The 64189-nt window shown below is 38.8% G+C and overlaps 1 protein-coding gene across 1 annotated transcript; it reads left to right on the top strand.

Annotated features, from left to right (window-relative positions):
- Positions 1–13990: 13990 nt before the first annotated feature.
- On the top strand, positions 13991–60805 carry LOC122652154 (alpha,alpha-trehalose-phosphate synthase [UDP-forming] 1-like). Its single transcript, XM_043845828.1, has 17 exons — positions 13991–14449; positions 14726–14823; positions 15009–15397; positions 17175–17289; positions 17462–17563; positions 21985–22135; positions 38360–38448; positions 41649–41697; positions 44620–44720; positions 54351–54538; positions 55549–55666; positions 58501–58680; positions 58763–58885; positions 58970–59057; positions 59172–59302; positions 59399–59497; positions 60387–60805. Exons 1-17 carry the CDS (start codon positions 14065–14067, stop codon positions 60780–60782), a joined length of 2802 nt encoding a protein of 933 aa, XP_043701763.1. The 5' UTR covers positions 13991–14064; the 3' UTR covers positions 60783–60805.
- The last annotated feature ends 3384 nt before the right edge of the window (positions 60806–64189 follow it).

Raw genomic sequence — 64189 nt, 5'->3', positions numbered from 1 at the left:
GGTGTTCTTTGAAGTCCAGAACATGCCCAAGCCCAACATCACAAAAGCCAAGCCTGTCTAGATGATTCAAAAACTTTACTTGGGTTGGACTCAGCTGACCCCATCTTGGGCTCAACCACCCACTCAGCCCACTTGATGCATGCCCACTAGCAAAATTTCGTTCCTCTCTCTCCCTAGGAAATGACATCTACCCCTATTAGGAAGGTATACTATAATTTTTTTTATTTTTTGATGAAAGTGTAATCACACAATTAAACAACACACCAATCTCAAAAGGTTAATCAACTTTTAGGACCATAAAATGACGGATATACACAACACACCCCACACTCACATACCTGATGTGACACTAAACCCACCCATCTCTTTTTTTTCTTTTTTTGATGAAAGTGTAATCACACAAATCACACACCAATCTTAAAAGGTTAATCGACTTTTAGGACAATGGAATGACATGGCAAATATACACAACACATTAATTGGGTGCTCAGTAACAGTATTTGGGTTTGACTTATTGCACCCAAATAATGTTTTCTCCATTCTCCAAACTGGCGCTATCACGTCAAAACCAATTCCTCTCTTAAGATTTCTCGTCTCTCATCTTTTCTTCGTGGGAAACTACACTACTGTATTGTAAAGTACGGATTGCACCACGAGGCCACGACCATGATCGAAGACAGCCTTTTATTACGGAAAGAGAAGTGTACTACTGCATCGCTCCCCTATGAAGAGGGACCATTTGCGTTGAAAGCAGGGAGATATGCCCATGTGGGAGTGGTAGCCTACGCCAGACAAAAAGAAGATGTAAAATGATGATCGTAATATTCCCATCCATTTCATGTCTCTGCGATGCTTTTCTCCCCTTGCTTTGTGTGTGAAATCCAGAGCGACTACAGACTTAAAGAGTGTCAAATTGTGAATCTAATCGAAATTTGCCGATTAAAATCAAAATCGATCGAACCATTATTAGTCGGTTCAGTTTAATTTGGTCTATTGTTAAACCGGTTGAAAACCAATTTATAACCAGTGTCCTACGAAATTCGGTTGGGATTTAGATTTGTTGCAGCCGGAACCAATTAAGATCAAGCCGATAAACCAACCGAAACTGAACCCAGTTACACCCATTGCTGAAGTCGTCTACTAGGACCCACACCCTCACCAATCCCTCTTCTCCACTACATCAGGAAGAGGAGCCAGGGGGAACCAAACAAAGCAGAATTTGGAACAGAACACGCTTTACTTATCAAAAATTTTTGAAACATGCGACCAAAAACCCATTAATAGACCAGATTCACGTTTCGTGGTCCATTCAAAAAATCCAATTTCGTTCTTCTTTCTTATTTTGTGGGAGATTGTCGCCCACCGAGGCGGCACCAATTAACCAGCCGATCTTCTCCTGATTCTTTCTTTTTCTCGATGGTCTGCCAATTCAAGCGTTTGTCCCTGCAACTTGATCTGGATTCTGGACCCTAACAGACCACGAAAAGAGGATCCAAAGTCCAAACATAGCCCCAAAGCGAAAAGGCGGTTCCCTAGACAATTGGTCTGGTTCATCTAAGGGTATCAATCGGTTTGGCATTGATTATTTGGTACCGTTCATTCCATTCGACTTAAAAAAAAGAACTAAATCATATTATACCCAGAACTGAAACTTATTTTCAATACTAAAACCGTACCAATTTGGTTTGGTTTGATCTCAATTTCATTTTGGCTTTGACCTGTTTCTATTGCCACACATGAATCAAGTGAAGTTTAATTACAAAGAAGTTCGGGTATTGAATATTATCCTCTCCAATTCCTAAAGTTTGGTAGTGCGGCAGTGTTAGGTGGAGATGTTGACACGTGGCAGCTCAGACATCCAATGATCCGAGCTCATTGATTATGTGGAGCTCAGACATCCGTGTTGAGCTCAGACCGTTGGATGTCTGAACTGCCACGTGTCGGCATCTCCACTTAGCACTGCCACACTGCCGTATTTTAGAGAATTGGAGAGGATAATTTTCCATCAGATTTTCCCTTAAAGTCCATAAAAATTAAAGGAAAGAGTTTCACACGCGGATAGCTTTTCTGGAGCTAGCAGCTGTACCCAATGGATGGGGTCGGAAGGGGAGGATAAGTGGTCCTTTCCAAAAAATTAAAAACCCTGACGACCTAACCCTCCTTTTTTTTTTGTCTAGGCTCTAGTCGGTTGCAAGGGGAATTGAAGGGAAGGAAAGTGAAAATTTTCAAACCTAAGAAAAAAACTTTAATGATTATCCTATGTGATTGTATATCCTAATTACTTATTAATTTTCTTACCATATTTAGTAATGATTTACAAGTAAAATTTATTTTACATTTTAAATCAAAGGGAATTGAGTGCAAAGTAAAGTGAAATTTAATAATCACATATGGAATGATTAGGAGTTAGTGATATAGTCGCATACTCGCATGGGGTAATGATTACAAAATTTTCATTTTTAGATTTAAAAATTCCACTTCCCTTCCCTTTAATTCCCCTTGCAACCAATCAGAGCCCTAATGAAAACAGGATTTGATCCCATAATTCATTACGATACGATGGCCCTGATCATGTGCACTAGTCATGGTTTTCACAATCAAAAATAGAAATAGAATTTCTTTTGGAAATATTTTGAATAGTCTTAATTAAACGATCCTATGCGATAAATCCGTTGTTTAAAATTATATTTTTAAACCCTACAAAGTCTCTTTCTCATATGTAAATTTGGGAAAAAGAGTGCTAGCCGTTGATGTGCTAGGGTGTGTACCTACGCCTAGACAAAATCCAACGCGAAAAGACCAACGTTGTCCCCTAGAAAGACGAAAAGGACCAGGGGCAGCATTGATCTTTTCTCATTGGGCTGTGTCTAGATGCAGGTACATGCCCAACCGCACTGGTTAGCGATTCCTTTTCCCTTTAAAGTGGTAGCCCAAAAGCAAAGATTATCAAACAACAAAATAGAGTTACAAAAATATTATTCTAGGGGAGAGTGCACAATAGTAGTTGGAGTGTCGTACATAGGCATGCATGAACATTCATAGAGATGCATACTAGTATATGAGGGTTGTATGGTTGAATTTCATTGAAATTTTTTGACAAGCGGGTTATCTAGACTGTCCACCATCTGTTCAATGGTAAAATTCACTGCATCATTTTGCTATGTACAAAATTGGTGGAAAATTAAGATGAGCTTATCTACTACATTGAACAAAGGATGTATGTTGTTCTCTTTCTACATTTTCAAGGTCTTTTGCAGGCATGGTGATTAAATTAGGTTCTATGGTTTCTATTAAATTTATGGTGGGCAAAAGACCATTGTCTGCTAGTGTAGCACCTGCATCAATTTAGGGGTCAATTAAAATGCACAGAGGAGCATCAATATAGATGTAATTTTTTTATTTCATGGGGTCAGATGGTAATTTTATACACTTCTGTATTTGGGTGCAGGAGCCACAAGACCAAGGAGCGTTCTTTTTCCCATTTATGATATATAACGTTTTAATTTTTGAAACTTATCAAAACTATAATTGTTTGATTAAAAAGGAAACCAGTTGCTTATAAATAAGAGGAAGGTTCAATTCCCAACCCTCATCATTCTTTGATTTTAACTCTTAGATGTGTACGTAGGAGAATAACTTGAAAGGAGCCATTACCTAAGGTAAGAAAATAATTGAAGAATCGAGGAAATTATGGGGAAAAAGGGAGGATTACAAATTGTTAGAATTTCAACCCACTTGCAGATGTCCCATGGTTCATGGTAAATTCCGTTTTTTTTCGTATCATTTTATTCCATACGAAACCACCAGTAACTAGATTTTTTTAAATATGTTTAATTAGTTAGATTCAAATTTCTGTTCAGCTATATCATGTCGTGGTCATATATCATAAAATCTTTACCCAAAAATAAAAAAACATATCATAACATGATGAGATTAAAAAACTCAGAATTAGACACTGGATCATCCATCATTGATTTTTGTTTCAAATCGAATCAGAATCTGCCTGGAATCGGTTGGAATCGTAGAAATTGAAATAAAAAAGAAGAAACAAAGATTTTCATAAATTTGAGATTTTTTTTAAAAATATATCATAAAAAAATCTTATAGATCTAAAACAAGGAAAATGACCAAAAATAAAGATCAAAGAGTATTCGTGACCGATTGAATAAGAGGCCGCAAAAATCAGCATAATGGAATTGGGATTGACTTATTCAAATCGGTCGATGCCAAACCATAGTGCTTAATGAATAATGAGTACTTTTAATGGAATTCTTTCTTTAATGTGGGCAAAGCAAATATAGAAAATATTCTCTAATTTGTTTGTTTTTTTTTTTGGTAAGAAATATTCTCTAGTTTGTGAAAAAACAAATTGCCACACAACTATCTATGAAAGAATATCATCAATTATCATACCTAGCTTTGTCGAAAACAAAATCTCCTATAATGTGCCAGTGAGTGCAACGCGCATTGGATGACTGAAACTATTCTTGGGGCATGTGTTTGACAGCTCTAACTGTCTGATGTACATTGAACACACTACTGGTATGCTGGAGAGGATCCAAACTCAGTTTTGCCATATAGAAGAATGATGTGGCAAATTTAACTTTTGGATATTTAAGGAACTCATTAAATAAGATACATATCAAATTTCAGCTTCAAATCTAATCATTTATCCTCTCATCTAATGGGATACCTTACTCTGTATGTCAATATGTGTCACTTGTACTTGTAGCCTAGATTTTTCCATTTCTTTGTTTAAAAACTTGAAAATTTTGGATTGATCTAAAATTTGGAATGTGAGCATGAGACCTTTGGGTATACCTGTAAATATAATTTCAGCTGCATCTAACCAACCATTAGATTGATCTAATGTTTGTTAAGAAGATTCATATCTAATTGATGTTTATGTGGGTAAATCAGGTCCCTCTAGTTTAACATTGTGCATGGTTGCTTGTACTTTATGATGTCATTGGGGTCTAGCAATATGACAACCCTAAGGGTGCCATATTGGTTAGTGCAGACCTTGCTACAACTGCAAGATTGTTCCATTGTGATCAAGTGGTCACAAATTTAATTCAAGAAACAACCTTTCTACCAAACATGGGTAGGACTACATACATTATGTATCATTAATATTAAATAAAAAAAAGGTATTGTTTTTATTTATTTATTTTTTAATTTACAATCAATTCGGATCCAAAGTGCCCATATTGATATTGACCATAATCGACATGTATCAATATCGACTGTAACCGGGCGCTAAAACTATGGCAATTAGCAAGGTTCGTTATCTCAAATCGAATTGGTGTCGGTTGAAAACAATCCAATCCACCTGTACGGACAAGGGTAAAAAGATTACCAAAAAAAAAAAAAAAGGATTTATTTTTTTCAAAAAACAGGGGAAAAATATTATATTTGGCCTGAGTTTTGGTAATCCCGATCAGAATTGATCTGATCCAATCTCAATACTGAGATTAGGAACTAAGCTGACTAGAAAAACATGATCTATGAATCAGAGATCTAGCTGCGGTTCAACCGTGGCGAGAACTGAACGGTCCAGTCCCATTAAACGACAATAAAAACAGGGTTGGGATGATCATTTCAGATGTGGAAAAGTAATCCGAACTCCGAAATCCATATAGTTGGTTAACATTTTTTTTGTTTACTACCGAAACCGCAATGGATTGGATCATCGAAAATAAGTCTGAGAATAATCTGAGTGGAATCCACTATGCATGGCGAAGGTTGCAAGATGAGAGCTCTCAAATTTTAAACGTCGCCCACTCTGCCTCGCCGCCCATCAGTCCATCAGCCAATTGCCTTACTTCGCGGGTTATCAGTTCCCACTCACAAGTCTCAAACTCAAAACCCTCAGAACTAACAAAAAAAAAATAAAACTGATTCCAACTGTCAGGTGTCTTCTAGTTTGACAAGACAAAAGGACGAGAAAGGCTGCACTGAAACTGTACTCACCGGTTACGTTACTCAACCACTCAACAAAGCAAACCAAAAATAGGGGGGGAAATTTTGACTTATTTCAAAGCCAGGATTTCAGGTGGTTTTTTCATAACTCTCTGGTAATGCTTGACAGATTTCATTACTTCTGTTCGTTGTAATAGAAACAATTTGACAGACGGATCAATTATATAAAGAGTTATTAAATTAATTTTTAAATTCAGAAAAGATGGGGAGCGCTACAAATTCCACTCCACCCCGCTATTTAAAGTCGGAACTTGTTTTTCTAATTCCCTTCTTCTCATTTGAATCCTCTTCTCGTCTTCTCCTCTTCTCTTCTTCTTGATTATTCTTCTCTCTCTCTCTCTCTCTCTCGCTCTCGCGTTGTTCTCTTTACGTAATCAGAAAGAAAAAAAGGTTTAAATCTCTCTTTCTGTTTTTATTCTTTCACACTCAAATCACATACAAAAGTGCAGATGATTGCCGAAGTATATTAAGGATTCAGTTTTCATCTCTCTTTGCAGATAACTCCAAGAACAAAAAGATTTCGGAAACGTCAATCGGTTACTCTCATTTCAGTTTCTGTAAGTGTTACTCTGTTTTCTTCTTCTTCGTTCGAGGTTTGTTCTACGATCTGATTTATGATGTTAACGTAACTTTAGATCATAGAATTTTAAAAAGGTTTAGCAGCTTCTAGCCTCAGTTGAAACTTGAATTTCACGCACATTGGTGATGGTTCTTGATTCGAAGATCATCTCTTATTATAAGTTGGTCTAATTAGAAGATCTTGAAAGATTTCATTCGGGTTTCTGTTAAGATGAAAGTGTCGAAATTGTTGACAGAGTATTTCTCTATATTGCGTGAATGATTCTGATAGAACTTTTTTTTGGTAAACAATTATATGATAGATTTTTATTAAATTAAGTCATTATAGGTTTAATTAATTAATTATTCGGGATGTGGAACACTTAATTTGTTAATCTAAGGATTAACTTTCGTTGTTGTTCTTGATAGAGCTAAAAGTTGCAGAAACTTTCATTTTTTGATTTTCTGATCACTCATGATATTCATTATATTTTTTAGATCACTTGTTTCTCATTGTAATACTCACAACCTTTTTTAACTCTTGACATGCATAAGGATTAATTCATATAAAAATTATAGTTTTGTTATTGTCAATCGTTTTGTCATTTTCTTTAGGTCTTCCTTCTTTCAAGTGTGTCTTGAACATTCTAGTTTTGTTAATGTCAATCGTTCTGCTATTTTCTTTAGTTCTTCCTTCTTTCAAGTGTGTCTGTGTGGGGAGGCGGTGTTCAGGTGGTCAAAGAACATTTGATCATCCATGATTCAAGGAAATGTAGTCTTTCATTTGTTCTTATTTCATTGATAGCTATTATGTCTTGTGATATAAATTTTGACTTGACTGGGAGATTAAAATGATTATTTTCTGGTGTGATAGCAGAAAACCATCATTTTTTAGTAGTAAGCTCTGTGATCTTCTGACGGATTTACCACTTTCTAAGTAGTAAGCTCTGTGATCTCACCTTGCTCGTGTTTTGCTATACATTTCTTTTAATTTGTACATCATATTGACCTGATTTGTTGGATCAGTATTCTTCCGTGGTTCTGTCATTTGAGGGCTTTTAGTGAAACAGAATTCTTAGGGGACCCTGGAACCAAGATAAAATGGTTCCGGAAAAGAACCAATTTGTATATAAGCCCCATCTTATGTGCAGCCACTTCGTTGGTCTTTATATTTTTCTCTATCTTTTTTGGGTGATTTTCTTTGGTAGACTTCGAAAACTTTAGGAACCATAATCGTCTTTCGTCCTTTAAAATCAAATATAGATAAAACTAATAGCTCATCTTCACTCAGCCCTCTCTTTTCAAATTAAAGTTTTAGTAAATTATCAGAATATCATCAAATGGAAATGATATAAAATATAAAATGACATCTTTTGTAAGTTTAGTTATTTTCTTTATTAATTTTAAATTAAAAATGAATCATGTGATAAATAGTAAAACGTTATACTTAACTAGACAGAGTGACAAAGAAGAAAACTTTTTATTTTTTATTTTTTAAATTTGTTGTTTTAGAAAATTGACACCATGAGGGTATCATGGGATCGCCAAATTTAATGCTTGTAAAGAATATTTGTAGTTGTCAAGTTTTCGGCTATTTGAGTTGGGCTCATAAGATTGTATTATTCGTCTATGTTTTTAGACCGAATATTATCTGAGACCTGATGAAATCCTATTTTATTAAGATATAAAACCAATAAACACAAAGGGGTTGGATCCACAAAAGGTCGTCTGACTCGTCAATATACATCTGTTACATCGAGGATAGATCAGTGAAAATCGTCTCTCCATCCATGTTCCAACCTATTTTCCGTCTTTACTTCTCTGGCCGTCCAAAAGAATGATTAAGATACCGTAGGGGCCCCTATTTTTGGTGAGTACTCTCTCGTTGCATGCCAAATTGCTAACAAATGGGAGTGGAAGGAAGGACCACTCCCCCACCTCTGGTTGCGCTTCTCATTTATGTGGTTCATTGCATTGGTGGTTAATTGCCACCAAGGCTTCATGAGCTGTACTATTAGTGTAGAAATATAGGGGTCAAATCATAGCTCGAACCGACAAAATCAGATCAAACCAAAACGAAGTTATTTGGATTGAGATTTTATGACACAAAATCTAAACCAGAATGCACTAAAACTGAATCGACGTTAGAGAATTGGATCGAAATTGAACCCTAACCAACATAACCCGACAAGATAACAAAACCAACCATAAATTCATTAGAAAAAAAAAAAAAACAATTTTTTTTCCATACTTATGGATATATTTACATGATAAATCAAATCAAAACTGACAATGAATCGGTAACAAATTGATACGAAATCGAAATCAAATTGAAATGAAACTGGTGTACCCTTGTTGGATTATTTTAGACTCACTCTTTCTCACACTGAAATCGATGAAATCAAACCGAAACCGGTCCAAACCAACTGATTGTCAATATCCTATGTAGAAGACCATTCATGGATATGTAAAAAACCATTAATAGGGGGAAAACAACAATACTGCATGCAGGTCCTTTTCTATCAATTTTTGGCTCCCTCTCTTTCCTTGGCCGATTCGTCAAATCTAATCGGCACTTATCAATGGTCTTTTCTCAAGTATTTTACCTTTGTACTAGGGTATGGTTCTGATCACCTTTCTCAATCAAGAAGATATTTGATAAGTGAGAATCCAAGATTATTTCAATTGTTTCATTGTGCAAAAAGGAATAAAGATCAGACGCTGGGGTGAAAGTACTCTTTTTTTTTTTTATGTTTTGTTTTTTTGGTACAAGAGGCCTTGAGGGTGACCCTTTATCTTATTATATCTTGAAGTGGATATGCTTGGTACTTACCTTATTTTAAATCTTTTATTAGTTTAAATGCATAATTTAATCCAAACAAGACCTATTTTATTCTTGTACTAGCTGTAAAACCTTTATGTGTAGAAAACCTTTGAAGGTGACAATTTTCGATTCCATTGTTATTGAAATTTCTAAAAATTGTGGAGTTGAAACTTTCACTTTCTCACGTATAGAGAACATTTTTGGATTCACAATTAATGCATTTTAGTTGGTACCAAAAGGGCATTTATGTTTCGCTTTCATTGATTTTGGTAGTACCCACTGTTGAAAGTGAAGGACTTTTATTTTCTCTTTTTGTGTCAAAATCATGGAAATGTATCTTCTAAGTGTGGACTTAAGAATCCAACCATCCACCCAACACTTAAAAGTATAAAATGATGGCACTGTCCATGTTTTTACGATTGGATACTTAAATGTGCACTACACTTAATTGAGAGGATGAAAATTTTAAAATCATTAAAGGTGACTGTCCTTTTCATTTTACTTCCTTTTGGAATAGGTGTTATTGATTAATTATTCTATCTTATGTAAAAGATCTATTGAGTTACTAACATTAACAATAAGATCATTGATATCTTATTGCCTGGACAAGAGATAGATCCTGTCTAATTTTGGGATAAAGTTGGTCTTACATTGATAACAATCATTTCTGATTACTGTTCTATTATTATAAGTACAAAGTCGGTTTTTTATATTATTATTAGTAGAGATTGGTTTTCATATGTTGTTGCATACGAAACAAGTCAACACTTAATTAGTTGTTAGATAGACGTAAGAGAAACAAGAATTCCTGTCCAATGGCTGAAGTGTTGATCATGTGTATGAAATCTTTCATATCATTAGTAATAAAATGACGGATTGTTGATCATGTGTATGAAATTTTTCACACATATGTGCTCAGACGTCTTTAAAATTTTTTTTTTTGGTCGAGCAAATAGTTCTTCAATTACAAATTTACAAATAAACTTTTGGGGATTAGATCCCCACCATATGAGCACAAAAAATGAAACTACACGACCCCACCCATATTACTGTTCCCTTTACCCATGAAAATCCTCTTACGTAGCCCTTATTGGAAGGGATTTTCTTCCTTCATCCAAAACTACACACCGGCGCTGAGGAACCTTCCCCCTAAACTTTTTTCTCAACTTATTTGGAAATTATATTATAAATCTTTTTGCAACTTAACCATAAGTTTAAATTAGTCAAAATATATTTTAGGTTAATAAGTTTACAAAAATAGTTCACTCTCCTTTAGAAGGTAGCTTCCTTAACAGACTAAATTCTACCTCAATGAGTTTCTTAATATTTTTCCTTCCCCGCAAAATAAGTTTGCCTCTCCTGCTACGAGCATTCTTGCACTAGCTAGTGATTTCACTACAGGCCTATCTCTCGATCATAAAATCTCAAAAGGTCGACAAGCTATCTCAGAGAGTCCGTGTTTGTTGGCTTTGCTATACTACTTTTTATTCTTTCATTGTTCAACTGTTACTCAAGATTGATTGGGTATTAGAACATAGGAACTTCGCATGCAGTAGGACTTGGGTATTAGAATATAGGAACTTCGCATGCAGTAGGACTATATATTGTAGATACTGTAAAGGTGTTTTGGAATTAGAATCTGAAAAAAAGGGGGAAGGGGGAAGGGGGAAGGGGGAAGGGGAAAGGGGTTGTGTTTGGGTTTGGTTATTTTGGCCCTTGCATTGCCTTCATCGCAGCACGGTTATATGTACAATCATGCACCATTCAGAGCTGTACATATATAACCTTTCAAAAAAAAAAAAACTTTTGGACTTGGAATCTTCTCTTCCGAGTTGGATCATCAGTCAAGTGATTCGTGGTTTTAAAAATTGGGAATCGGATCCTTGAATCGGCTGTGACCAATCCGATACAGCTGATTCATATTCAAAACCCTACAAGTTTTCCAATTTTTAGATCTATGGACTGATTCTAGGGTTCTTGAAGGCTGATTTAGACCGATCATCAGATGGGAGTTGTCATTGTCCGATTCCACATTTTAAAACCTTTTTGTTTTTCTTCGTTCTTTTAGGAAGAAAGGTTCTCTTGAGCGGCAAAAATTTTGCTGCTACAGTTATAGCAGGAATGTTCTGCTACAAAGCTAGCAGCCAAGGAAATGAAATAATTCACTTCCTTTTTGGATTCATAAATACCCTCCTAGGTTTTAGCATTTTCTAAAATACCCCTTAAGATTCTATTTTCTTGGTTGCTAGCCTTTAGTAGGAACATTCCTGCTACTAGTGTAGCAGCGAAATTTCGTCCCTCTTGAGCAGCTGGCCAGTGTACATTAGCACGGACACTGTGTCTGTCACTCTCCTCAAACAAAATGACTTTAAAAAAAAAAAAAAAAATGATTTTACTGTCCTCTGATGTAGGATGCTTTTTTGTCGCACCTCATTGGTGCATCTTCTTTGATATATTCTCATTTCAATAATTTACCACTTGCACAATACCCGTTCTTTTTTGTCCCCTTGTTTGAGGGCTGGGAAACAGTCCATGTCAGCATATAAGGCCAAAGGTTTTTTTTTTTGGTTTTTGGTAAAAAGCCAACGGTTTGTTTGTCACTTGTATCCGTGATTTCTTTTCCCACGTGGTGCAGGAGTATTGGGTTGAAACTTGGTTAGGTGGGACCCTTTACTACGAGAAGCAATTAAAGGCCCTAGAGTTTTAGTTTTACTAATTTTGCTGCTTTAAATGGTACCTACTTCTTACTTACTTATCTGTTCCCTGCGAGTCTTTGTCGCCTGCTTAGCTGAGATATTACGTATTGAACTTCCCAACTTTCTAACAAAAAAAATAAACACAAAGCTTTCCAACTAAAACGGGATGCTTCCACGGGGTTTCTTGACCTAACTGATTGGCCAAAAATGCTCGCCTGTTTAAAGGTCAGCGTATGATGCGTATCTCGTTCTCATCTCATCCAAAATGCAAACATTGGGAAATTGGATTGGCATCTTTACCATGGTTTCCAAAATTGGGAATCGGCCAATTCGGATCGGTGAATCGGCCGTGATCGATTTCAATTCCGGTTGATCTACGGCGATTCATGCCCCCAAGAAACCCTAGAATCAGTGATATGAGAGCCGATTCTGGGGTTCTTGGGACCCTTGTCTAATACTACCTTGGGCTTGGGCACTGATAGAAAAGGGGAAGGCGAAGGATCTGTTTGTATTGAAATGTGGATACGTCGGGATATTCCTTTTAGAAATCTCCAAAATGGGAGATTTCAGTTCAGAGATATCGGCGGAAGGGTTTTTCCATTACCATAACTGCTCCATCTTCTTCTGAAAACTGGAAAAGCAACATGAGCCACCATATTGGCTTCGTCAGAAAGCCACGACGCAGTTGTCACTCGTGAGAATACCGCTCTGAGTCTCCGGTCCCCGCCTCTTAGTATGAAATGACACACACAGCTCGAATTTGGGGCTAATTTCAGAGTTGTTTTTTTTATTGGCTATTTTAACATTAAATAGATAGATAAGCAAATAAGATAATAAAAAACAAGAAACAGGTAACCCAAAATCTGTGTTTTATAATCAGAATTATTATAAAAATTATAGGTGGGCCATTAGACAAATCTGTCTTTGGTGTGTCACCTGCATGGCTAATGGTATTTGTCTTCCCATTCTCTTTCACCATATGTAGTTACTATCTGTCGCCTGCATGGCTCAAGTTTTTTTTTTTAATGTGCTCTCTGTACGCTTCCACGAGGATTAGGGTGTACCACCTCTTCCTCTTCTCTATCACCATAACTACATATGGATTTTTTGTTTTCCTGGGTCTTTCACAATGGAGATTTTATCCATCTTGACCACAAAAGCCAGAAATATCGGTTCTGCCAACTTGCTGTTGTCCACTTGTCCCCCGAACAACGTAACGGACGGTTTTGAAAGATTTTTCCATTGGAGGAGGTGCTTTATGGAAAGTGGAGGAGGTGAAATCATCAAGAATTGGGCGATCCCAGGCTGTTTCGCAACCCTCCTCTTCTTCTATAATTGTTTTCTTAAATTCCCTGTGTAGTACTTCTGCTGTTATTCCTTACAACCTTTCTGTTTTTAAATGTTAGAGTTGATGGATGATCCAGATTTACGAAATGTGCCCTTGATTTCTCATAATAGTGTGCTCCCTCTCTTCCCCTTCTACCCCCCCACTCCTCCATCCTTTTCTCTTTGTACCATTTCTTTAGTGATGTGCTCTTCTTCAGTCTTGAACGGATAGAAAGCCATATATTCTAGCTTATACTGTATAATTGATCAGGCTTGTATTGCTTTTCTTGTTTCGGAATTCAGTTGAATCTCTATCTCTTAGTGCCTCTGGGTTTATGTTTCTTTCTCACCAATTCCCCAGAATTATTGATCTTATTTTTCCATGCCCTTTTTTTTAAGATTCTTTGACTGCTGTAGAAAATCTATTTACTAATCAGTTACAGAAAGAGGAGCAATAGTATAATTCTTCTCTGAATCCAAGTGGCTTAATAGGAAACATTCAGACTAAACTTTGATGTGGAACTTTGCTAGTTTGCTGCTTTGATAAGAATCTGTACTATCTTGAAGCTCATGCTGCTTGGCAGTGACTTGATATTGTTTAAACAAATGCAGGAAAAATAATCACTCTAGTTAGAAAAACGTGAAGTGTTCGTTGGGTCTGGACTACAGGTTGAGCGTATGCCTGGGAACAAGTGCAATCGTAATTCTGCCATTCCTGCAAGTAGAGTGGAAAGACTCTTGAGAGAACGAGAACTAAAGAAAATCAACAAGACATTTCATCCAAATGAGGAATCAGGTGATGTTTTCAGGGAGTGTGAGCTACTTGAGCAGGAATCGAGCTTGGAAGAGGGTAGTAACTGGAGAATTCCAAATGAAGAAGAGTTCCAGGATGAGACTGCAGCAACAAAAGCGCTCTGCGAGGAACGTGAAAGGCAAGGCAGGCGGCTTTCAAGACAACGGCTTTTGGTGGTTGCAAACAGGTTGCCAGTATCTGCAGTTAGGAAGGGTGAAGATTCATGGTCACTGGAGATAAGTGTAGGCGGTCTAGTCAGTGCCCTTCTTGGTATGTAATTGGCAACAATTTGTTTAATGCCATTTTACTGATAAAATATTGTTTTTATAAGTTTGAATTTTTTCCTTTGGTTTCTATTTATTTCACTGCCTTTAATTACCAATGGGGTGATGACTATGATCACTTAACATTCTTTAATGCTGTACTATTTTTACAAATCTACCACTCATTTTCTTTATATACTTCTTTTTTAATCCATTTGTCATGTACACGTAGATTTATCTGCTAGGAATTTAAGTTAAGGTGTGCTGAATAATTTTCTTGTAGGTGTGAAAGATTTTGAGGTGAAATGGATTGGATGGGCTGGTGTGAATGTACCGGATGAGGTTGGACAGACTGCACTTGCTAAAGCATTGGCCGAGAAGGTTAAATTCTAGCTCCATCTTTTAAATAATTCATGTTCATAACTTTTAAATATGTGACCTATAATAGCTTATTTATCACCCATCCAAAGAAAAAGAGGGTGTGACTTGCATGAGTTTAACTCTGTGGGCTTTTGTTCGAGAACTACAATGAATTCCCTAACCTTCTGTTGGGGGGTTAAATGCAGAGGTGCATCCCTGTTTTCCTTGATGAAGAGATAGTTCATCAATATTATAATGGCTACTGCAACAATATCTTGTGGCCTCTTTTCCATTATCTCGGACTTCCACAAGAAGATCGCCTAGCAACAACCCGTAGTTTTCAATCTCAGTTTGATGCATATAAGAAGGCCAATCAAATGTTTGCTGATGTGGTAAATAAGCATTACAAAGAGGGTGATGTCATATGGTGCCATGATTATCATCTGATGTTTCTTCCGGAATGCCTAAAGAAGCATGACAGCAATATGAAAGTTGGCTGGTTTCTCCACACACCATTCCCTTCATCAGAGATCCATAGGACACTGCCATCTCGAACAGAGTTGCTGAAATCTGTTCTTGCTGCAGATTTAGTTGGGTAAGTTTTGTTATGTTTTCATGATAGTTGGAAATCCATCCCCTACCTCCCACTTTGGCTTCAGTTGTCCTCTTATTGGGAAATAGAAATTATGCCTTGTCTCTCTATGACTGACAGGGCTAACACTACATGTTTAATCCTAATTGTGCTTTTAATGTGGTTTGGGGGGGGGGGGGGGGGGGGGGGGGGGGGGGGGGGGGGGGGGGGGGGGGGGGGGGGGGGGGGGGGGGGGGGGGGGGGGGGGGGGGGGGGGGGGGGGGGGGGGGGGGGGGGGGGGGGGGGGGGGGGGGGGGGGGGGGGGGGGGGGGGGGGGGGGGGGGTGGGGGGGGGGGGGGGGGGGGGGGGGGGGGTTGGGGGGGGGGGGGGGGGGGGGGGGGGGGGGGGGGGGGGGGGGGGGGGGGGGGGGGGGGGGGGGGGGGGGGGGGGGGGGGGGGGGGGGGGGGGGGGGGGGGGGGGGGGGGGGGGGGGGGGGGGGGGGGGGGGGGGGGGGGGGGGGGGGGGGGGGGGGGGGGGGGGGGGGGGGGGGGGGGGGGGGGGGGGGGGGGGGGGGGGGGGGGGGGGGGGGGGGGGGGGGGGGGGGGGGGGGTGTGGTTGGGGTTGGGGGGGGGGGGGGGGGGGGGGGGGGGGGGGGGGGGGGGGGGGGGGGGGGGGGGGGGGGGGGGGGGGGGGGGGGGGGGGGGGGGGGGGGGGGGGGGGGGGGGGGGGGGGGGGGGGGGGGGGGGGGGGGGGGGGGGGGGGGGGGGGGGGGGGGGGGTAATGGGGGGGGGGGGGGGGGGGGGGGGGGGGGGGGGGGGGGGGGGGGGGGGGGGGGGGGGGGGGGGGGGGGGGGGGGGGGGGGGGGGGGGGGGGGGGGGGGGGGGGGGGGGTGTGGGGGGGGGGGGGGGGGGGGGGGGGGGGGGGGGGGGGGGGGGGGGGGGGGGGGGGGGGGGGGGGGGGGGGGGGGGGGGGGGGGGGTTTTTTTTTTTTTTTTTTTTTTTTTTTTTGTTGTTGGGTGGGGGGGGGGGGGGGGGGTAATTTTTTTTGGGTATTTGGGGGGGGGGGGGGGGGGGGGGGGAGGGGGGAGGTTGGAAAGGAGGGGTGAATTGTTTTTCTTTTTTTTCTTTTTTTTTTTTTTTTTTATTTTTTTTTTTCTTTTTTATTTTTTTTTTAATATAAAAATAATTTTTTATACTGATAGCTCAAACCAAATTTTGTGTTACATTACTTGGATAACTTTTTTATTCTCTTCTATAATTTTCTTTAAAATGATTTTGATGCTTGGAGCATTCCCCAAGAGCAAGCTTTTTGAGAACCAAAGATTCAATTTATACTTCAACTTTGTTGCAACTTGCATCAAAGATGACATTTTAGAAGGTTAGCACTTTCTAAAACTTGAAGTCTCAATTGAATATTTTTTCCTACTTATTTTTTAGCATATGGGTATTTTAATATTTGGGATCCCGTTGATGTATTGAACTTTTGGTTGATAGTTTATCCTTATCTGACACATTAAAATAAAGAAGAATTATAGGTGGAGCTCACTATTACTACAGTTTCCATTTCCTCTCAAAATTAGAGCTGTTGAATTGTTTTTGTATGTTGAAATATGAATTTCAATCCTCTGAGTGGTCATTTTGTTTGGCTTCTCTCTAAAATAATCATGAACTGATTCACTGCACTAGTAAAAATTTTGAAGAATCTTATAGTGTGAGTTTTGGTATTTGTTTCTGTTGGCTTGGATCCTTTAATGTTAAGATGAAGTCTCAGAATTTTAACCACTGAATATCCTATTTTCCAGTTTTCATACATATGACTATGCCAGGCACTTTGTCAGTGCTTGTACTCGCATTCTCGGTCTTGAGGGTACACCTGAAGGAGTAGAGGATCAAGGAAGGCTAACACGTGTTGCTGCGGTACATATTAGCAGCTTAGTTGATATTTTGTTCCCTGCATCCATATAATTTATGGAATGTTGGTTTTGTATGCCTTCAATAAAGTATTCAAGATTGAAAAGTTTCAATATTTTTAACATGAACCATCTGACTTTCTTTTTCTTTTCTAATTTATATGTACATTTGAATTCAGTTTCCTATTGGGATAGATTCTGAAAGGTTTATTCGAGCTCTTGAACTTCCGCAAGTCCAGGATCACATCAGAGAGTTGAAAGAAAGATTTGCTGGGCGAAAGGTGCATATTTTCTTTTACTTTTTTTTAGTTCCCCTCTGTTTTTGTGCAGTGTTTTGTTTTAGTCGACTAAACTTGTATTTTTAGAAATGCATTTACTCCAAGTTGGTACAATCCGCTTCTAATGCAGTGACCATGTATTATTGTTATTTGATGGATAGGCACAGATCTAAAACAATGTGGGCATTATTCTAACTTCGGCATTGTGTTTACTAAGGTTTTGAAATTCTTAATCGTCAACCACAGCATCAAACTGTTAACATTATATGAATAAGGAAACTATAGGAAAAGGAAAGTAAAGCTAGTTAATTCTTTTCAGTTTTAGACGGCGAACAAACAAGTATTGGAAAATGCTAGATGAGATTTAAATCGTACTCCTCATGTTAACTAATCTATTCAAATCGAAACATTAGTTTTTTGGGTCATAGATATCTCCATTGTTCAAATCCAGGTCTCACAATAGAATGTGTCATTTTGCCATGAAAACACTAACATGTCAATAGTGCTGCACATCTTAAAATATCTCGTTGGTGAGTAGTCTGCAAAACTGATCTAGGTTTCTATTCTCTCTGTTAGAGTTTATGTAATAAGGGTACTTTGGGTACTGGGTTATTATCTTGTAATGTGCTTTAACTTTTTAGTGTGTGAGTGTTGGCGCAGTGGTTAAGTTGCGCTATTGCAACCATCAGGTTGCGGGTTCGAAACATGGATCTGTTAAGGGTAGTGTTCATATTACGTCTTCCATTTCCCTTGATTTTGTTCTTCATGTTCCTAGCTTTGCCACTAACATATTATCTGTAAGTCACTTAACAAAATCCTTGAATTGTTGTGTCATCTTCTTTCCTTCTCATTGTTTTTTCCATGATTTGGTGACGAAGAGGATTATTGGCAGTGGAGATGAGGAGAAAGGGGTCTACCTTCTTGAACCCCGAACATCTTTTTTGAGTACAACTCAGTCGTACGTGTGTGGGTGTAGTGATAATAGCACTGTTGATTCTGTGATGCTTTGGCATCAGCACTTAGGCCACCCCTCATTTAGTGTGATTAAAAAACAATTGCCATACTTGTTTTCTTCTGAACCCTGGTTGTTTGCTAAGCATTGTCGTTCTTCTTATCCTTACCATCGTAATAGATCAAATGTTCCTTTTCATATTGTGCAATCTGATATTTGGGGACCTGCTCCCACTACCTCTTTATCTGGCTTGTTATTTTTTATTCGTCTGTTGATGATTGCTCCCTTACCACATGGACCTTTTTGATTAACATAAAAGTGAGGTCTATGATGCTTTTAAAAATTTCTATCTTGTACTCAATTTCCAACACCTTTTTATCGATAATGGGATTCTCTATCAGCTTGCTTGTGTTGACACTCCAACAGAATGGGGTAGCTGAAAGGAAAAATTACCATTTATTGGAAGTCACTAGGAGTCTACTAGTTGGCATATATGCCCCTAAAACTTTTTGGTCTGATTCCCCTCTTACTATTGCCTTCTTAACCAACTGTATGCCCACTAGTCTTCTTGGTTCCAAATTCCCTTTGGAAATTATGTCCCCTAAGCTTCTACTTTCTCTCTTTCATCTCAAATGGATTTTCCTTTGGTATTCCCCAAACTACTAATGGCGATAAGTCCTACCATCCCTCTTCCGAAGGTGACTTCTCTCTAAAGATGTCACTTCTTTGAATCTATACCTTTCTTTACTCCTCATTACCACTCTTTAAAGATGTGACCTTTGAATCTGTCCCTTTCCTTTCACCTTTGTCTTCCTCCATTCCTGCTTGACGTGGGGAAACACAAGGAAGTGGATGTTGTTGACCATTTAGGGGGTTTTGGTAATGTGAAGGAGTTACTTGTGTACAAAAGAAAGGGAAAAAAGACCTGTTGAGTTAGGTAATACTTCTTCCCATCCTTCTGAGTTGGATCTTCCCATTGCTGTTTGGAAAGGAACAAGAGCTTGAACTAATCCTATATCCAAGTTTGTTTCCTATGATGCTTTCTCTCGTACAAGTGCTGCTTTCTTAGTTTGTCTTTCCTCAATTCCCATTCCCAAGGATGTCACTAAGGTCATGATTGACCTAAAGTGGAAGAAGCCATGTGTGAGGAAATGATGGTCTTTACGAAGAACTTGACTTGGAAATTATCTTTGCTAGGCGGAGAGTTCTAGTTGGATGTAGATGGGTCTACACAATCAAGTACCAATCAGATGGCACTGTTGAGAAATGTAAGGCCAGATTGGAGGCCAAAGGATATAGTCATGTGTATGAGATTACCTATTAGGAGACATTTTCTCTGTGGCTAAACATAATTCAATAAGAGTCCTCCTATCATTGGCGGCCGATAGAGATTAGCCATTGTATCGGCTGGATGTGAAGAATGCATTCCTCCATGGTGACAGAAGAGGAAGTGTATATGCATACTTCACCAGGCTTCAAGTTTCCCTTAGCTGAAGGGAAAGTGTTTCTTCTTAAAAAAGCTCTATATGGCCTTAAACAGTCCCTAAAGGCTTGGTTTGAGAGGTTTAAACAAGCTATTCTGAAGAATGGATATACCCTGAGTCAAGCTGACAATACTTTATTTACTTTGCGAGGTAATGTTACTATCACAACCCTAATTGTCTATGTGGATGACATTGTGATGATTGGAAATGATAGGGTTGAGATAAACAGACTGAAGTCTTAATTGGTTCAACGCTTTGAGATCAAAGACCTTGGACCTTTGAAGTTCGTCTTGGGGATTGCAGTGTCAAGGTCTAAGAAGGGAATAAATATCTGTTAGAGGAAGTTTGTGCTCGATTTGTTGAAAGAAATAGGGATGTTGAGTTATAGACCAACAAACTCTCCTATTGAGCAAAATCACAAGTTGGGAAAAGATTGTGGTCCGTCACTTGTTGATGCAAGGAAGTATCAGAGACTAGTGGAGAAACTGATCTCTCTCTCTCTCTCTAACTTGCACAGATCTCACCTATGCGGTTGGGGTGGTAAGTCAGTTTATGCATGCTCGCAAGAGTGATCATTTGGATGTTATGTATCGCATCCTTAGGTACTTGAAGTGCAGACTAGGAAAAGGACTAATATATGCTAGGCACAACCATATAAGGTTTGAAGGCTACACTGATGCCAATTGGTTTGGCTCTGTTTTTGACAGACGGTCTACATTGGGCTATTGCACATTTGTGGGTGGTAGTTTGGTTACATGGAGGAGCAAAAAGCAGCCTGTTGCTCGATCAGGTGCAGAGACAGAATTTAAGGCAATGGCTCGTGGAGTATGTAAACTCCTATGGTTGAGATGGTTGGTTCAAGAGTTGGGATTTGACCCTAAGGGACCTAGGCGGTTGTATTGTGTTAACAAGGCTGATAAAAGTATATAGCTCACAATCCCATGCAACATGACCAAACATAGCACATTGAAGTGGACCGACATTTCATTAAGGAGAAGATTGACTCTAGCTGCATTTGCACTTATTTTGTGAAGATAGACGACCAATTAGCTGATGTTTTCACCGAAGGGCTCCTCTCTCACAATCCTGTGCAACATGACTAACATAGTCCATTTAGGTGGACCGACATTTCATCAAGGAGAAGATTGACTCTAGCTGCATTTGCACTTCTTTTGTGAAGACAGACGACCAATTGACTGATATCTTCACCAAAGGGCCCATCTCTCACCAGTTCAGAACCCTTCTGTGCAAGTTGGGAATTTATGACATTTATTCTCCAGCTTGAGGGGGAGTGTTAGACTTTATGTAATAAGGGTTCTTTGGGTACTGGGTTATTATCTTGTAATGTCCTTTTACCTCCCTAGACTACCTTATGTTAGCATAGGGGGTATGCATGTAATTTCTCATATCTCAAGTTAGTAAATCAATGTAGGGGAGAAAAGTCAATTCTCTCCCCAAGCTATTGCACATCTCTTTCTCTGCTTCCTCTCATTGTCTCTTCTTTTCGTCTCACCTCTTACCTCCTGTTCTCTTCTATTGAATCGATCCTTGTGCTACTTCCAACTCTCTTTGCTAATCCAGATAATTTTATTGTTGGTATTACCTTATAATCATTTCATGGGTTGTTTTTCATAAAATCTCAAACATCAGCCTTACATAGTTGCCAAATAATTTTATTTACGGCACCTCTGTTGAATATGCTTGAGGAATCATTCTAATACTAGGCTGAGTTACATAAATTGCTAAAAGTATAATAACTTGACAAGTATGATACAGTTTATGTTTTGACCTCAGTTCTGCTGTCAGTTTCACTGGTTCTTTTTTATGTCATTATATGCACTTCTATGGATGTGTGAAATACATGCCAGCCCGTTTATGTGACATAACTTAGGGTTCTATTAGTTCCTTGATAGGAAAAATTCATTTTTGTTTGCCTTGTTTCATTTTTCTATTCTGTCCAATTATTGTTATTGTTTCATTGTGTACAGGTTATGTTAGGTGTTGACCGTCTTGATATGATTAAAGGAATTCCACAAAAGATATTGGCATTTGAAAAGTTCCTTGAAGAAAATGCAGATTGGCGTGACAAAGTAGTTTTACTGCAAATTGCTGTGCCAACAAGGACAGATGTTCCAGATTGTATGCACTTTCAATATGTTTCCATAAGTCGTAGTATGTGTTGCAATTTTTATTCTATACAAATTTTTTATTTTTATTGAGGTATTTATGTGAAAAATGGAAACCATAATGTATTATATCATTCTTTCTTCTGATATATATTAATTAAAACAAAGTAGAGTTTTAGGGCTTGAAAAAATTAATGTAGGAGAATAATATGGTATGCCATGGACCACCGAAGTTGATTAATATGTAGGACAGGCATGTCATAAGCAATGGAAATAGATTCTTCTTCTTTGTTCTAGGCTTGGGGCATTGGGCTATGGGATACTTTTCTTTTGTTCTTTGATGTGGATACTGCTACATATTCATCCAACTCAGAAATGTAAATAAAATTTGAGATGAGCTTTGTGGATTCTTTTTATGTACAAGAACAATGCTATTTCTCATTTTATGCTGTCCACGAGTGGGAAAGTAGGTGTGCCTGTTGACACTGGTTGATGTTTTTTGTGTTGCTTTTTTGTTTTAAAATAAGAGATTGGGAAGGAAGGAGGGAGATAGACATACTAATCATATATTTAAAAATGTACAAAAATGTTGTGTTTATTTTTTGGTTACTCGGCTCATTTCTGCGTCAAACATTAACATGTGTTTGTGTCCTTGTTACTTTTGGAATATGTCATAAGGATGCTACAGTGGTTGATTATGCTTCAAGTGTTTTAGTAATCGATATAAGAGGGAAGCTATTGATTTGTAAGGCCCCATGCTTACAGACTTGCAATCCCTCTTGGAGATTATCAATTTTCGTAAAGATGACAAGGACATGGGTATCTCTGGGTATCTCTGGTCTTTTGGAAACAGAGGTAGCTTTATTCTTTAAGTCTTTTCTGCAATACTCTGCTCAATACCCATCCTTAATGCTAGTACATCTGGTTATATTACATACGGAGTGAAGTTGTTCTTTTTAAGGACTTGTTCATTGAACTGTCCTCTTACCATTGACCCTTACCAATGAGATGATCCTCACAATGCTTGATGGTTTTGTGAGGAATGAGGAGACAATTGTTCTCTAGTACACTGTCCTTATGTAACTCAGCTTTGGAGAGAAATTATTTGTAGGATTGGCACCTCCCAGGTCCTGGCCAGTAGCCTAGTGGAGTCCTTGTTATCATCAAAGCACCTGCTGCATCCTATGGAGATTAGTCCCTGCAGCAGTTTTTTGGCTTGTTTGGTTGGGTTGTAATAGGATGGTCTTTGAGAGCTATGTTAAAACTAATGCAGGCCCGTTTTAAGGCTAGGTATAAATTCGGGTGAGGTTTATGTTGAGATGTGTTACCCAATATTATAAGGGTACTTTTGTTATTTTATTTATGCTTTATTTATGTACTTTTGAACAAGGGTAGAGTTGTAATTTGGGCTGTGGCACTGTTCACGTGAACAGTGTCGTGAACAGTGTTTCCCTTTGTAATCTCTTTTATTATTATTATTATAAATAGAGAGCTTGACTGATCTCATTGATCATTCAAGCATTCTCAGAATTCAGGTTTTGATAACAGTTTAGTTATAGGTTTGGGTTGTGCTTTAGTTGTTGGAATTTATTGTTGTAATAGGCTGAAATATAAGGCCCAAAAGTAGGATTTTAAGGGGTGAATACAAATTATTATTTTATTAGTGGGTCCCATGTTGGTGATAGTTGGATTTTTTTTATCCTAAGTTGTTAGTTAGTCTTTGAGTTAATTTAGGAAATTTAGAGCCCTTAGTTGTGTAGTTAGGAAAATCTTAGTAATTGTATCAGTCTAGGAGATTTTTATTCTGTTTCTATAAATAAGTAATGTTACCAACCCCATCTTCACGGTTTTGAATTAATGGATTGAATTGTTTGTTTGGCTTGCGAGCTGGCTCTTCTCTCTGTTCTCCTTTTCCTCTCTTAATCTGGTGAGAGATCCTTCTCTCCCTTCTTTCTCCTCTTTGTGGATTGAATTGAATGTTTGGCTTGTGAGCTGGCTCTTCTCTCTCCTTTTTTTCTTTCAATCCATTGGAGATCTTTCTCTTCCTTCTCTTTGTTCTCTCCTTTCCCCAACAATTTTGGTTTCCATTTTTTTCTCAGCTTCTATATATATATATATATATATATATATATGAGCAAGAGATCTCTGCTTGGTCGCATGGTCTCTACACCAGCATCTGGGCCAATGGGAGAGCACACTTCGGTCTCCACCCAGTGGCCGAGGGCGTCATTTCATGGTGCCCTGTGACAGGGTATAGAGGGTGCAACCAAGCAGGGATCTTTGTCCCTATATATATATGTCCCCCTCCATGGTGGGAAGATTTCCCCTTCTTTTTTCCTTATATTTCTCCTTTTTCCCTTCTAGGCGATAGCCTCCCTTTCTCTTCTACTGTTTTGCTTCAGTTTTAGATCTTGTTATTTTATAGCAAAGAATGTCTCTCTTACCTCTCATCATTCCACCCATCGACCACTTCCTTATTTCCCTCTTATTTCTTATTATCCTTTTCTCTTTCTTTTTGTTCCAACGGTAACTAGTTACATGATCCTAAATGTGAGGTTGTTTCTCCCCTATTTTATGTCCATAAAACACCCATCATTTTTTTTTTCTCCTCCATTCTACATCATGAAATTTAAATACTTTCCTATTTATGGCTGATTTAAATTCTGAAATTTAAAAATTCATTACCTGGTCAAGGCTTCATGATTCCCCCTGGGGTGGCTCCGTCACCTTCAGCTCCCCCTCCTCTCTCTGTCTCCAACCTTCCCTCTACTCCATCCTCCCTCCCTGCAACTATCGTCCCATTTACCTCATCCTCGGTCCCTAGCCATTCCCTTGCCCCTCCCCCTTGTCCTCATGGGGATTGGCTTGGAGCTCACTCTTTGGCCAGACGTGTCTGCCTTCTGGTGAAGGTCTCTCTCTGCACTATGTCTCTCCTTCCCTCCTTGGTGACTCTAAGATAGCCCTCTGCTCATCTTCTCTCCTGGACTCTGAAGCAAGGAAATGACAAAATGCCCTTGTTGGTCACTTCATTGCGAGCAGGCCCCCCTTCAGCATTGTCAAAATCTCTCTATCTCAACTATGGAAGGTGCGTGGATCTGTAGAAATATACCTACTAGATAATGGGTTCTTCATTTTCAAGTTTTCTAATGAAGATGATAAAGCTTGTGCTCTTGAAGGAGGCCCTGGCATGTTGGGCGTAAATCTATTGTTCTCCGGCAATTGGATCGATTCTTTCAGCTCAATAAAGTTAGCCCGAGTTCCATTCCCCTTTGGATTTCCTCCCAGGGTTTCCGCTGCACTTTTGGTGTGAAGAAGGCATAAGTATTATTGGGTTGGTCATTAGGAATCCCCTCTTCTCTACTAGGAGAACCAAGATCATGGACAGATTGGCCTTCACCCACATCTGTCTTGAAGTTCTTGCAGATTCTTCACCCCCTCCTCCATCACCATGGCAGACGACAAGGTCGCTCTTTCGACCAGGAAATCTGCTATGACTGGTTCCCTCTACATTGTCAAACCTGCAAGGTCTTTGGACACGCCACCAATGCTTCCTGCTTTTCGCTCCCTGCTATGTCTGCTTTTCAAGTGTCTCCTTTCCCTTGTCTCCGGTAAAAGATCCATAGTTGCAACAGAAGAAGCTCCTGCCAATGAGGAGATGGCCCCATCTCTCAATAAAAATATTTCCTCTATCTACCCACCTCGCATCCGCTGCCTTCTGCCTCATCTGATCCCCTGAGGTCTCCTAGTCGGGGGAGAAGGACTTTGCCGGCGAAAAGTTAACTGTCACCAAGAGCCTAAACTGGTTCTCCTCGAGGCCATGACAGGGTCACTGCAACATTACTGACGGTCTATAGCCCATCTCAGTCTGATGGTCACTACAGTTCTGCAGCGTTGCCCTTGGCTGCTTTTCCCGACAGCTCTCTTCCCCAATCGTACGATGCTCCTGCCAGCTCGCCGAAAGCCCCTGAGTCTTCGAGTTGTTTCCATCATTCCTCTTTCCCATCCAACTACTCCCCTCCCTCTGCTCCTCTACAGCTCCCACTTTCCCCTCCTTCCACGACGAGAAACCCTCCCAAATCGAGCCCTCTCTCCGCTCTCGTCCCTCCTCCCCACTCCATCTCAACTTATCCTCATCGAAAACCCCTACGCTTCAGGCCCATCCCTCGTTTCTAACTCCAGTGGGCCTTTCCTCTTGCGCAGCCCACTCCCCCCCCCCCCCATCCACCCTAGACCCCATGGGCAATCTATCCAATCTCCTCTCAGCCTCTCCATTGAAAGCCTTCATGCTTCAGGCTTATCTCATGTTTTTAACTCTATTAGGCCTCGCCCCTTGCGTGGCCCTCATCTCATTGGGCTTGGGCCTTCTCACGGCCCTATGTCTGACAATCACTCCCCATCCCATCACCCTTATGGCCCCCATCCTAGTGGGTCTTCTATTCTTGGTCCAGTACTTGGCAACCTTCCAACCTGAACTCAACCTGCCCCTTCTTCTCCTTCCTCTTCCACCCGTATATACTCCCCTGAAACTTCTTCGCCCCCTGCCGTCCCGCAACCCCCCTTCGTGTCTACCTTCGGCATGACATAAGCTCCCTTCCTCATCCTAAGAAGCCCCCCTCCGGACTATTCCTTGCCCAACAATGAGAAGAAATTGCCTCTACTATGGACATCTGCGGTCATGTCCTTTGCCTGGATACCATGTTGTGTTATGACAGGCTTTCCTGCATTAAGGATCTTCAATTCCGGTTCATGCGCTTTCTTTGAAGGTTGGGCTGCTTGTCCACTTGTGGTTTGGCCTTATTGCTATGGCCCCCCTAGTGCGCCGCCTCACTGATTTTAGTTGGTTGTGGTTTATTGGGGTTCTTCCCCTTTTCTTTTTCAGGCCCTTGCCTCCTCCTTTGTAAAGGCAGGGTCTTGTAATTTGTTTGCTATTTTGTTTGTTCTATCCCTCCCTTCTCTTTTCCTTTGGTAATGAGTTTTTATTCATCCAAAAAAAAAAAATCTGAAAATTAGTTGTTATGACCTTGTAGTTACCATATTAAATTCTGACCATTAGACCTAGATTCAAATCTGCCCATATCTAGCTGTCAGATTGAGATCCCTTCATACCGTTAGTGAGCCCGTTACCCATAGGTCAATCAGATTCATTAGATCTGAACGATTTGCATCAGTTTGGTAACAGAACTGAACCTGAAGCTCTTCATCATAGAGGTTGATCAATATATCTACGAATTATTACTTTCAATGAAAGATGATATTTGGACATTATGAATGAGTGTTAAGAGGGCGTTTATATTTGAATATCCATGATCAAGAACAGTTATGTAGTCTGATTTAGTTGATAAACCAGCACTAATAACAGAATTGACGCAGAGATAAAATTCCAGAAATAGGAGAAAACATATATAATCAAATGAAATAATGAGATCAGGCCGAAAGCCTGGTCGAGTTCTTTTAGGGGCACAAGTTATGCTGAAAACCCCAGCAAGATCCAGTGGCTGGATCTGTAGTTATGGAGTATTCCTAGTGACCCTAGGATAGGGCTAAATCTGTCACAACAGAGACTCATACAGTTCAGATCACAGAATTGTATTGGCCAACAAAAAACCAATGTATGATATTAATTTCAGACAACTGAAGTACTGACCGAGGGTGGGCCTTGGTGCAACGGTTAAGGTTGCTTCATTGTAACCAAGAGGCCATGGGTTTGAGTCTGGAAACAGCCTTTCGGCGAAAGCAGGGGTAAGGCTGCGTACATTATGACCCTCCCCAGACCCCGCAGTGGCGGGAGCCTCGTGCACTGGTACACCCTTTTTTTTACAACTAAGTATCGACCAGAAAATATCCTTTATCATTTTGGTAAAAGTTTTCGTGCACGGCTGTGCATGTGCACGGCTGTGCATGTGCACGACCTGCATTAAATGCAATCAGATTGGCTTAAATACCATTCTAAAATGATATAAAAGCCCTTGCACCCCTCATTTGATGGAGTTGATGGGAGAATCTCCTGTGTACAATACCTTCCCCTATCGTTTTCATATTTCAAGTCAATAAAGATCAATCCTACTCGAAGTAGGACTGTATCAAATACCCAACAGAATTACTATTTGAAAGCAGATTATGGAATAGGGTACAGTCGATTGAAAGGTTCTGAAACCAAAATCTAAACCAGCTATGTAGATCACCTTCAAATCAGCAGTCCAAGTGAGGATAGGAATGAGGAATCACAGGAACTAAACTGGACAGAATTTCAGAGAGTATAAGCACAGATCGTACCTTAATGAAGACAAAATAAAGGGCTGCAGTACCTGGGTTTCCCGCTGCTAGGTATTCGTTGGATTCACCACCAATCACACCTTGATTCTCACAAGGAAGAAGCACTCCATGCTAGGTAGCACAACAGGTTTGTTAGACATCAAAATCGTGGGCTATGGAGCCCTTTGTCTTTATTTATAAAAGCAATAAAAGCAGAGTTTGATTCTGCCATCTCTGATAGTTTGGGAACTCTGGAAGGAAAGAAATAACAGAAGGCATGGGGAACAGAGGAGGACAGCTAATTCCATAATCGAGTGCATCAAGAGATGGGTGAGGGAGCTTCCCTACCCTTCCAAGGTTGGTTGTCATGTTTCTGCTAGGGATAGTTTATTACTGCAGTGCTTTGGTTTGTCGGCTCCAACCCCCAAGAGGAAACGCCCTTATCCTGTGTACTGGTGCCCCCCTTTTGTTTCGGTTAAGCTGAATGTGGATGGTGTCTGCCGCGGCAATCCTGGCCCGGGTGGCGGGGGAGGGATTATCAGGAATCGAAATGGGGATGTGCTGGCTGCCTTCTCCAATTTTTATGGCCCCCTGCACTAACTCATTGGCAGAGCTGAGGGCCTTGAGGGATGGACTGAAATTATGCAAGGTGATGGGTTTAATGGATGTGGTGGTAAATTCTGACTCCGAGACAACGGTAAGGATTGTTAATATGAGGAGATGTAAGTTGTGGGAAGGTTGGCACTGTTTTAAGGAGATCCTGGAGTTAGTTGTTTCCACACGGGCTCATGTGTCTTTTGCTTTCCGGGAGAGCAACAGGGCGGCAGACTGGTTGGCCAATTTCTCTTGTGATACTGAGGCATCTGCCAGGTTTCGGCTTGGGAGCATACCTATGGGACCCCTGCAGAGCATCCTTCGTGAGGACAAAGCAGGCTTGCCTATACTTAGAAGCTAGGTTCTTGAGCTATCTTTTCATGTAAGGGCTGGATAGGATGTCTTGAGTGGAGTGTCTTCTTAGAGGCATGGGTTGGGGTAAGGTGGTATGCCCCCCCCCTGTATTCTTTATTATTTTTCTGGAATCTAATAAAAGCTCAGGGGCCAGCCCGGGTCCTAGGTAATATTCGGGTTTAAAAAAAAAAAAAAAAAAAAAAAATCTGGCTAGGAAACCCCCTAGCCGATTCCTATTACAACTAACTATTCCTTTTTAAAGTCTAAGTGGCATGGATGATTGATGTGGGCCCAAACTTAAAACACCTAAGACAATTACAAAATGTCTAACTTAAACTGAACCAATTGAATCACCGATTCAACTGAGACTGACTTAAATACACTGGAAAAAAAAAAAAACTTAATCAAGAAACAAAATGGACCCAAGCCTTTAAAATAGACTGGACCACGCTAGGACTGAAACTTCTTGGACTTCCCTATGCTGGTAGGTCCTCAATTCTCCATTAACCATTGCTAAATGTTATGATCCTATTCCTCCTAATCCAGATCCACCTGATTATGATCCTGATGACGAGATTGAAGCCGAGGAATTGATCAACAGTCTGATTGAAGATGGTGGAGCTCCCAAAAATAGATTCCAATCAGAGAGACAGAACTTGACATTGTTTACAAAGAGATCGAGACAGTTGATTTCCTTCTTCCTCAACAAATCTTTGATGTAAGGAACTGATTGTTGTTGATTTTGGTCGTAAGATGCACTGGATCATCGTACCATCAAAGTTGACAATGATGGATGCTGATTGAGTGGTGGAGATTTGTCCATAAAAAGGCTCGAGGAAGAGTCTTTTTAACAAGGAGGCAATAATGCAAGTCAGGTGTGAAGCTAGGTTAAAATTCTGGTCAGGTTTTAGTATAGCTTTGGTTTTGGCTTTAGTTTTTGGAATTTATTATTGTAATAGGCTCAAATATAAGGCCTGAAATTGGGTTTTAAGGGGTGGGGGAGAGGAATATTATTATTTTATTAGTGGGTCCCATGTTGGTGATAGTTGGATAGGGATTTATCTTATCCTAAGTCCTTTGAGTTAGTTTAGGAAATTTAGAGTCCTTGGCTGTCTAGTTAGGAAAGTCTTGGTAGTTGAGTCATTCTAGGAGATTTTGATTTTGTTTCTATTTATGAGTAATGTAACCAACCCCATCTCCATGATTTTGAATTAATGGATTCAATCATCAATCATAGTTGTCAGAGTGCAGTCTAGGCGTCTAGACTCTTTTTTGGGTATAAGGTGACATCTCGCCTTGTTGACACTTCACGAGTTTACGTTGATTTATGTTTATGTTTTGTTTTGTTTTTTTGATGAATATGCTTATATTCTATCCTATGCTCTGTCTATTATATATTGTTTTTCTCATATTAAGTCATTACTGGTATAATTATATCATATTGCATTGGTATGGCTTGTATGTTACATATAACTATATAAAATTATCATTATTATATTACATAGTCATTTATTGCATGTCTAGGGCGCCTAGGCAGGCACCTTGCCACCTAAGCCCCCCTCCAACGCCTTGGGTTGCCTAGTTGACATGACAACTATGGATTGAATTGTTTGTTTGGCTTGCAAGCTGGCTCTTCTCTCTCTCTCTCAATTTGGTAAGAGATCCTTCTCTCTCTTCTCTCCTTTCTCCTTTCCCCCACAATTTTGGTTTCCGTCTTTCTCTCAGCTACTATATCTCTTTCTCCCCCTCTACGGTAGTAAGATTTCCCCTTTTTTCCCCTTTCTATTTCTTGTTTTTCCCTTCTAGTCGATAGCCTCTTTTTTCTCTTCTACTCAATTGCTTCAGTTTTAGATCCTGTTTTATAGGAAAGAATTTATCTCTTTGTCTCCTCGGTCCACCCATCGACCACTTCCTTCTTTACCACTTATTTCTTATCTTCTTTCAGTTTTTGATTGTTTCTCCCCTTTTATCTCCATAATAATACCCATTGATCTGTTTTTCTCTCCTCCATCCTCATTAAATTCAAATGCTTTCCTATTTATGACTGATTTAATTCTGGAACTTAGTTGTTTAGATCTTGTAGTGACCATATTGAATTCTGACCATTAGATCTAGATTCAAATCTGCCCATATCTAGTTGTCAGATCAAGATCCCTTCATACCATTAGTGGGCCCATTACCAGCAGACCAATCAGATCTATTAGATTTAGATCTGATTGATCTGCATCAAAACCTGCTATAGAATCCGCCTTCAAGGTGCAGTACTTATGCACGGTTGGGCATTGGTAGGCAAAGACTTTTATGATCCTACTACTTCGAATCTCAGGAGTAATGAATGTTTCAATGAGGTTAAAATCAGGTTTTTTGTTGGTCATGCATTTATAGCCCCCTTTTGTGCAGCCTTTTGTGCTGGTGGTCATTATTTTACGGTATAGTAAGACTGCCTTACAAGGTATCTCATTTGTTGAATGAAGTCTTCTTTATCAAAAGATAAGTTGGCAAAATATATTTAGCAATTCGGAAGTGCTAAATAGAAAGAAAGACAGAAAGAAAGAGTGGCATAGCAATTAATGCAATATTTATGTGATTGGATTGTTCCGAAAGCTAAAGCTTTCCTGGGCCTGGGTTAACTCGAACGTTAGCTTTTCGTCCCAATGAGAGTCTCCCTTTGGGAACAACTAAGTTCGCCCAACGAAGAAAGTGTCTTTATCCCGAAGCTTCGTTCAGTAATATCCCGCCCGCGTCCTTCCATTTTTCCAATTAGGGCAAGGAGTGTTAAGGGTTCTTCCATCTATGGTTTGGCTTCGAAAGGCGCTTGAATATAAAGACCTTTCATCAGTCGCCACCCGCTTCCCTCAGAGCTATGCTCTGAGCGTCAGTCATTCAACTAACTTGGTATAAAATTCTCATGCCCTGGGTGGAGCACTAGGTTTATCCTCCTTCACTTGGGATGTGGCATTGATTTTGACTCTTTTTCTAAAATATAGTTGGGTCCGGTCGATTCAAATGTTTCATAGTGAGATCCAACTATGAGCTGTCATCACGATCTCCGTGGGTCCCGTCCAAAGCTTCGGGGCAGCGCGGAAGCTTGCCCCAAAATGCTTAAAAAGTAAGGACAGATTATTGTACTAGCATGGATTATTGGAGGAAACTTACCAGGACTAGCATGGGCTAGAAATGCGTGGTAGGTCAACTACCTGAATGGTTGGTTTTCTTTTCTAATTGAACTTGACGAGATGTTCAAATTGGATCTAATTGCATCTGGTCTTTCATTGGACTGGAGCTCCGGTAACCTTTCCTATTGAGGTAGAGAGTGAACATACAACTTAGTTGTTAGCAATGTTTTATAGGTTTAGTGGTACTAGATGCTTTGCCATGCTGAAAGCATTACCTTCTAATCGATATTTCATCTAATTCTCTCGCTGCTAAGTCTTAGATCACCTTAGATATTATTCTTATTCAAGACAAAGACACTCAAAAAATACATTTACAGATGCGGGTTGAGAAAAAGTAATATTATGCAGTACTATTCTCTTATTCTATTGGGTTTCGGTGTTATCAAAGACCCATAAAAGGAAAACTCTCAAATTTGAGAGAGATAAAACTTCAGTGTCAACATTAAGAAATTTTGGCCACATGGTACACCTTTTCATGGTAAATTTTGTGTGTGTGTGAAAGTTGCTGAAGATGCCTCATGTGAATTGATAGGCCGAGTCAGGCATGCTGCTGATCCATTAGTGTAAATGTCAGAGATGATAGTGGATCAGTGTATCATTGCTGCTGCGGAACATATGACACGAGAATGTATATTCAGTTTATGATGTGCAAAGCATTGACAGAATGATGTCACTGAACATAAGTTAAGAGAAACCTACACTCTCAGAATGTAAAACAAAGAAACATACAGTAGGAGAACTGTTAGAGTTTAGAGATTGTGTTGGTTGTTGGTGTTCTAGATGTTGATTTCCCTAAGAATATGGTCACTTGCTACAATTCTGAGCATCTTAAAGTAGAAATTGAAATATAAGCACAGTCAATGTGGGTAGGACTCATTAGCAAAAGTGCAATAACTTAAAGAGATAACCAAATAAATGCAGGTTTAAAATTTGACATCAGTAATGTTTGTGCAGCTGCAATTGAATTGTAGAACCAGAGAACCGAAGAAGAGAAGAGATGGGAGAGAAAGGGGGATTGCCTAGGAACAGAGGTTGATACCTAGCAGTCCCCCTCCCAAGAAAAAAAAAAGTCTTTATTTATAATTAAGAGAGTACATAGCATTAGACTCCTATTTGCAATAGGAATAGAAATTAGAAACTACTCAAAGGCCAACTTAGGGACTAACCCTGATGCTCCTAAACATACTAGGGCTCCAAGACATCAAATCTCGATAGAGGGAAGACTCTCCCTATCGAGTTACAACACAATGTACCCCACAGTACATATAGTTAACACTCCCCCTCAAGCTGGAGCATACAAATCACCCGGGCCCAGCTTGGAACAGCCTTTTCGAAAAGTAGGACCAAACAGTGGTTTGGTAAATATATCACTGACCTGATTAGTAGATGAAACAAACGGAGTAGAAATCAACTTTTTCATAACTGCATCTCTCACAAAAAGACAATCAACTTTAATATGCTTGGTCTTCTCATGAAACACTGGATTGCTTGAAATATATATAGCAGCTTGATTACCACAAAACATCTTCATAGGTTGAGTAACTGGAAATTCCAACTCTTGAAGCAATGATTTTAACCACATTAACTCAGCTGTGGGTTATTTCAATCTCAGAAACTCAACAGTTCAGATTGACCTAAAAGTAGGATTAAACAAGATACCTAGAAAGGGGAATAAAACCCCAAAAGTCACAACAATCTGCTGAACCAATTGTGAGTAATTGCAAATTGTAAAGAACTGAAAGTTGCCCTAAAACAGGGTATCGCATGGAGTGAGAAGTAACAATAATTGGATGAGGTTAAAGACTCTGATCAGACTCAAACTTCGATCCAGTTGGCCTTCAAGTATGGGCAATTCACCTTTCAAAATCTGAGAAGGATACATCGGTTGGATACAAAATAATTTAAGATAATAATAGAAGTAGAAATCAGCCTTCCAGGATGAACCGCAACCTTGATTCTGTAAATTTTCTGTCTGCAATCAATCTTCACTCCATGGGAATTGTAGATTAGGAAATAAGGGCCCTAGTTTATCATCAGTATCATCAACTAGGGCCTAATCTAAAACAATATGCAGTATAGGGTGCTGCAACCCTTAACAGTAATCTTGTGAGACCTTTCAAACTAGAACGGAGAATGTATAACCAATTGATGGTTATGCTCTGATACCATGTTATTGCAATTGAATTGTAGAACCAGCCCCACATTTCCATTTGAATGTTTTAATATTGATTTAATCATATTTCATTTGTATGATTTAAATGAATGTATCTGATTTACTTGAATTAATATATATTAAGTGAATAGTGAAGCATGAGGTGGCATGATTAATGGTAATCATGATTAGTGAGGTGATTAGAGGAGTTAATTTCGATTAGTGGAGGATTAATTATGACTAATTCGGGATTAGAGGTGGCTTAGCATGATTGGATCCTGTGTCTTACTTAAGGGCTACCACATGGTGCATGGAGAGGATGAGGTGGTGGCATGGTTGGTAGCCACATGGCATAGGTGTTATCAACAGCCACTTTGTTTGACTAAGTCTAAACAGCCACAATTTGCATGGCCAAGGTGGTGATGACAATAGGAATTCAGCCACATAGTCTTATGGAGCTGCCACCTTGTGCATTGCCTAAGTAGGTGGTGGTATTCTATGGTCAACCACATGGCTCTAAGGATGAGGTGGCATTAAAACTCAGCCACATGGGTGTTGAGGTGTCTCATGCTGAGACATTAGTAGTTTAATGGAGGTTTGACCAATGTAAGTTAGTTTAATTAAAGATTAGTGATTAGTTATTATAGATTGTTAATGTTGTTAGTAATTAGTTAAGTTTTAACTCATATTATATATATTGTGTTAATTAGGATTAGAGTTAATAAAAAATCGTTCAACAACAGAATCGATTCTGCAGCTGGGAGTTGGAAGAAAAGAAAGGAAGAAGAAGAAGAACCCCAAGGGGTTTGGTCCATTGGTGATTTCGTAGTGGGTAAAGCGCCTCATGAAGCATCTTACCTGGGTTCGAATCCCCTTGGTACCAACCTTGGGGCCACTCACCCTCTTCGGAGCGGAAATGGCATGGGGGGGGGGGCCCGAAGGGATTATACCCACTCCAAAGGATGTGGGGGGACACCCTCCGTTATCAAAAAAAAAAAGGAAGAAGCAGAAGGAATTGAAGAATTGGTGATGGCTTCTGAACTGTGAGTGAAATTAATGGGTATGTAATGGAACTGGGCTGCTGGAACCATAGGAATTGAAGGGTGAGATTTAAGGACATCAAAGATTGAAAAGAGATTAGAAAACCAGATTTGAAAGGGAGTTGCTTCAATTTGTTTAATTGATTTTGTTTGAGTGTAAATAGGGATTTATTTATGTTCTGTAAGGGCAAGGGTTAGGGCTGATTTAGTAGGGTTTTGAAAGTGTAGAGACCTGTTTGAATGCTTCAAGGAGCAGGGTTTAAAACCCCAATCAAAACCTCTATTTCAATTGAGTTTTCCTGTTCTGGCAGACTGACCTTTGGGCAGTCCAGAGACCATATCTCCCTCATTTCAACTCGAAAAGGAATGATTCCAGCTTTGTTTGAAACTAGACTAGTAGGGCTTTAATTTGTATAGAAATAGACTGTCCAATTCTGCTTTTATGTAGGTCAAAATCGCATTCCAAAATAGGGTTGAACAGAGCTCTCGAACAGAGTTCTGGGTACTAAAACGGCTAGCCGGATAAATTAAGCGGCTAAGCCAGTTAAGAACCGGAGTGCACCGGTTGCCACTAGAATTTAACTGATTTAATGGGCAGAGGGATCCGGCGAGTCTGGATTAGCCCTGTTTGGATATTTTTGACTGTTTTGAAGGGCCAAACCTTTTGGGATTTTGAGGGTATGCTTAATGTGATTGTAAGATGTATTGACATGATACTTTGACTTGTTATTTTAGGACTTGGGAAACCTAGGTGCTGCATTAAATGGATTTAATCTACAAATCATTGTATCAAGCAAGGTGAGGGATCATATACTAGTATTGCTATATGTTGAGTATTTGAAATGTATGAAAATGGCTATGTCTTAAGTTGTGTATTGTAGTGTATGAGCATGATATAGATTATTGAATGGATGACTTGTATGCATGATTAACAAATGTTAGAGAATTGTATATGTGTAGCTAAATGAGGTGTAATGAACTGTTTGAAACACCACATTTTGAATGATATGATTATGGGGTACAAGAAGTGTGAGTATGTGAATGAAAAATGCGAAAACATGTACGAGATATGTAAACACAAGTATAAGTTATGTGAACAAGTGTATGAGTCTGATAGTAGTAGCATTATCAGAACATGACCTGTGAATATCGTCTCTTTCTAGTAGGGGGTTAGGTACTGGATGAGGTTTCTTACAAGTTGTCCTTTGGGACTACGAGAATACGAGCTGTCCTTCGGGACTACGATGAGCTGTCCTTCGAGACTACGAGAACATGAGTACGAGTACAAGTCGTGTCATTCCTCTCTGGGCTGCAGTACTGGGATAAAGAGTTGAATAAATGACATGAGGCCATGCTAACCTCAACTGTTATGTGCACAATCGGTATTTCACAATAATGACTAAAGACCTAACTTAACAGTAAAACGTTGTATGCTTGTTTGTACATTGTTAATAAAGCACATGAGCACTTGATTGTATCGTAATATGTTTTCCTCACTGAGCTGTTGGCTCATCCCTATTATAAATATTCTTTTTAGATGATGAGTTCAGAAGAGAGGTGTGCACAACTTCAGACTCTTTAGATTGTGAGTGTACATGGTACACCAACCTAGGGAACAGGATTGAGAGAAGTGTTTGTAAACAGTAGGAGTTATGATGTGAGAAAGACATAAAACATGTTTTGCAATCAGGTTTAAATTCACAGAGTTTTGTAATACTTGTTCATTTGCTACCAGTGTTATCTATATATATATATCATGTTTTAGTCTTATTCCCAACTCCAGTAGTGTTAAGTCTTCCCCTGTGTATGTATGAATTTTATGGGAATTGGGTTATTTATACAAATGTGAAAGGTGATTTCTGATCAATGCCTGTGAGGGTAAACTTTTTACCTTGTCCGGGTTTGGGGTCGTTACAAAGGGGGACTATCTAGGAATAGAAGTTGATACCTAGGATTCCCCCCCCCCCCCCCCGAAAGTCTTTGTTTATAATTAAGAGAGTACATAACATTAGACTCATATATGTAATAGGAATCATAAATAGAAATTAGAAACAACTCAAAGACTAACTTAGAAACTAACCCTAATGCTCCTAAACATACTAGGACTCCAAGACATCAAACCTCGATAGAGGGAAGACTCCTCCCATCGAGTTACAACACAATGTACTCCACGGTACATATAATTAACAGTTTGAATTTATGATCTCTCTACTTTCTTTCTATTTGTTTTTCCAATTTGTTCTTTTGATGATGTTGTGAATTGTGTTGCCACTATTATAGTTTTAGTATGTTTTTAGCTGTTATTTATTCTATTATATCCATAGTTGTCATGGCATCTGGGAGACCCAAGGCGTTGGAGGTGGTCCAGATGCAAGGCAACAACAACAATACCACCAAGATGTCCAAGGCAACCAATTGGTCACCTTGGCATCGCCTAGGTGAAGCCTTGACAAATGACAACTATGATTATGTCTGCATCGGCGTGCATAATTATGCTTTGGTATTTTTGCTATGGTACATGTGCATTCATTGGAGAAAATGATTAGGAGCTTCTTTAATTTAGCAGTGGTATTCCTGTCTGAGACAGTTCAGATTTTTCCTATGCAGAGAATAGATTTAGTATTGTTGTTTGTAATCACTTGGTTTTCCTTATTTTATTGTTTCAACAGACCAAAAGCTCACGAGCCAGGTTCATGAAATTGTTGGGCGCATTAATGGCAGATTTGGAACTTTGACAGCTGTTCCCATACATCACTTGGTCAGCATTCACCATTTTTACTTGATATTTTCGTCATTCTGTTAAATTCCCAAATGGTCATTGCTACTGAATTGCTCTTTTGAATGGTTCAAATTGAGGAATATTTGAGGCTTTCTCAAGTTTATCATAATGCATGCAGCCTTGCTAAAGTAAATAGGTTGAAAGTTGCAATAAAGTCATCCCTCTTTCCATAAATGGAGATTACTAGGTTTCACTAGATGCAAGAATATTTCATCTAATTTCTTACTCTCCTACGTTTTATCTTTGGTCTGTCGATTCCTGTTTAGGTCATCCTATTGTGGACTCACGATGGATGTCTGGAATAGCAAACTTCAATGGTTCTTTCTTTCACTATATTCGGAGAAGCTGTAAATACGTTTGTTCAACGTAAAACATTCCTTTTTTGCATTAGTAGCTTAAAGTGAGCTTCTTGAATGCACTTTGTGACCCACTTTGTGTACATCGGTGTACTTTGTCACCCACTGAAGTCCAAGTAGGTCATAGAGCTTGGTTGAAACTTTATTCAAGACTTATGGTGTTGTTTGCTCTTCCACCCCTCCTTTTCATGGTGAACAGAAATCATGTAATTGATTCCCGACTTGTGACCTCATGATGTGGGCAGTGTGTTAAGTTTTAGTGATTATGGTATCGTATAGGCCGATATGTATCGGTATTGGTGGATATCCAAATGATACTTAGTTTTCAAAAAAAATTGTATCGACTGATACCGGCCTATGCGGTCTGATACAGGACGATACAGGTAAGATACACTTGATACGCCTCCTTTAAACCTGAAAAACAAAAACTGTGAGGGAGATGTGAAACTGAGAGCAATTGAAGTCCTTGGAAACTTGATTTTCTATTCGATATGAGTTAGAGGAAATCATATAACATAAAAAAATGACCCCTAATCTTTAGCATTTCCACAAGTTTTGGGGATTTACAGTGCTCAAATCACGGATCAAAGCATATTTAGGTGAAAAGTGACAAAGTTGCAGATCTCTTTTTATTCTTGGTGCTCAAATCTCTTTTTTATTACTTTTTTTTTTGTTATGCCTCACTAGATTAGGCAAAAACGGCTTAAATCATTGCATCAAGCTGATATATAATTACACATTGCTTAATACGGACTTTTATGCTTCAAAACTGTATTTTATATGTATCATAAGAACATCCATGCATTTCTTGACTATGTTCATACGTATATTTAGAGTATCCTGCCCCTCTCCCATACGATACAATTCCTATCTTAAAATCACCCCTCTGATACAATAACTGATACCGATAATTAAATCCTTGGATGTGGGACAATGAAGGTGGTTAAAGATGTTAAGAGATACTGTATAGTGTACTATCACAGAAAGGAACAACGGAGATTCAGAATCCCAAATCTAAGGACAGTGCATTGATCCCTTGTACTTGATTGTATGAATGACAAGGGAGTCTTGAGTACACAGGAACTACAACACTAGCCGCAATAACCATTGCTGCACTGAACACACCTGAGTTTTTTTATGAGAAACTTCAGAAGAGAAATTGATCCAGTATACTTCTTTGATTCTGAGTTGTGAATGAGAAAAAGAAGAAAGGAGGAGGATTACTGATCAACCTGGCTCTGATACCATGTACCAAATCAGAAACCATATTTAACAGTAGAGTGAGCAGATCTAAGAAAAGAGGATCCATTGGAGAGAAGAAAGAAAGAATGAAAGAAAAGGAGTAAAAGAGAAAAACAAATCAATAGGGTGAAAAGTTACCCTAATTGACCTCTTGGCCATATAGTTATAAGCTACTGCGAATACTGTAATTATAAGTGAACCCCTGACTATAAACGCCTGATTATAACTGTAATTTCAAATACGCTGTAATGTATTTTTCTTGATAAAAGAAATATGAATGGAAGCTTGAGAGGTCTTAGAATCGAAGTCAAAGTGGCTTTCTCTCAATCTTTTGTCAACACCAACTTACTTTTTAAGCAATTTTGTGGCTCTATGGTAAATTGACTTGTACTTATGATACTGTGCCAATGGGATTCCTGATTTACTGCCCAATGGAAGTGGATATGCTGCTCAACAGAAACAATAAATAATATGGAAATTTATTCTTTCTGCACTTTATATGTATCTCAAAATGACCAAAACAGAGCTTCAGTTAAACTTCTGGCAATTCCTTGGGCCTTTGACAATTCCCTGACTCCAAATTAGATTGCTTCAGACTCTTTCAATCACTGTGCTGTGTTGATGTGGCTATGTGAATCTTAACTGCATTAATTAGATCCACAATTCCACATATGACTCTTGGCTTTATTTGAGGAATATGTGTTAACTGTATCCTGCCTGAGCTTTATTAAAGAAAAAATAGTCAATCATGTAGTGAAATTTGTTAGTTATAATTACATTCCTTCATCTTCTTTTGTTGCGTCTATGTGCTTTTCGAGACCTTCAAAGAATAACTGAAAACCAGTGATTTTATTAACCGTTGTGTGCTTTAATGTGGTATTTATGTTTGATAACATCTCCAGTTTTTATTTTTATTTTATTAGGAAAAATCTTGTTGTACCAAAGCTGGTGAAAACGTACTTGTATGCTTACCTTTTGCCCTTTCAGTATAACACAGTTTTTCTTTCAATGAGTTTAAAATCCTGAATTTTCATGTGTACTCAAAAAACATGCTAGAAAATGACAGCTCTTGAGAATGACGTAATGGTAAGTCGCTTTCAAAATAAATTTGAAAGCCTTTTTTTACCCCTGGATTAAAAAAATTATGGGAATCAAACAAGGGGCAATCAAAAGAAGGTTACAATTTCTCAGTTCACCACTTTGGTTACAATAAGATGCACCCTTTTTTATTTATCATTATAAGTTTACTTTGGCTTTCGTATTCAGTAGTTTGGCTATTCCTTGCTTGGTGAATCATATCTATATAATGCATAATCACTATGTATTTCTTGGCTCCATCTGTGACTGTTTTAAAAAATATCTTTATATGGTGCAAGAAGAATATTGAACTTAAACCTGTTTTGGACTTCTTTTAGAACATTGGGAAAGTGTAAATTTCACCAAAATTAGCAATTGGGCATGCTTCATTTTATAGTTTCATGTTTATTTATGAATTATTGAACCTATGGTTTTTCTATGCATCTTTAAATGTCGATGTTTGCTAGAAATGAGAGATTACCTGAAATACTTTTGTTTCCACAGGATCGGTCGCTCGACTTTCATGCGTTATGTGCACTATATGCAGCCACTGGTACTCATATTTCTGACATTATTCTACAACATATAATTTAACTTTAGTGTAGGCTCCAAATTTTTTTGGCTTTGTCATTCTGTACCTTATTTTTTCCTCTACAAAGGTACAATGATTGAAATTGGAAATAAGAAGTCTCTCTCTTTTTCTCTTTCATTGGTTGGGGGGGGTGTTTATCATATACTGGTCTAGTCTTATTCCTCTCATTGCGACTTAAAGACACCATTTTAACCAACATTTTTGTTTTACCCATATCAATTAGACAAATCTTCAACAAGCATTAGTTTCAAGGTGTTGTTGAGAGTGTTGTCATATATATACAGCACTTTAAATGCGGAAACATGTTTAGAACCTGTCCAGGACAATTTAAAGGGGTTGGGAAGGGAAAGAAAATAGAAATGGAAATAAAAATGGTATCATGAAAACAAAAACTAATAAATGCATGATGTTTTGATGTTGGTGATTTAGTCATAATCCACGACAAAAGCTATTTACTTGCTTAGGAGACTCATGGAAAGATTTAGAGATGGGAAGAAGGATCTCCATATGGTCTTTATTGACCTAGAAAAAACCTATGACAGAGTCCCTAGAGTTAATTTGGCAAGTACTGGAGAAGAGAAGTGTTTCAAGTAAATATGTGGACATAATTAAAGATATCTATGATGGTGTGGTGATAGGTGTAAGAACTGTGGGGCGCCAAGGTAGTATATTCTTAATTACAATTGTGTTACATCAAGGATCAGCTTTGGTGTATGCTTTTTGCTGATGATATTGTTTTGGTGGATGAGACAAAAGTAGGGATTGATCAACCTTGGAATCAAAAGGTTTTAAGACAAGTAAAATGAAGATGGAGTATATGGTGTGTAACTTTGGTTACACTAGGACGGATCGTGAAGTGGTGAAAATTGATGAGAGGGAGATTCCGTAAGGTGATTATTTTAGGTATCTGGGCTCAATCATAAATAAAGAAGGTGATATAGGGGATGATGTTTCATAGAGAATTAAAATAGGATGGATGAAGTAGAGAGGTGCGTCTAGAGTGTTGTGTGATCGGCGTATTTCTTTAAAACGAATATGACGTATGGTGCAAAATGTTGGGCAATTAAGAAGCATAATATAGATAAACCCAATATAGCGGAGATGAGGATGTTGAGATGGATGAGTGGCAAAACTAGGAAGGACAAAATAAGAAATGATCATCAACGGAGGCTTTTGGATGCTCCAGTACGGAGGTGTGATTTTGATTCGGATTGAAAGAACTAAAAAACCCAAGGCAGACCTAAAATGACCTTAGGAGAAGTGGTGAGGAAAGACATGCATAGCTTAGGCTTTGTATCAAGTATGACCTCGAATAGATCTGATTGGAGGGCAAGGATCCATGTAGCTGACCCCATTTAGTTGGGATAAAGCTGAGTTGTTGTTGTTTTGATGCTGGTGATTATGGACTAGAATATTCGTTGTCATACTTGTAAGAAACTATTATAAAGAAAGATTAATGGAGAATAATGGCTATTGCCAGATTCGTGTCTTTTCAAATGATCCACCTTCTGCTAGTCAAATCTCCAAGATTTTGATTTGGTTATGTATCAGTGGAGAAACATGAAGATTGATGGAGGTGGTTCTATTTGCTAGGGCTTGAGAAAACTGAACGAGAAAAATCTGATTCCTTTCTTTTGTAATATACTAACGAATAGGCCCCAAGGAGACTTGAACCCATGACCTCTTAATTGTGAGGTGTTGTTTTTTGCTAACTGAGCAATCCCTATGGGGGTATTGCAATGCTAATGTTATATAAGGGCAAGAGATCGCTTCCTTGTTGGGTTGCCCCTGCACCAGCATGGATGGGGGGCAATGACAGTGCTCGCAGGGGCATATACATAGATGGGATTTTTTATTTCACAAGGGGAGGGGTGTTAATTTCATGCGCTCATGTGTCTGAGCGCGGGGGCTACACGACCAGGCATTGTTCTTTTTCTCGTTATATAATTATGCTTATATGCAACATAGAATCCTTATCAATCAAATGATATGATTATGCTAGTAATGACTTACTATGAGAAAACAAAAATGTAATAAATAAAGCCTAGGACATAATATAAGTATATCCGTTAAAAAATTGCAATAAACATAAATCAATATAAGCTCGTTAGATCTCAAATTAGTGATATAATATAAGGTGTGATTTCATAAGGCCACAAGGCCTAGGTGTCCAAGGTTGTTGCTTTTCTTGCATCAAACAAGGTGTGTCGTTGCCTTGGACCCAAGAAGGCACCTGGATGCCTTGGCAACGCCTTGACAACTATGACCAGCACACTCTTAAGAGGCTTTCTTTCCTTGTAGTTGGACCCTTTAATGCCTCATTGCATAGGATCTGCTCTTGGTACCATAACTACCAAGATTGTTAAACCCATGAATGAATTCATTAGAACTTAGAAGCACTAACATTTTCATCTTTTGGTGCACACTCTTCCCTCACCATGGGAGAAATTTTGGTGAAAAAAAAAAACTCCTGTTGAAAAATTTTGAAATAATGCAAATAAGTGAAAAGTTAGAAGCAACATAGAATCTGTAGGATATAAAGTTATAGGAAGTGATGCATGCAACATTTTTTACTATGTCACTGAATGCACTAAATTATATCAGGATAAGGATTACTTGAGTTTGAGTTGCCTCAATAATTCTGGGGACAATCTTGCAAATCATGAAAGCAATTAGTGTTAACGTCGTACTTCTTTTTACCAAATTATCATGAAAGCCATCAATAGATCAGTAGATATGGGTATTAACATGAATTGTCTATTATATTGTATTGTAGTGTTGCATCGTAAGGTTTCTCTGACTCAAATCCTTTGTTTTCTAGCTTAGGATTGTTCATGTATTCTCATTTTTATTCTGATTCTGTTCTTCACTTCTTTTGTTCAGATGTAGCACTTGTGACATCATTAAGGGATGGAATGAATCTTGTCAGTTATGAGTTTGTGGCATGCCAGGATGTAAAGAAAGGAGTTCTAATTCTTAGTGAAGTAAGTAATGGTTTCCATTTTATTTGTATGTGCTTCATGGAATGATGCTAAGTTTGATGCTTTTTATTTTGTTCTTCATTCATTCACGTCTTACATGGAAATCATTTGAGTTTGGTGGCTATCCATTGTTGAAAATTTTGGTCTTTATATATACTATCCAAAAATGCAAGTAAGGGACAGATTTTTCAGGCTTGAGTCCCCACCCACCCCCACCCCAAAAAAAAAATATTAGAAGGCCTTTTCGCAATAAAATGTCAATGTGGAGCCAACCATGTCACAGTGTTTCTCTGAGGTAAATACAATAAGGAACAGACTTATTGTTGTCTCCTGGGGTGTCCCTAATGTTTCTTTCTCTTCTTCAGCTGCCTCTAGCTGAAGTTTGGTTTAGCCGTGGGCTTTTTAACCCCCTTTGGGGGCCCCTGTTTTCTTTCTTTCGTTGGTAATGAATTCTTTATTCACCTAAAAAAAGAAAAGAAAAGAAGGTACCAGAGCCCAACCTCCCCACTCTTTCATTCCCCTCTTTCAAGTAGTAAAGTATTATCCAAAATGAAAAGAAAAGAAAAGAATGAAAGACCCAAAAGATTTACCTGCCCCATGACCCTGTTTTTGCTCTCTCCTCCTTTCCTAGAGGAAAAACAAAATTAGGGGGGAAAAAAACTAAAAACTCGTTGATTCCCAAAATCCTATCCTTGGCTCTCACTCCCTCTCCCTCTCCCTCTCCCTTTCTCACTTTCTTCCTTAACTCAGAACTAAATTGTTTAAACAAAAAGAATAAAACTAAAGAGGCTTACCTTTCCCACTTCCATCTTTTCTCATGTCTTGATTCCCATTTACTCTGTTGGAATACTTGTTTTGAGGGTATGATGGAAAATAACACGTATTATGGTCTTGGGTATATGTATGTTTATGAAGGGGAGTCCATATCATGTAATGATCTAAAACATGATCCAAAGACATCTGTAAGAACTGTTGGTGGAGTTTTGAGCTGCCAAGACTAGATTAATGAAGAAATTAGCCAGAACTGCATTACCGCCAAGCCTGGAAGCAGATGATCTTTTCTCTCTATTTTGATATCCGTTGGAGGTGAGACAAGGACCATTTGAGTTTCCCTAGGGTCCCATCTCAAGATCTCTTGACCTCAATCGGTAATATTTGACTATATTGCAGTGCAACTCAAAACTTTGTTAAGCTATTCTACCGCTAGACTTGTGGGTTCTGTTTTTTTAATACTCTGAGCGGTGTCTTGGTGACAGATGTTTCTGGTTTTGTTCTTGAAGCTTGAAAGTTGTAGAATCGATTTCTAACTTGAAATGCTCATCTGGTTGACGATTCTCCATGTTTGTGATTCTGTTAATTGAAATCAAGTTTTTCTTCTCTTGGGTAGAATGTGAACTCCCCACCTGGTTAGGGTATCCAATCAGTTTCCCTTTTGTACTTTGAATAATGTTTTTGGTCAGAGTACCAATGATTTCTTCAGCTAGTGGTTCAAGTAATATTAACCTCGACTTGCTTGCTCTGGAGAGTACAAACACCCAGATAACCAATGTTAATTTAGATAAAACAATTATCTGGCTGGTCTCACTTTGTGAACCTATCCTTGAGAAATCATGGAAAGTTTGGATATGTAATCGGAGAAATCAAGGCTCCAAGTTCTAGTGATCTGGCTTACCAGAAATTGAAAACAAATAACTACACTGCGAAGCTGGATTCTGGTTGCATTTGTACTCCTTTTGTATGACATTTATTCTCCAGCTTGAGGGGGAGTGTTAGAGTTGTTAGAATATTGTACAAGGGTAGTTCTATCATTGTCTTGTTATAAGACATGACTAAGTTGTATTTTTCCTTTCTTTTCTTATTTCTATTTGCCTCCCTAGGGAGTCTGTGTAATTCATAGAAGTTAATTAAATGAAGCTAATAAGTGTGTTGAGAATCACTCAACACACATAATCGATTCTCTCTCATTCTCTCTTCTCTTCTCCTCTTCTCTTTTTCTTCTTCATCTCCTAGCTGTTAATCCTTTGATATCTCACTAGAATCGTTCCATTTTCAGATTTAACTTAGCATCTCTGGTTTGAGAGTCAACTAAGCTCGGTTGTTGTCTTCACCTCTCTTTGGAACCCTAGAAAGGTAGAGGGTTCCATTAGAGGCTGTACTATGTGAGATATTATACATTATACATTCTTTGGAGTTATATTCTTCAAATCAAACACATATGGAGAGAGTTTAGGAGCTGCTGAAGTGGATTGAAGCCCTAGAAGGTGCATACAAAGCTACCGCCAGCTTGTGGATTGTTTGTTTCGATTCTCCCTCATCTCTCCACTATTTGGGATGAGACCAAGTGCACCTCAATCACCTAGGGGTACCCTTTCAGACCCCTATCCACTCGGTTGTTGAGAGGAGTGTTTCTTGGTTGGAAGCTGCATTGAAGCCTCTGAAGACAAACCCAGAATTTCCGCCAGCCATGGTATGTTTCAGTTTCGATTCTGCCCCTTGGCAGACTGTTTTGCCTTGAAGCTAGGCTCATTTGAGTCGCCTAGAAGTGTTCTTTTGAAGCCCTAAGAGCTCAGTTCTTGAAGGGGGGATATTGGAGAGTATTGCTCTCTCTTTTGCTGCTGTACAGGTATCGACAGCTCTGTTTTTTGCTCAGTATTTGAACTGTTTTTGGAAGATGGATGCCTTGGATGCTTATTAGTTAATGAGAATGAGGTGTTAGTTTGATTTGGTTGATTTGGAGTTATTTGTCTACTGGTTTGCCTCCTTTGTTTGGGTTGAGTGTACTCCACATTTGAACAGAAAACTATATTGACTGTTGAAGTGTCTACATATTATGTCTACAATGTCTGGGCTTGATTCTGAGGTCAGTGGACCAACTCCAGCTAGTAGCCTGAGCAGTGGTTTCCCAACTATAGCTTCCTTTGATAACCCCAACACCCAAATCTCTATTGTGAAGTTGGACGATACCAACTACTTAGATTGGTCTCGTTCTGTGAAGATGTCCCTGCGAAGTAGGGGAAAATTGGGGTATATTACTGGCTCTATTAAGGAGCCTGCCACTACTGATCCAGGATATCTGAAGTGGGAGACTGAGAACTTCAAAATTATGACATGGTTGGTTTTCTCCATGAAACCTGAAGTTAGTAGGAGATTTATGGACAAGGAAACTGCTAAGGAGATGTGGGATAGTATTACCAGGACCTTTGGTCGAGTTGGTGACTATGCAAAGGTGTATCAAATCCACCAAAAAGCCATAAATATGAAACAAAGTGATAGGAGCATCTCTGACTACTACAACACTGTTATCAGCCTGTGGTAGGAATATGATCACTACAGGTATCTTCGATTGTCTAACTCTGAAGATGAAGTCAAGGTCTACAAGAACCACAAAGTTGAAAGGATCTCCTCTTCTTGGTGGGCTCAATCCAGAGTATGAGCCCATTCGTTTTGAGATCTTAGGGAGGTCTCCCTTTCCATCCTTGGATGAAACGTGTAGTTACTTGCAAAGTGAGGAAACCAGGTGAGCAACCATGGATACTGCACCATCAATGGAGCGATCTGCTCTTGTTTCTAGTTCCCACCGAGACTAGAATAGTGGGGGGGAAAGGCCAAGGGCCAACTCATGGAGATCATTGTGAAAGATTTAAATGTGATCACTGTAGAAAATTGGGGCACAATAAGGTGTTGGGACCTTCATGGGCAACCCCCTGGTTTACGCGGTGGTTCATCTGGTGCCCGTGGTGGCAAGCAAGGGGGAGCTAGGGCTCACTCTGTGACATCCAAGATTGAGACATCTGGACCCCAGTCTGCTCTTGATTCCCTTTCACAGGATGATATTGTAGCCTTCTGCCAGTTGATGTCACACCTTGGCCACTCGTCTACTAGTTCTACCCCTGGAGGGTCAGTTGCTTTTACCTCAACTCTGCAGGTCTCGTCTGTACCTTCTACTGCTCTTTACTTGGATCATTGACTCTGGAGCCTCCGACCACATGATTGGTATGTCACAGTATTATGATTCCTATTCTATTTGCTCTAGTCGGGATAAGGCAAGGGTTGCTGATGGTTCCCTTTCTTTTGTCTCTGGTAAGGGTAATGTGAGGGTAACTCCTATTTCTCTTGAGTCTGTTCTTCATGTCCATGATTTTACTGCCAACCTACTATCAGTGTGCCATCTAACCAAATCCTTAAATTGTTGTGTCACTTTCTTTCCTTCCTATTGTCTTTTTTAGGATTGGAGACAAAGAGGGTTATTGGCAGTGGAACTGAGAAAAGAGGACTCTATCTTCTTGAACCACGATTACTTGGTTCATCTATTGTTGCAGCTTATGTTTGTGGTCGGAGTGACCGTAGTACTTTGGAGTTTGTAATGCTTTGGCACCAACATTTGGGTTATCCCTCTTTTGTTGTAATGAGGAGACAGTTACCCTATTTGTTTACTTCTTTTCCTTCTTCTTATGTTTTTTAGTGTGAATCATGTATTTTTGGTAAACATTGTCGAACCTCTTATCCTTATCATAGTAATAGATCTATTGTACCTTTTTCTCTTGTTCATTCTGATCATGGTAATGAATGTGGTTCGTCTCTCATAGATGCATGCAAATACCAAAGATTAGTTGGGAAATTGATCTATCTCTCCTTGACTCAACCAAACATCACTTATGCAGTTGGAGTGGTGAGTCAGTTCATGCATGCTCCTAGGAGTGGACATCTGGATGCGGTTTATCGCGTCATTAGGTACTTGAAATCCTCCCCAGGAAAGGGTCTTCTATTTGCCAGGCATGACCATTGAAGATCGAAGGCTACACAGATGCTGATTAGGCTGGTTCAGTCTCTGACAGAAGATCTACTTCTGGGTACTGCACTTTTGTGGGTAGTAATCTAGTTACCTGGAGGAGCAAGAAACAACCAGCTGGAGCTAGATCCAATGCGGAGGCAGAGTTTAGAGCCATGCTTCATGGGGTGTGTGAACTTATATGACTGAAGAGACAACTTCAAGACTTGAGTTTTGACACTGAAGGACCAATGAGACTTTATTGTGACAACAAAGCTGCTATAAGTATTACCCATAATTCTGTTCAACATGATCGAACAAAACATATTGAAATTGATTGATACTTCATCAAAGAGAAGCTGGATTCTTGTTGTATTTGTACTCCTTTTGTGAAGACATGTGATCAAGTAGCAGATATCTTCGCCAAGGGTTGTGAATTCACCTAGAGGGGGGGTGAAAAGGTGAAGGTTGAAAAAAAATTAAAAACTTATGCGAAAATTAAAACAAATTACCAATGTAAAGACAAGCAATAAACAAAGCAATAATTCAAAGAGTTCAACACAAGATTTATTGTGTTTCGGCCAATACTTGCCTTCGTCCACTCCTCTCACCTTAGAGAGAATTCCACTAAATCGAATCTTGAGTAAGAACAAGAGAGCTCAACTACTCTTGATTCCGAGCAAGAGGACTCACTACTCTTGATTCCAAGCAAGAGGACTCCTTCTCTTGATTTCGAGCAAGAGGACTCAACAACAACTTTAAACAAAGTGAAATGAACTACTAATTAGTTTAGGATTACCTCAAACTTTAGTAGAATAGGTGCTACCTTTCAATCTATGCAGCTTGAATGCAAATGTGTATAAAGGAAGCAAGAGTGAGATTGAACTTCTTTGATCCTCTTTGATCTTGAGTGTATAATCTCACTAGGGAGTAATTGATCTTTTAGAGCTCTTGATTATTGATAATTATTGTATTTAGAACACAAATCAAGAGAGTATTTATAGGCTAGGAGCCTAGAACCAATAAGGAATCCAATTAACATTCGGATTCCACAGTCTATAAATAATCCGGTATGCTGGATGGGAATCCGGTATGCCGGATTACCTACTTTCCTTAAGGAACAGGGGAATAATGGTCATATTTTAACAGTCAAGCACTGATCCGGTATGCTGGATTATGATCCGGTATACCGGTTCAGGATCCGGTATGTTGGATTACAATCCGGCGTACTCCAGAAGGCTACTGTGAGCATTTTCCTGAGATCAACAGCTGATCCGGTATACCGTTTCATGATCCGGTATGCTGGATCATAAAATTTCTGCTGACATTATTAAGTCCTTTATTGGACTTACATGGGAGATTCCAAAAGGGTTTGGTTTGGGGGGTTCCAAAACTCAATAGTCACATGTTTAGGGGTCCATTTAACCTTCTAAGGTCATTCTAAATGAATGTATGCGTGCGTGTGTGTATTACATCAATTGTGACTTTAACAAATGAATTTACAACTTAGTACAATTCTAAGTCTTCAAACTTTTTCAAGTCTTGAACTTTACTTCTTTACATGAGTATCTTCAAAGAGAGTTCTTCTAACTTGTCTTGATCTTTGTCTTCAAAACTTGTTCTCCATTCTTCATGATTCTTTGATGTCTTGAAATATTAGACAAGTTCAATTTGCTTTGAGCATCAATCTCTTGAATTGAGTGCTCCCCCTCACTTGATGCTCTGCTCTTATCTATGCATCTTTTAGACAAGAGTTAGTACAACTAACTTATTTGTTATCATCAAAACCATAATGGGTGATGTGTGGAATTTACCCCAACAAGGGTCTCATTCCCGGTCTATTTAATACCATATTGTGCAAGTTGGGAATCTATGACATTTATTCTCCAGCTTGAGGGGGAGAGTTAGGGTTGTTAGAATGTACAAGGGTAGTTTTGTCATTGTCCTGTTATAAGACATGACTGAGTTGTAATTTTCCTTTCTTTACTTATTTCTATTTACCTTCCTAGGGAGGTCTGTGTTATTCATAGAAGTTAATTAAATGAAGCTAATATGTGTGTTGAGAATTACTCAACACACATAATCGATTCTCTCTCATTCTCTCTTCTCTTCTTCTTTTTCTTTTCCTAGCTGTTAACCCTTTGCTATCTCACTAGAATCGATCCATTTCCAAATTTAACTAATGGTCCCAAAGCTAACACATTCTTGTTGGTGATATTGGTTCTTTGGGGAATGCTTCCACAACAAAGGGATCATATATATATATATATATGAATGATTATATAGTTATCTCACTAGAGAAGATATGAAAGTATTATGTCGGATTATTGCCTAGTTGGGAAGAATTTTCCACCGATTCCTCTTCATTTTCTTAGTCAGGTATCTCAACTTTTACTCTTCATGCATTTTGCTTCCACTGCTTCCTCGTCTTGGGTCATTGACTCCGGTGCTATAAACCACATGATTGGTATATATCATATTGTCTTGGCTCCTATTGTTTCAAGACTTGGTGAAAAAGATTATTAGCAGTGGACGTGAGGAGAGAGTGCTATCATTGTTCTATTGACACTATGATGCTTTGGCATCAACATTTGGGACATCCTCTGTTTTGAAAAAATAGTTGCCTCATTTAAGGTTCTAGGTTTCGGTTCAACCAGGCTTGAAACCAAAATGTGATCGAAACCAAAATTTTGGTCGAAACTCATACTTCTTTTTCTGGCAATTTCGATGGTTGGCTTTTAGGGTTGAATGGTCAAATTAGGTCCTAAAACTTCTAGGATACCCTATTTTAAGCCCTCTCAACATAGTGGAACCCTTAGGTTTTAAAAAATCACACCCAAAATGGTAGTTTGAAATATTTCGGTTTCGCAAAGGATAGAAACGAAACCACATGCAATACTTAAAGATGTACACGTTTTGACAAAAATTTCAACATTTCGGTCATGTTTCAGTATGAAGTTTCGTTTAGCTGAAATTCCGGCCGAAATGTTACTTTGACTTACATATAAATACATAATTTCGAACGAAATGATCAAAATTTTGACCCATTTTTGATAGTTTTTGCCTGTGAAGCTTTGAAAACTGCTTTTTTGTGCTTTCTTGGACAAATCACTGTTGTATAAGCTTGGAACAAGTACTTGGGCAGTAGAGGAATGCAGTGGAAGCAACTGGAGGTACTCTATTCCATTTATAGGGCTGTTGTGGAGGACTTTGTGCGTTCTTCTGACACACTATGACATGACCAACTTTTGTGATACAGACTAGGAGTGTAGTACTCTAGGATGGGCATAAGGGTGACTTGTTACTTGTATTGTTGACTGCAATATATTTGACTCTGGTTAACCCAAGATTCCGGGTTTCTGTTTCGAGCCTGGTTTCGACTACGCTCGTAAACCGAAATATTTAGACCAAAACTATAATTAATAATATTAGATTGGAGAGGGGTCGGTCTTCTCTTTCTAACTCTGCTCTTCTTCCTCCTTTCCTTTTCTTTTCTCTTCTCTTTCTAGTTTCATTAAATATAGACTGCACCTGCAACTTACTCATCCTGCTATTTTTAATACGAAAAGAATATAGAAAATGAAACAAAGAAGCAATTGAAATACTAGAACAACATAGCCTTATCCCAACTAAATGGGGTCGGCCACATGGATCCTTGCTCTCCAATCAGTTCTATTTGAGGTCATACGCAGTACGAGGCCTAAGCTATGCTTGTCTTTCCTCACCACTTCTCCTATGGTTAATTTAGGCCTGCCCCGGGCTCTTTTAGTACCTTCAATCTGAATCAAATAACCCCTCAGTACTGGAGCATTCCAAGGCCATCATTGAACATGACCGTACCATCTTAAACGACTCTCACATAGCTTATCCTGAATCAGCTACTCCTAATTTTGCTCTAATATGGTCATTCCTTTTCCTAGTCTTGCCACACATCCATCTCAACATCTTCATCTCCGCTACACTTAGTTTATCTATATGACACTTCTTAGTTGCCCAACATTCCGCACCATACATCATAGCCGGTCAAATAATAGTCATATAAAGTTTCCCTTTAAGCTTTAAAGGGATACGCCGATCACACAACACTTCAAACACACCTCTCCACTTCATCCATCCTATTGTAATGATCGTCAACATCATCCTTTATATCACCTTCTTTATTTACTACTGAGCCTAGATATCTAAAATAAATACTTTGAGGTATCTCCTGTCATCAATATTCACCACCTCATTAACCATCCTAGTGCGGCCAAAGAAGCAATTGAAAATTTGAAATATATAATATAAATTATTGCCATAAAGTAGAAAAGTGAATGAGCTTTAAATAAAGTCTGTTTTCATTGACAATGATATTTGATAAAATTAGTTAGACAATTATATTACACTTGCAGAATAGAAGACTTGGCGAGGACAATTGTCTTTGAATAAAACCTCTGGTTCTGTCCCTTTTCAGGACCCAATCCTCAATCAACATGTAAACTCCTCACTAGAGAATTTTACATTGCAGGTTGATTGGTCTTATTAATGCTGGAGATTTTCTCATAATGCAATGTGTCATTTTCTCTAGTCATGCCAATATGTTTTTTGGCTTTCCTTTAACAACTTGATGTAAAGAATATTCTATAGTATACAAACTTTGATGTAGAATACTTAACCCCCTCCCCGAACGAAAAGAAACTTCGATGTGGCTTGTCTTGTTAAACATATATCATGTGAATGAAGCAACTAAGCATTCCACAAGTTTCATTTTAAACACATTATTCCTAGCTACAATCTGTAAATGGATTTCATGAATTGACCTTTGGATATGATTTCAACTACAATGCTATTACTGTCTGATTTAATAAATTTGTCATCTTCTCTAGTTTGCTGGTGCTGCACAGTCCCTTGGTGCTGGAGCTATCCTAGTAAACCCATGGAACATCACAGAAGTTGCTAAGGCAATTGGTCTAGCTTTAGATATGTCTCCTGAGGAAAGAGAAAAGAGGCACCGTCATAACTTTATGCATGTGACTACCCACACTGCTCAAGATTGGGCTGAGACCTTTGTGAGGTATGGGTAACTTACTGACTAGAATTTCTTGAAAAATGAGGAAATTTTTTCCAATGTAGTATTTGCCTATGATTATCTTGAATAATGCTTGTGTTATTTTTTAGAATAAATTTTTACAGCACGTTTTTCCTCATATTGATTGAAATGTTATCTCATTACAGAGGAAAGTATTGCCCAACAAAAAAGTATACCTTTCAAATATTAAGAGAAATAATTGTGACTCGTATAAAAATAAAACTAGTGAGACTTCTTATAGTTCTTTACTAAATGAAGTTCGAGGTGAAATACAATAAAAAGTTTCTTTTTGTCCTATCTCCTTACACCATTTCTGGTACTAATGTAAGTTATATCCTATGTCTCCTTTACCATATGCAATCAATTTGGTACTTATGTTGAATTTAGATCATACTATGCATTATTTGTTTTGCTTTCATGATTACCTCAGGATATAAAGACTACTCTTCAACACATTGGCACTTATCTCCTTATTGTGTATTGTTGAAAACTGGAAACTGAACTGTTCTCATTTATATTGGTTCAGTAAAACATAATTTTGTTATGGATGTTGTAATCATATCGTCTTTAAGGAGAAATTGGGGATGTGTCAAAGTGTCTATTGTAAAAGTTAAATTTGTTTAAATTTGTCTTTAGTGTGAAATTGTTGTTAAAGACTCAAATTATTTCGTTGAAACAATTTTTTTGTGAGAGTTACATGCCTTAAAGTAGTGGCTGCCCCAAAAAGGATTTTCATTTGGCCATTGATGAGTGGAAAAGTTTCCAGGAGCAGACATATTCATATCAAATTCTAGTGATTAGCTAAAATGTTACTGGCATTCATCCTTATACATGAAACTGATCTCTTGGAACTCACTGGATGTCCATCAGTTGGGTATATTGTTATGCAGATGAGGAAGCTCGATATAGTCCCCCTCTTGCTTCCACTGTAAAGTGTTTTTGTTGCTTATTCTTTTGTCATGTGTTTTTAATGACATTGTTGTTTTTACACATAGTGAGCTGAATGATACCATTGTTGAAGCTAAACTAAGGACAAGGCAGGTTCTTCCTTTACTTCCAGTCAAAGATGCAATAAAGCGTTCCCTGCAAGCCCAGAACCGTTTATTCATACTGGTATGTTTTTATTTATTTATTCATTTTTGTAATTCTCATTCAAGTGTTGAACTCTGGAGTGTCAATATTTCTCCACTTTAGCTTTTTCAACAAACAGAAGTTTTTGATCTCAAGTGGGCAGCAGTTGTCCTTGGTTGGTTAATGGATTGAGACTGTAAGTAAAATACATGATTCTCTGGTGTGTACTCATCAATCTAGACTGGCTTAGGGGAACCATCATGTTGATTCTAGGCCTTTTTTTTTTCTAATCAGATTATGAATGACTTTTTATCTGATCTTCGAGTTTAGGAAACAGGCTCTGGATCTTCGTAATGTTACTTTCTCCTCAGTCACATCTCAGCCTACCTCATTATTTTTGGTCATTCCATTTTACACTAAATCTTATATTATGGCCTCTGATTATCACGATACATGATTCACTTGTACTTATTGAGTCTAACCAAGTTAGGCTGATTCCAACAAATTCCAACCGATTCCCAGCCGATTTCAGGTTGATTCAAATCACAATTGATGGAGACCGATGTTGTACCCGATTCCGAGTTTTTAAACCTTGGTCTACACAGTGCTAACTTGATATAATCAATTGCCGATTTATCATGGATTCACTGTGCAGCTTATGTGTATTCAAACTATCTGAGTATCTGACCTTAAGGGATTCACTTGCTGCCTCATCATACATTCATACAACTTAGTGAATTTTCAGCTCTCATGAATGGGTCAGTACTGGAAAGTTGATGGGCACTTTATTCCTATATCAGGGGGCTCAATAGGTTTATGTTGAGTTTGTTCAATCCCTGTGCTGTTGCAAACTCTGTGATTAAATCACTCATGCGTAGTGTGAATCTAGGACTTAACTAAAACACAAAAAATTTCTCTTATGATTCAACTCTGACCAGTTTACCTTAGGAGCATGGACAAGGATTAACTAGAATGAGTTTTTGTTCCTGGGGGGGAAGGGATGGAGTTTACTCCACAAGTCCATTTGCTAGTTTCTGTTAGAAAACAGATGGATTTGTTTCACAAAATATGACGTGTAGCAAAACAATTGATTTTTCTTGTGAAATAAGATTTTACCCTTTTTCCTACTGTTTTATGAGGCCTAAAGCTTAAAAATTAAACCATGAATGAACAAATGTTTTTCTTTTGTCCCTGCTGTTTTGTTTAAATTCTAGTTGCAAACTTATCTGTTACCTACCTAAACTAGGGACAGGTCAAAGGGTTTTGTTCATGGCAACAATAGTGTTAAGTTATATTCATATCTGATTCAAAGCTATCACTTTAATTCTGGCAAAGGCTAACATCTTCCTAGGAATTATTGAGTGTCGGGTGGGATGTCATACTACTGCAAAATTGAGAGTTTTGGGTCAGGTTCATCTCTAGTGTGCACCTAACCTAACCTATTAAGTATTCATGTTTGGTTTTGTGGACCCCAGCCTTAAGGAGATTGGGGCTCAGTTGAGTTTTAGGACAGATTAACAGGTGTAGGTGCTGCTAGTAGATTTGCATGTTCCTGGAATCTTACATGTGGAAGATTTAGTGGTTACACTGCATACATATCACATGACCTCTTCCCATATATGAATCTTCAGTCTGTCTTGAACCTTTGACTTGATTTATTGGCACCCATTTATTTTAGTTTATAAGTGACATGTGAAAACAAGCACAAGTGACTGGCTTATTATTGTTGTTTAGGGAAAACGAATGCTGCCCAGCAGCGTGCCCCCTATGCCCTTTCACATGGGGCAGTGAAATGAGCACTCTGCCTCCTCCCCTTGGATGCCCATGTGCGTGCTCCCATTGCGCAGGGGCCACGCAGCCTGGCAGCAAACCTCTTCCCTATTGTTTATTATTATTATTATTATTTTATTATTTGGGGAAAAGACCGCTACCTGGTTGCTGCCCCTAGACACAAAAGTGCGTGAAAGTACCGTGCTGCCCCATGGAAAGGCTGAAATTCTGCCCAGGGCGATGCTTATGTGTGCGCTCCCATTGGCCAGCACGCAGATGCAGGTTCTAGAGGCCTAGGCAGCGATCTCTTTCCCTTATTATTACTATTATTGTTATTGTTATTGTTATTGTTATTGTTATTATTATTGTTGTTGTTATTGTTATTCTTATTTTTTTTGGATAAATAAAAATTATATTAAAAGAAGCAGAGAGAAACTTTCCCCCCAAAAGAGGAGAAAGAAAAGAAAATACAAGGAGCACAACTCCACAACCTACAGCCAAGGCAAGCCAAAGAAGAACTAAAAGACACAATCAACCCCAAACAATAAATTACGATATTCTTATTCTTACTATTGTTGTATTGTTATTGTTATTGTCATAGTGATCTGTTATTTTCCAAATGTCACAAGGTATCTATTCTGCCATGTGAACAGATGATATGTCCATACCGACTGTCAGAGAGGATAGGTTTAGATTAGCCACGTGTCAAATTTCAGAATCTAATTCAATCAAATACCCCCTTTTGTATACGCACAGATGGCTTAAATTTGTCTTTTGATTTTCGGAAACATCACCTTCCATTGTAGACTGTAGCATTTTTCTGTTTGGTGGAGAATTATGGTATTTTTTGGTTCTTGAAAGTTTTAGAGAAGAATTGGGATTTCTACTTTTAACGATTAGAATGTGTCTAATTCCTGCTAGTTCAGCACTTCTTTGTGGTCTACTCTATTAAAGTATTCAATTCTTTGCTTCATGGTATTTTCGTGAATTAGTTCTGAATGGCTTTTGATTGAAGTTAGCTACATGTAAGGGTTGAGACTCCTTTATCTTGATGAACTTGTCATTGTTCCAATTATTCTCAAAATGCATATGCTACAAAACTGCAGGGATTCAATGCAAGTCTAACTGAACCAGTGGATACTCCTGGTGGAAGAAGGGGTGATCAAATTAAAGAAATGGATCTTAAATTGTACCCGGACTTGAAAGAACCCTTAGAAATTCTTTGCAATGATCCAAAGACAACGATTGTTGTTCTGAGTGGAAGTGAAAGGAGTGTCCTAGACGAAGTACTTCCATCTAATTTTCACATTTTTTTTTTGTTTGTTTTTTTGTAAATTATACTTCTGAACTAAATGACTGTTTTGTCAGAACTTCGGAGAGTACAACTTGTGGTTAGCAGCAGAGAATGGAATGTTTTTGCGTCTCTTAAAGAAAGAATGGATGACAACGATGCCAGAGCATCTAAACATGGATTGGGTAGACAGTGTGAAGGTGGTTGGCATTAAAGTTCAAGTTGAGCCTGTTTTTTGGTGTCATCCAAACTCCTAAACTTGTGAGCTTTTGACAAATTTTCAGCATGTTTTTGAATATTTTACGGAAAGAACACCCCGATCTCATTTTGAAGTACGTGAGACTTCACTTGTATGGAATTATAAGTATGCGGGTATGTGATCAAATATATGATTTTCTTATTATTATTATTTTTTTCAGATTATAAATTGTTGTTTTTTCTATTATGCCATCCTTTCAAAAGAGTGTCACCTTATTATGTTTGCAGATGTTGAATTTGGAAGGCTTCAAGCAAGGGATTTATTGCAGCACCTGTGGACAGGTCCCATTTCTAATGCAGCTGTTGATGTTGTCCAAGGAAGCCGATCTGTTGAGGTCAGAGCAGTTGGTGTTTCAAAGGTGCGTCGAGTTCACTTCAAAATGTGGTTATATTTGCATGTTGTTTAGGGTGTTAAAATAGAGATGCATCTCTTCTCTATTGGATACATCATGCAGGGTGCAGCAATTGATCGCATCTTAGGAGAGATAATCCATAGCCAAAACATGCAGACACCAATCGATTATGTCCTGTGCATTGGGCACTTTCTAGGGAAGGTATTTACTTTCAGTCTTTTACCTCTTAATATTCAATATTTAATAATTTAATCTGCAAATATGTTTAATCTTCACTGCACCTGAGCAGTGCATTCATAGTATCTTGCAGGTCTTTTTTGGGGGGTTGGGGGAAGGGGGTATCAATTACCGGGTGTCATTGATCATCACATGTTTGCTTAAGGCATCTAGACAATCCAGTTTCATCATTTTGACTTATGTTGGAGCCAAAGTTCAAGATGTTAAAAAGTGTGTGTTTAAACTTATTTACTTGTATATGAAATCATAGGTTTACTATGTCTCGCAATGCCCAGTGAAGTTTTACACTTCACAACATGCCATGTGACAGTACATGGGTTAGTCCATGTGATAGGAGATCCTGCACCAGCGTTTTAAGATCTGGCCTGCCTAGCCAGTTGAATCGGTAGACAATAATACCCAGTTAGACTTTTACTCGGCTATATTAAATATTATGTGCATATTTTGTGGAAAATGTTTTTAAAAAATTACATAATGCTAATAGGCAGCGAGACTTGAACCTTGAGCAATTTGAAATTTCAACATCAGTTCCCCACTATAGACTGTCCCCATAACATATAAATCCTCGAAAGCCAAATTCATCGGTTGGTTGAACCCATAATTTCTAAAAGTGGACGAGGCATCAAACCAAAAAGAGGCCTTTTTTGGGTTTGACCAGTCAAACCGTGTGTAAAAGAATAGATAATATTTGGCTACTCCAGGAAATTGAGGAAGATTTATTCTGTATTTGGTTTTCCATCTAGTGAACAATACTATGTTGTGTGCACCTAATACTCAAGAGTCACAGGTGCCTCTTGAGTTTTTGTACCATAGTATGCTTGGTAGAGTAAATAACACATCCTTGCTGCTTTAGGATGAAGACATCTATACATTTTTTGAGCCAGAGCTTCCAGCAGAGTCATCAGGTGCTGCAAGAGGCAAAATATCTGATCCAGTCGAGACATCTGTAGACAGACGATCTTCACCGAAGGTTTCAGCGAGTAAAACTGGGCCGAAGGTATCCCATGGTAGGAACCATCGGACCTCTGTGTCCAATGAGAAGAGAGCCAATCTTAATAGTGGTAATGCATGGCGGCCACCAAAGGAAGGTGTATCCTGGCATGAGTGTTCTGTACTGGATCTCAAAGGAGAAAATTACTTTTCCTGTGCTGTTGGGCGGAAGCGTTCCAGTGCACGGTATCTCCTTAACTCGTCAGATGAGGTTGTCAAATTTCTGAAGGATATGGCTGTAGCACTGTCTTCAAGTTAAAGACACTATGCTCTCACTATCTCTGGAGTTCCTCATGCTAAATGAACTTCTTAGTCTGAAACTCTGCAGTTTCTTGTTTAGAACTAACCAAAAAAAAAAAAATCACTTGGAGATGCTGAGAAAAAACAAGAGTAGTAATTTTAGAGTTCAGGAAAAATTTTCTTCTCCCAGTTCAGTTGTCATTCTTTTAGGTGGGGGGGGGGGGTGGTTTAGTTCTGCAAAAAAGAGATTCTTGTCATTGTTTCTCAAATGTGCTTATGGACAGTCATCAACAACTAAGTCTACAATGCTATGTGGGAAAAGCACATGCAGTTTCTTTCTGGTGTCTTGGCGGCCAGAAATTGTTGTATGGGGCCATGGTGCATGTTGTCCTTGTTTAATTTGTCTGTCTAAGTGGGACCCATTATTACAGTAGGACCCACCAATGTTTGGTTGTGGGACATACTTTACAGTTTACAGGAGAAAAGGGAAAAAAATCTGTACACACATCCATTTACGGTCTGCTCATCTCATTTGTATCCCAAATGAGCATTCAATCATCGTGTTGAAAGGTAGTTCCCCAGATTTTAAACAAGTCTACAACCCACTTGAAGTTAATCAAGCTATTAGGTTCAGTATTTGTGGACCATCTGGTTCAAAACCTACCAGCCCGGCCAGCCAAAAGGGTTCACTGAGCTGGTTTGAAGCAGCAATAATGCTATTTTTAAGTGCTAGTAACTGGTTTTATGCAATTTCCCTGTATAACATGTCAATCTTTCAGGCTTGTTAGCATGTGTAGTAGACAGCGGCAGCTGCTACTTGATATCTCTGATGTAGAATTCCTTGTGGTCCAAAATTAGAAGAACCAAGTCTGTCAATCAAGGAGGACCATCTGGGTCAGCCAATTCGTCAGCTGGCTCAGCTGGTCTGAAGTGCTAACTAGCCAACTCATCTTGTAGCTGATCTATTGCGATTTTTTACTTTGATGACTCTTTTTTGATGACTTGTTTAAGGCTGATTAATGTCTTGGGAAAGAACCCACCTGTTCGCATAGTGAACGCCGCCCCTACGTCTAGACATTGTGGTGCTCTAAATGATCACTACATCCCTGGTCATTTCCATCTTTATACGTACAATGTTTGCTTTTGAAAAAAAATTGGTGGTAAATGGTTTTATAATGTAGCTGCAAGGGAGTTCATAAGTATGTAACAGTGCTTTTAGTGAATCCCGTTATCTAGCTTGCTAGTTTACGGCAGAGATAGTAATACATAAAAGGGCGTACTTAGTGCATGAGACTTTCATCATTATAGGGTCCTTGGTACATGATAAGATTGCTCTATGGCGACCTCGTGATCATGGGTTCGACTCGAAAACAGCTTTTCTGCAAAACAAGGATAAGACTTTGTACATTATGACTCTTACCAAACTATTTAACCTAAAATTGAATTGTTTAACACCCTTACGTATAACCTTAATGCCCTCAACCCAATTCTTGAAGTCTTAACTATAATCACAACTTTTAAAAGATTCAATTCAAAATCGTTAAGGCATTAGGTGGTGAGAGCTCCCAAGCATATAAAAGCAACAAATCATATAAAAGTTAACTCTGAACTTTCAACAATGTCAGTTCGACTCCAGATCCTCTACCTTGCAGGTAACCATCCCATCTCGCACCGTCCATAAGGTGTGACCACCACCATCCATGATGTGGTGCTACACCCTATGAAAGGTGTGAAATGAGGTGGGATTGTCAGAAGCGGAGCAGAGGAACCTCATCCTTTCAGTTTATGACCACATGAGAAAGAGTAGCTGATGTGAAGTTGTGAACCTTCTTTTCCTACACATTTGCCTTTCATTTGCGTCAGCTGATTGGAATTATTGAGGATATACTATTATCTTCATTTACAGATATTATAAAGTTTGTGTTCGACTTTGGGCAGTGGAGAGATTCGTAGTGGGTACTTCGTTTCATGCCCAACATTCTTCCTTCTTTTTGTGAGAAAAAAACATTCTCTTTCCATCCAAAGATTCTTTCCTTCTTGCCTAGGAGAGAGAGAGGACTATTGGATAGGAGTTGAAAATCTGAGAAACTAACTTTGTGTTGAAAGTCAACACAACGTTAGATATATATATGAGCAAGAACTTCTAAACTATAAAAACAGGGGAAAAGCAAGAACTTCTAAACTATAATGAAGTGAATTTAGTGTTTGAACATATAAAGTATGAACTATGAAATGTTGTCAATCTTAATTCTATCTATTCTTCTATGTGTTCTCCTTGCTTCAATCTTTTTCCAAAGCTTTCCCAGACTCACTGAAAGAATCTCAATGGCTTCTAATTTTCAGTGTGATATAAATGACTTAAAATTACAATTTTTTTTCTTCCTAAGTAAGCCTCCTGTATTGTAAGAAAAAGGAATGGAAGAAATGTGAGACTTTTATATATATAAAGGATAATTCTTGATGTAACCATCTATTGTGGCACAAATAAAACAAAAGGATTTTGCAGGTAAGAGAAAAGATCACAATGGAACTGGCATGACCATTACCATTTATGCCCCCTATTTTACGATGGTTATGATTAAAGACCCGGTGTAACCAACCTTGGTTTACCCAAGCAAAATCCGAAAAAGAAAAGGGAAGGTTTTATAATCATGATTGTATAAACGTACTAAAATTCTTCCCATATTTGGTAATTATAATAAGGGAAGAACACTGTCCAATTGTGATCCTTGCACCAACACGAGGTTCAAAGAGGGGGATGCACAAGGATATCAACTGTGGGGGATTTTTTATTTTGTAAGGGGAAAGGCGGTCATTTTAGGGCGAGGGGGTTTTGTCTAGGCACAAGGGCCATCTGACGAGGCATCATTTTTTTTTTCCTTATACTTTTTGGATGTAATATTTACTTTCCTTTTCAATTAAACAAGACTTGGTTATAAAGTAAAACAAAATTTAATAATCAAATTAGAAATATAGTGGAATTAATTACACAATCATTATAATTAAATATGAATATTTCAAACTAATTCGCTTCACTTCCCCTCCTTTTATTTTCCTTGCAAGAAACCTAATTGAAATAATTTTTCAACAGAAAAATTGTCTTCCTCAGACCCAACTTAAGGCACCAATGTAAAAGATCAAGATGCCAGCAATTGCTAACAAACAAAGGAGAATGTAGACAGACACTATCAACTTGTGTCTACTCAAGAGATCAATCCGGTCAGGAAAATTACAGTAAAGAGTAGTAATGCTTATTCCCTCCTTTTTAGTGGTCCTTTGAACTATGGCATTTAGATTTTAAAATTTAGAGAAGTGAACTTCAACTTCCATAAGGTCTATTCCATCACATTCCCATTATCCCATCCCTCCCATACAAGTTGCCCATGCGAGACCTAATAACCTCCCAAAAGAGACCTTCTAAATCCT

The sequence above is a fragment of the Telopea speciosissima genome, chromosome 2 (genome assembly GCF_018873765.1).
Source record: "Telopea speciosissima isolate NSW1024214 ecotype Mountain lineage chromosome 2, Tspe_v1, whole genome shotgun sequence".
NCBI classification, from domain to species: Eukaryota; Viridiplantae; Streptophyta; class Magnoliopsida; order Proteales; family Proteaceae; genus Telopea; species Telopea speciosissima.
Note: the sequence above shows the minus strand (reverse complement) of the source record. Positions and strands in the feature narration are given on the sequence as shown.

Excerpts from the sequence above, each read along its gene's own strand:
- LOC122652154 (XM_043845828.1), top strand. The coding sequence starts at position 14,065 with ATGCCTGGGAACAAGTGCAATCGTAATTCTGCCATTCCTGCAAGTAGA. Across the intron at positions 58,681-58,762 it reads AAAGGAGTGTCCTAGACGAA|AACTTCGGAGAGTACAACTT; the intron begins GTACTTCCATCT and ends CTGTTTTGTCAG. Across the intron at positions 59,303-59,398 it reads GAGCAGTTGGTGTTTCAAAG|GGTGCAGCAATTGATCGCAT; the intron begins GTGCGTCGAGTT and ends TACATCATGCAG.